General features: G+C 43.9%; 3 protein-coding genes across 3 annotated transcripts; all 3 read right to left on the reverse strand.

Moving 5' to 3' along the window:
• Positions 1 to 4,209: 4,209 nt before the first annotated feature.
• On the reverse strand, positions 4,210 to 34,780 carry LOC144255784 (butyrophilin subfamily 1 member A1-like). The gene is made up of 9 exons (XM_077800703.1): positions 34,579 to 34,780; positions 27,878 to 28,225; positions 27,086 to 27,271; positions 24,385 to 24,495; positions 23,702 to 23,984; positions 21,059 to 21,156; positions 5,927 to 5,953; positions 5,190 to 5,309; positions 4,210 to 4,766 (listed from the first exon to the last, which is right to left on the reverse strand). Exons 1-9 carry the CDS (start codon positions 34,778 to 34,780, stop codon positions 4,210 to 4,212), a joined length of 1,932 nt encoding a protein of 643 aa, XP_077656829.1.
• An 11,348-nt stretch (positions 34,781 to 46,128) lies between these two features.
• On the reverse strand, positions 46,129 to 47,058 carry LOC144255793 (olfactory receptor 14A16-like). The gene is given in 3 exon segments (XM_077800725.1): positions 46,129 to 46,323; positions 46,325 to 46,392; positions 46,395 to 47,058. Coding segments are annotated over 3 exon segments (927 nt in total).
• Positions 47,059 to 61,789: 14,731 nt separating this feature from the next.
• On the reverse strand, positions 61,790 to 62,755 carry LOC113177777 (olfactory receptor 10A7-like). Its single transcript, XM_077800763.1, has one exon. It carries the CDS (start codon positions 62,753 to 62,755, stop codon positions 61,790 to 61,792), a length of 966 nt encoding a protein of 321 aa, XP_077656889.1.
• Positions 62,756 to 72,089: the final 9,334 nt, after the last annotated feature.

The raw sequence follows: 72,089 nt of genomic DNA on the forward strand, positions 1-72,089 counted from the left end.
GTCACTTCTATTGTTTCAGCTCTGTTTGGCACTCAGGTCCAGATTTTATGGTGGTCTGTTGTTGGTCTGTTGCCACTATTTCAATAGTAGAGATAAATCCAAGCCCTGGGTTTTCCCAAATGCACACTGTTGGTGGGTTGTTCAAAAGAAACAGGAAAGTGCCTAGAAAGAGTAGTCTGTATCTACAAGTCTTTCCCTGGGGCCAGGAGAGACTTGGATGCTTCATCCACAGATACCAGCCTGTGGCCAACAATTCTGTCAGTCTGTCAATCTATGTTACATTCTTTGCACGTAGTCCACCAAAAACAGCACAACACTAGGGTAGGAAAAAATAAAAACTCACACTGCTATTGGCTACCTCTTGCTGAGGCAGACTTGTGACCCAAGACCATAGCAAAAAAACACAGGTGCTGTTGGCTGAAACCATGTCTATAGACTGGAGTTGCTTGTCTTTCCTGAAACTGGGGCTGTTCCACAGTCTCCATTGATAGGCAAGCCTGGGTGTGGAGGCACTTAGGACCTTCCCAGTATTAGTTTTCACCTGGGCAACACTGAGTTCCAGGGCAAAGTCTTACACTTATCACACTTTCCTGTTACCCAGAAGATGGGTCTTCTCCCACCCTGCTGCCTGAGGTCGGGGTAATGTTGGTGAAGGCAGTCACTTGGCTACCCAGGCAGATGCTGAGCTAGGTCACACCTGCCTCTCAGATTGCCAATGACCTGTGAAGTCTCAGGAGTGTGGTGAGCCCACACTGAAGCTGATGTGGTGCAGGCTCACACATGAGTCCATCCCACAGTTCCCACCTTGTGCCAGAGTGACTCTAGAGTCCTATGTCTGAACAGTTGTCTGTTGAGATCTGCGTTGCCCAAGGTTGGCCTTGGCTGCCAACACTGGTGCTTAACTGGTATATGCCAAGTCTCCCAGCCACAGAGGCCTGCACAGACTTAGGAGGAGGTGTTATGACCTGGGTCCCCTCTGAGGCTGGGAGCAATGCACACTGAACTGTGAGTCTGTGCCAGTAGTGCTAAGTGGCATCTGCTCTTTGGCTGCTGTGACCAAAAGACCTGACAAGAACTTTTTAGAGGAGGAAAGTTTGACCTTTACAGTTTCAGAGGTCTCAATCCATAGACAGCCAGCTCCATTGCTCTGTATGCAAGATGAGCAGAACATCAGGGCAGAAGAGTGTCACAGGAAAGCAAGCCAGAACATGGGTTTCAGGAAGCAGAGAGACTAAGCTTGGCTCACCAGGGACAAAATATAAACCTCAAAGGCAGTGACCTTCTTCCTCCAGCCACACGTTCTTGCCTATAGTCACCACCCAGTTAATTCATTCAAGAGGATTAATACACTGATTAGGTTAAGACCCTCATAACCCTATCATCTCTCCTCCAAACTTTCTTGCATCTTCTGACACATGACCATTCCAGAGACAGCTCATAGCTAACTGATAACAGCAGATTTCGGTCTTAAATGGTTCTAGAGGCTCCATCTGCACTCTGGCCTGTTTACAGGGCCTTCTGTGCTTTGTCTCACCAAGACAAGACTGGCACTAGAATCTTAGACAAAGCTTTTGCTGTCTTTCATGCCTAGATGATCACTGAGTGGAGTCTTGCTCCCAGGTCAGCCTCTGAGGTTGGTGGAGGGGTACAGGCCTTCAGCTGCCTGGCCTAGTGAAGTTCCAGGCTAAGTCCATGGGAATGGCCTGTCAGAGGGGGTGGAGCCTTGCCTACACAGGGGGTTACTGTAGTGGGCCTGGGCCTGGGTTTCATGTCTAAGCCCCAAACTTTATTCTCTCTTCCTCCCTGAAAGGGGAGGCATCTCTCTCCATGCTGGGCTTTAGGAGTTGGGGCGCGTGACTTGGGCAACTCGTTCCTTCCTGCCCACTTCAAGAAGTATTTCTGTTATACTAAAAACGAGCACCACCTTCTCTCACTTGTTTTCTCTTTAGCTCTTTTGAAGATAGTTTGGTGCATGAATGTTATGGGTTGAATATGTGGTGTTCTCCCAAAACTCATGTGGGATACAATGCAAGAACATTCAGAGTTGGAATGATTAGGTTAGAGAGCCTCACCTAAGCAGTGGATCTATACTTCAGCCCTGGTGGGAAGCGCTGTGTGTGTGTGTGTGTGTGTGTGTGTGTGTGTGCACGCGCGCACATGAGCCTGCTTCCAGGATCTCATGTCCTGAGCTGATTTCCTCTGCTGTGCCTGTCTGCCATGACACTTACCTCTCCACAGGCCCAGACCTACGGAGTCCTCTGAACATGGACCGAACCTCTGAAACCCATGAGAGCCACATAAACTTTTCCTCCTTTACATTGTTCTCAGGTCTTTTGCTTACAGTGATGAAAAACTGACCAAAATAATGGATATCTGTTCAACTTGGAGTTTCAGTTGCCATTTTGCTTCATTCTTATTTATTCATTTTTATTTAAAGTAAGCCTTAAATATACATGTATATATGTGTATATGTGTGTGTGTGTGTGTGTGTGTGTGTGTGTGTAAATGGGCTAAGCCGTGACACTGCAAAGCAAACCTGCTAAAAGGATTTTTTATTATAATTTAAAATTCATTTTTCTTCAATTAATAGTTGTATAGATTGCAGAATTATAAATCATCCTAAAGTTTAGTCCATTAACAGAGATAGTTTCTCATACAAGATTTTTGTCATTTCTGTATTTCAGGAATTTGAGGATGGTTGAGTAGCTGTGGCTCTTAGTCTCTTGTGAAGTTCTGGATGCTGCTGGTTTTACAGGGGCCAGACTGTCCACTTCAAATTGGTTCATCCACATGGATATGAGCAGGAGGCCCAAAATTCCCTCCACGGGGCCTCTCCATGGGACTGCTTGAGTGCCCTCACGGCATGGCTCTATGGTGTTTCACAGTGAGTTATCCAGAAGGCCAAGGGGACACCTGCTGTCCACTGCAGGATGTGACTTGGGATGCTACTTAACATTGACTGCACTGGATTCTGGGAGCATGGCTGTTACTCACTGAGGAAGATCTATGCAAGGGTACCAATAACAGGAGCAAGGATCACTTCTGACCACACTGGAAACAGTGAAAACACAGTGAAACGAAGAAACCCAAGTTCTTCCCCTTCCCACTCAGTCACTTCCAAAACCATCTACTTATATTTTTTACAAGATATTTATTTTACCTGCTGAAGAACTTTATACAGATGGAGATGTGTACTATTTTTCTATATGCCTTTTTTTGATTAGTAAAATATATCTGGGAATCATCTACATATTGCATATTTCAGTGTCTCATTTTTTTTTCAGTACCAAACACTATTTTAGGCTATGAATGGATTTAAGTTTACTTACAGATTCTCATGTAGGACATTAATTTCTAGTTTTCAGTTGTTTGTAATATAGCTGCTAAGAACATTCTTGAAGATCTTTGGTTCATAGTGTCTATATGTTATAGACATATATGTGTATATATGTTATAGAATAACACCCAGCAGTGAAATTACTGATTATAGTAGTAATAATTTAACACATTTAACATTATGAGAACCAAATCTTTCTTCAAATGGATTCTTCAGTCAGCAAAGTATGCAAATTCGAGTTGCTCTAAACTCATTTTCTGTTATTTCTAGCTCTTCTGTGAGCAAGGCTTTGTGTCTTTTCTGACAGGCAACAAACACAGCAGATGCTCAAGGGTTTCGGCTGGAGGCAGACATCATGGCCTACATCTGAGTGCATGATCATGTGACCTAAAGGCCCTGGAATTACACACAGAGCTGAACAGAAGTGCCTGGAGAGCATGTGTCCTTCTGGGCGATTCAATTCTACTCTGTTCTGTGGCGTTCAGTGCTGTATTTGCTCAAGAAAAGTGACGATTGTTACAGTGAAGACAGTTGGTCTCTCGCCTGGGAAACCTCACCACTTCCTGCTCATACAGAATCAGTCTGTCAGCTGGTAAAGCACATTAGGCAATGTGACAGTGACCTACCAAGGACAGTCCTGAAGCACTTTCAGAGTCTAAGAAGGATGGCAGAGCTTTGTCTTTCTGCAGGGAAGGGGACGGAATGAAGCACATTCATTGAGGGGAGAGGGACAGCAGCTGGAGCACCTGAAGGCATCCTGAGTCTTCCCAAATGTCTGCAAGGAGCCTGGCTTCTTGTGGCTTGCAGCTCTCTGCTCTGGGAATGGTGACCCAGACTGTCATTACGACCCATAAGGACGTAACCACTATGGTCTAGAGAGGGACAGCGGGGTCTGCGGCCGGCACTTTGACAATGGTAAGGGCATTTGTACTTTTCTCACCAGCAGGCTCGGGGTAGAAGTAGGGCCTCAGGGGCTCAGTGAACTTGCTTTTGAAAGTGTGGAGAATGGTACATTCAGTCACATTGTAGAACGAGATCAACCCTTCTTTATACTGCAGAAAAATGCCCACCCTCAGGAGGGGCCCTGTGACGTGGAGAACGTGGTGGGAGATGGAGAGGGCCTTGTACGTGCCATCTTTCAGGCACAGGGTCCAGAACCCACTCTGGGTCTTAGCAGAGATGTACTGTCCTTTGCGGTTCACTGACTCCACACAGATCCCGACGGTCCACTTGCTGTTCCCTGCTACTTCCACCTCCCAATAGTGGCTGCCACTGGAGAAACGGTTCTGACCCAGCACGGCTGGCATTGTATCAAATCGCTCAGGTTTGTCTGGCACATCATGCTTTTTGGTCACAGATTTCACACACTTTCCATCAGGTGACACGGCAAGGTAAGGGTGAGCCGTGTCTTTATCCAGTATTATGTCTTCTGCAGAAGGAAGGAGAATTAATGGTAGGACTTCCACTAGAACCACCCAGATTGTAAGACAAGGCAAAACAGGTCACACTTGAGGTTCTTTCCATAAGTAAGCACAGGATCCGTATGCTATTTCCCATGAGGCCATTCCACATCCAAACACAAAACGGTTCTGACTCAGTGTGAACTATCCCTGAACTATTTCATCTCTACAACAGATGTGTAGAGATGAACCTGTTTCATCACAGGTTCCAAAGGAACTGGTGATAGGTTGGGACGACCATGGTTAGGGCCTTGACATAGGTAACAACAGAACAGATGTCAGGATATTTCTTCAATATTTAAGCAAGGTCTACCCCGCCCACCTGGGTGGATGCAAAGGGATAGAGGTGGCTGTGGAGGCCCTTACATGCAGAGCAGAGAGACAGAGCGTACCTGAGGGCCCAAGCAGTGGGAGGTTGGCAGCAGCATGTGAGCAGGCAGAGGACCCAGCCAGAAAGGCAGCACTCAGAGGGAGGGAGGCCCCACCAGAGCCTGTCTTCAGGAACGGGGCCTCTGGAAAAAATGGAGGGCAAGGGAGAGAGTTGAGAGGGCATGTTCAGAGGCAGCTCCTTGTGGAGAGTTGACAGTCGGACAGATGAGAGGGTACCCACGGTGGGAGTGGCAGGGACTGGATCCACAGAGGCAGCCCTCTCCACCTTCTCTTTTCTAAAAGGAGAAATGGTGGTGTTTGTGCAGGTTGATCAGGGGAACCTGAGAGGCGTGAGAGCTCTGAGACTTCAGGAGAGGAGAGAAAAGGAAACCAGCCCGTCTCACCAGTCCGCTTGATCTAGACAGTCTCGTGGCTGTGGAATTGCTGAGGTCAGGACAGAGAGAGGACTGATTTCTCACTTACCTAGAAAGTTATTTCAGATCAGGTGACACCATGCTACCTCTGTTTGCACAGCTAATGCACTGTGGTCTTTTCTAAAACGAAATCTTTCCCAGTCAACAAATTGGTGCTCATTGGACAAAACGTAAGCCCCAAATCAGATTATGTTGACAGTTCAAATGTGTGCTAGAGATGGGGAGGGAAAACACTTCTCTTTTTTCACAGAGGGACTGATGGAACTGCAAATGGCATTGCAAGCACAAAGTCAGAATTCCCCACAGAGTAATCACTTTGCACTTACCTGCAAATTTTCGGATTTTATTCAGACCTGCAATTGATGAAGACGTTCAAGGTTAACTGAGTGACAGGGAAGGACAGGACTGTTTTAGGTAATGGCACATGGTACATCAATTGGGAATCCTGGCTTCACTTACCCTGTTCTCCAAGGAATTTTCTTTCTTCTGCAACAGTAAATAGGAAGAGGTAAGTGTTCTAAGTGATCACAGGACACATTTATAATTTACCTTATGATAGAGACATGGGACTTACCAAGCTCTTTGTTAATTTTATCTAAAACAAATAAAACAGGTAGAAAGATATTAATTTACAAAATTCTGAGACATTTGATCCTTAGCTTTAATTTTATGACTTGTGTGGCATTACTGGATATGTGTAACATATCTCTGGGCTCAGAGATTGAAGAAACTAGCTGCCTCAGACCACACAGGGCATCTCTGGGCTCAGGACTGCATGGGTTGGCTGCCCAGAACACATGCAGGGCACACAGAGAGCCGAGCTCGTCTGCCCTGGAGGTCACTTAATCTGCTCCTTAGATCTAGTGTCAGAAACGGCCATGCACTGGTTCATTGCTCTTCATGGCAATTATTTTTGTTTAGTATGTATTCATATTATTAGAGAGAAAAAGGGAGAGAGGAAGAGGGAGAGGGAGGAGAGAGAGAGAGAGAGAGAGAGAGAGAGAGAGAGAGAGAGAGAGAGAGAGAGAAAGAGAGAATCAATCCTATTACATTTTCAATAGTTAGATACAAAATGTTAAAATATCTTTTTACTTATATTTTAATTCATAACAGCAAAAAAGACCATCCAATAATGCCACTTCATCATTTTTTCTATTCATTTTAAACTTTATTTCATATTTTCCATGAAAGTAACAAGCATAGTTTAATGCCTGAATATTACTTATTTTTGTAAATGATGACTAGTGGCCTAGTCTTTCTTTTCTATTATGGATTCAATTTTTTTTCTTATTTTGATCAAAGCAGACACACAAGTAAAGAATATTTTTGGTCTTGCTTTACAAGGTCAGCGAGGACCCTCTCTACGGGCCTCACACTTGAGTGAGTCACCTACCCTACCAGTCGGGGGGGGGGGGGCAAGAGGACCCTGGAGGCCAGGAAGCTATCTGCAAACATTTTGCAGAGGAGTGTCTTTGGGGAGGAAAATGTCCCTAACAGTTCAAGGCAAGCCCCACGTGGTCAGTAAGACTTTGACCCATTCTGGCAGATGACACAACTAGTAGAGGAAGAGACTGAAGGGGCCAAGAGGCTTCTCAAAAGTTTCTAAGGGTAAGCCTGAAAAGTCTCAGCTTACTGAGCAGTAGAAGGAGAGGGGTCAGCACAGGCGTCACCTACTTGGTCTTGAACACTCAGCAGGGAAGTTCAACAATGTAATAACACGAGGAGGAATGAAAAGTCGGACAACAGGGATGCAGGGAGACTTGAGAGGAAGACAGAAGCCCTTTTAATGTGATGCTATGTGCAGTTGTGGAAGCTCTAGCAGAAGTTAAGTAAAGCCCCCAAGTCACTGAGAAGGGGTTCTCATGGACGGTTGCCTGGCACCAGAGCCCTTCCACCAGACTCCTTCACAGAGAAGGTGGAGCAAATAGCTTGGACAGGGGCCCTAATATTTAGACAAAAACAAGAAAATATGATCCCAACTATATATTTTTAGTAGCCCATATTTGTGGAACCATCTAAAAGGAGAGAGAAGCCCTGCATGACTTATTTAATTGGTAACTTCAGACTTTGGCTCACTTGTATTCTGCTTTATAATTTATCATGGTGCTTCTACTTTCAGGCTTAACTTCTGATCATTTTTGCTCTTATGTTCCAGCTATTTTTTAAAGACCAGTTTAGCACTGCGACAAGGAACCTGCTGACCAGACTGGCCAACACTTGAGGTCCCTCAGGACTGAGGAATGGGCAGAGGACAGGAAAGATGGTGACAAGGACTTAGATTCTTTACTTTGTCCTGTAAATGTCTGTGGGGGGCTAAAGGGGGGACTAAAGATTCAGCTTCTCTGCTTGCATTTTACACCAACCTTCTTTGCTCCAAAGTCATCCTGAATTCCAGGACAAAGGGATGATGTATGGACCTCATGTGAAGAGTGGAGTCCACCCCACCTTCCCCAGCTCAGGCAACAGCAACTTCCTTATTAGACAAGGCCCTGTGGGACCAGCCTGAGATAAGGATGGGCAGGGCACACCTGACCAAGACCTCCTGCATTGGCAGCTGTTCAAAGCCTCCAGTTGTGTAAGCTCCTCACACTGGACCTCAGTCCCCTTTCTGTAAACCCTCAAAGTCCTTGTCAGCCCTGAACACAGAACTAAGAACATGAGTCCCCGCATCTTTCCAGAGTAGATGATCAAAGTTCCTTTTCAAGTTTTTTTAAAACAAAATAAAAAAACATTCAATATCATTAGCCATCAGTAACTGCATGTCAATACCACCATGAGAAACCATTTCAACCCAGTTAGAATGGCTGTGATCGAGACAGAGCAAAGCATCGTGGTGAGTATGTGGAGAAAAAAAGACCTTAATGCCTTGTATGTAAAAAGATGAACTGAAAGTAGAAGAGGAAGTAGTCTGGAGGGGGAATAGAAGGAAGGAGAAGCCAGGGTAGAGGTAGGACAGAGAAAATCAAAGCACAATAATAGACACATGAAGATAATGGCATGAGGAAGCCCATCAATGTGCTCCATCAATCTGCAATAGAAATTATGTTATCTTCCAGCTTTAAATCTTAATGTTGTTTTTGTTATTGTTATTATTATTATTATTATTATTATTTATTACTATTTGGTACCAGAAATTGAAGTCAGGGGCAATCAAACACTGAGCCACATCACCAGCCCTATTTTCTATTTTATTTCTAGTCACAGTCTCACGGAGTTGCGTAATGCCTTGCTAAGTTGCTGAGGCTGACTTTGAACTCACAACCCTCCTTTCTCAGCCTCCTGAGCTGCTAGGATTACAGGTGTGCACCACTGTGCCCAACTAGATGTTATTTTATCCGTGAAGTTTTAGGCTTGGTATCTGTTACTCCTTTGTTCCTTTTTCCCTCTTATATAATAACTGGAAAAAGTATCCCTGTCCCATGTCTTTCCTTATATTTGGAATCATTAACCTTGCTGATTTCACATGCTCTGGGCTGGAGAAGAATTGTCCCCATGTGACTCACACCTGGAGACTTCCCTGTGTCTGATTCAGATGAGACTCTGGTCCCTAGACTTTTCCTTTGGTGATAGAAAAAATTAGGACTTTGAGGATATTGGGATGGAATAAATGTATTTTGCATGGGAGAATGACATAGATGTGGGGGACCAGAAATTTTCACCATGGAAAGCTGTGGTCTGAATGTCCCTGGAAGTGCATGTGGAAGAAATAATCTGCTATGCAGCTGTGTTGGAAGACAGAACTATTACTGGGCAATTCTGTAATGGGAGAACAGTCCTCATGAAGGAGTTAGTGCCACGATCATGGTGTGGGCTGGTTCTCTTGGGAGTGTTCCTGATAAAGGAGTGGGCGAGGCACCTTCCTCTCTCTATGCTGCACATGAACTCTTCTGCCTTTCCACCTTCCACCATGAAATGATGCAGCAAGTTGGCCCTCACAGGATGCTGGTGCCATGACCTTGGGCCATTGTAAGAAGTAAATCTGTGCTTTAAATAAATCAAGGTACACATGAAATACCAGTCTCTGGAATTCTATTATAGGAGCATAAAACAGATTAATACAATATAACCAATTTAAGTAACATAAACTATAGTTATGAGCTTTTCTTCTTCCATGCATGATGCTTTTCTTTTCCTTATACAAGGGCAGTTTGTTTGCATTCTTTTAAAAATGCATTTGAGCCTGGCACAGTGGTGCACACCCGTTATCCCAGTGGTTTTGGAGGGAGAGGCAAGAGTATAGCAAGTTCAAAGCCAGGCTCAGCAACTTAGGGAGGCCCCAAGAAACTTGGTGAGAGCCTGTCTTAAAATAAACCATAAAGAAAAGACTGGGGATGTGGCTCAGTGGTTAGGCACACCTGGGTTCAGTCCTTGGTACCCAAACCAAAAAATGCAATTGAATTTATTTTAAATTAAAACCAAGTTTAATTTACCCTGTATGAATGAGTTGGTCACAATTGTTGAAAAACATAAACAAACAAATAAATAAAGGCTTAAAGAACAGATTTGTCTGAAGTCATCCTAAATCCAATGAGGGGTTTCTTTGCACAGGCCCATTTGAAGCACTGCTGTACTTAGTAGCTTACCTTATGGAAGAAGATTTTGCTAGGCAGAGAATCTGCCTCTGAGTTCCCTCCAAAGTCAGATGAAGCAGGGAAAACTTTGCAAATACCATTGTGAACAACTCCTGGCAAACCTGGTGGCATTTTGTCTGGTGCCTAAGGGGAGGCAGCAGCGTGGGATGCTTTGAAACAGTCCCACCATGCTGTTCTTGTTTCTTTGCTTTCACATAAATCTCTATGTGTTGGCAGCATGGAGAGCCCCCTTTGGGAGAGTTTGGTTTTGTTGCAACAATCACAAATATCAATTGTGTATATGTTAAACTACTGCATAGGTCAAAAATAAATGTCACTTACCTTTATCTTGTTCTATTTCCTCTATATATGAAAAAGCACACAAAAAAACAATATTAACAAATTTCCTCTTGTTCTTAACCACAGACAGTCCATCCCAGGATTTGGTCTCCATTTGACAACAGAGAACCTGAGACCAAAGCTGGGTGTTCTAGTGTGTGTGACACAGAGAGGAACTCATATTACCTGAGTAAGAAATCATAACACAAACTGAAAAACACGTTTTAACCTGTGAATATATTTATATGGAACAGAATATTAAAAAGTTTCCCTTTATGCCTTAAAGTTTTGGGTGAGGTTCTCCTGCTGAGAAAACAGGCAACAATTAGTCACAAACTCTCCATCCTCAACTAACTTTGAGGTACTCAATTCATCACCAAAGCATTAAAGAGGAGAAGACCTGTCAAGTGACCAGGAGCAAATAAAATAACTCAGGGCAGAGCCAGCCCTGGATGGTATTTCCAGAAGGGCTTGCTTCATTCTGAGGACCAAGAAGGAGGATGCCTTTTGCATTCTATGTAAACAACATGTCTTAGGGAGCTCCAGAAACAGCAAGAGTGTTTCCAGATGCACATCTTAGTGTTTTAAAGTCCTGGCTCTTTAGCCATCCTGAAGCCTGGGGTCTTCCAAGCTGGACCTTACCTCAGTCTCCACCTTATGCTGATTCTCCTACATAAACAGTTGAAGATGTCTGGAATTTCCCTGCTCTTCCATTCATCTGCCTCATATTTGGAGTATTTCAGACATCAAGGGTAAACAGATCCTCAGAAGCTTCTTCGGAAGCGTCACAATAATGATCTCTGTTTCGTAGTACCTAGTTCATGTTTTCTCAAAACAGCAGTTAAGCATTTGACCAAATGTGGCCACATAACACACGGTCACTTACACCTTTGCTGCTGGCTATAGGAAGACATACAACCCACTTGCTTTAGGCAGGAATCACTCTCATTTGATCTCACTCTAAGTCCTTCAGAAAGGCTTCCAGAACCTCTTATTAATAGAGATATGGGGTCATAATTTGTCTAGTAAATGCAGCCTCCCACTCTGCACCCAGGGGACATCTTCTCACATCTCCTCGAAGCCTCTGATTTACCCAGCACAAAAGCACTGAAGACAGGTCAGGTGCAGATTTGAAAAGAGAAAGAGGAGGACCCTGTCTCAGCAGAGGACATCTCTGTATTGATGACTTCCTCCTCCTCCTCCTCCTCCTCCTCCTCCTCCTCCTCCTCTTACTTCTTCTTCTTCTTTATGGGTACTGGTGCTTGAAATCAGGGGCATGTAACCACTGAGCCACATGTTCAGCCCTAGTTTGTATTTTATTTAGAGATGTGGTCTCACTGACTTGGTTAGTGCCTCGCTTTTGCTGAGGCTGGCTTTGAACTCAAGATCCTCCTGCCCCAGTCTCCTGAGCTTCTGGGGTTATAGGTGTGCACCCCCACACCTGGCTCTTCCATTCCCTGCTCTTCCATTCATCTGCCTGGCTCTCTGTTGACATTCCTAAACGTAATCCTCAATGGCCTTGCAACCACTGGCCAGTCCCAATATGTCCCTTACTGGCAAGATGGGCAACTTAAAGACTCCCTTTGGAACCACCACTTCTTCCTTCTTAGGTCCTGTACAGTCTGGCTGGTCCCCCATGGGCAGGCCCGTTTCTAAGCAGCTCCTGACCTGACTGTTCAGATGGGACTCTCTGTGGCCCAGAGGAAGCTTGACAAATGCACGTACCAAATTGCTCATACCAATGTACAACCAAGTCACTATAAAATATTAATTGCCAGGAATAACAGATTATATGAAAAATTAGGTGTTACAGAGTATTCAAACCTGAGATTAATAAACAGAATGGATTTCATACTTCTCTTATCCTATCTGATTTGATGGATGGAACTGGAGGCTATCATGCTAATTGAAAGAAGCCAATACCCCCAAACCAAAGGCCTAGTGTTCTCTCCAATATGCAGTTGCTGACTCACAGTAGGCAGGGGTGGGAGGAGGGCCATGATTAGTGGGTGGGAGGGAGAGGAGAGAGGACTGGAAAGGCAGTAGAATGAATTAGACAGTCATCACTTTCCTATGTTCATATATGAACACATGACCAGTGAAATTCCACATCATATACAACCACAAGAATGGGCAGTTATTCTCCATGTATGTGTAATATGTCAAAATACACTCTACTGTCATGTATAACTAAAAAGAATGAATAAAAATATATAAATCAATAATCACTTTAAAATGAAGTTTAAAAATCATTCCATGAAATTCATCAGCCAGACACAAAATAATTTTGAGAAACATTAAGTGATCGATTTTATGTCATTTCTCCTTAAATATGTCTATAGATTCAAAAACATGCTAATCAATATCTGCCTCAAAAAAAAAAAAAAGATTCATTCTTCCACTCAACAGTTAGTTATATGTCAACCAAGGGCCAGAAACTCAGCAGGCCACCAGGTCTAGCAGTGAAGGAGAGGTAGCTCCACCTTGTCACCTGTACAGACCAACATGCAAGGTGACAGGGCAAGCAAGAGAATGGGATCCCAGGGAGGGCTCTGTCCCACCCCAGGGGGAACAAAGAGTCACCACTCTCCTGAAGGGAAGGCAGGGCTAACCTGGAGGTGACTGAGGACACACAAGTTCCAGATGGGAAAAAAGCAAGTCCAAAGACCCACAAGAGGGCAAATATTATAAAGGACAAAGCTGACAGTGAGAGACACTGGCCAGATGGAGAAGTAGGAGGCACCAGGCCCCACCTTTCCTCACAAGCAGTGAGGTGGCTATTCTCAAACAGGAATAGCTCTTCAGGGGCCCCAGCAAATGATAACTCCAAAGGAAAGATCACCAGGAAAAATCAACACACTTGAGATGTACGGAGAGGCTGATGGAGAAGGGCTGCAGCTACATGTGTCAGCCAAGTGGGGTGTGACCAGGGACCCCGAGGTCTGTGTTGACAGTGTGCAGACATGGTAATCACGTGTGGAATCCCTCTATAGTCTTAACACGAAGCCAAGACACAGATTAAAAGTAAGGGTATAGCCACAACAAATGGTCAAGGGACACATAATATAAAAAGATAAAAATTGTGACATATGCTTTCAAGAGGTGTGTTGGTTAATGGAGTTAAGATGTTGAGTTTCATTCTGCCCAGTTCATTTCTTTGTGGTCATTTAGGTTCCTGTTTGCTTAAAATAGTTTGTTAAAACTATGTTTTCTGTAAGCCTCACGGGGACCACAAAGCAAAACTTATAAGAGATGCACAAAAATCGAACAGTGAGGAGTTAGGATACTGTGGGAGAAAATCATTAATCACAAATGCTAGGAGGAGAAAAGGGAGAAACCAGTAAGAAAACAGCCCCATGGCAGTAGCAAGCCCTGTTGCCATTGACTGCCTGAGTGCAAGGGGTTGAATCCTCTCGTTAGAAGACAGAGTGGCTGGAGGCATTGGAAACAAGTCGCAGCTGTACACAAACCACAGGAAAGTCACTTCACCCATAAGGACAGATACACCCAAAGTGAAGTGATGGAAACTGTCTCATGCCAGTGAAACTAAGAAAGAACCAAGTCACCTAGACTAATATGGACTTTAACTCAAAACCATGTGGAGAGACAGAGAAGAACATTAGCCATGATATGTTGATATAGCAGGGAGAACTACAGCTCTATAGGTGTACACCACCTTGTACAGCTGGAATATATGCAAGCTTTATTTGTCCTGATACCTCAACAAAGCTAAAAATAACAAGGTTGAAAGAGACAATAAAATAAATTAAATTAAAATATATTGTGAGAAAAATCATTAAAATATGGATAAATGGGTCAATAGTTTCAGATATTTTCTTTTTAAAATTTTATTACATAAGATCAGGAAAAAACCTTTAAAAAAGTTCAGAGTTGATTCTGATACATTTGATTAGTATTTCCCAACATAATAAAGCAAAAATAATATTAAGGGAAAAATTTAAAACTGAATCACAAGAAAAATCAAGGTGAATATTAATCAGAATTTTGTTGTTGATGTATTCACCTAGAAACAATCATAGAAAAGGCCAACCAAGAATATGCATACAGGTTTAGGGTTATGGTTAGGATTAGGGTTATGCTTTATGTGGCCTTAAAAAAATAAAATCATTTAATAAGCTGAGATATTCACAGTGAATATGCTTCAGTGTGATAATCTTAAAATTAAAATGTCTGTGTGACTACAATTCATAATATTATCAATGATAATTTCAGCAGATAAATGACATAAATACACTTTAAAATAATTGATAATTATTATGTCTAAATTAATTGTAACATAACTTTAATATATCAAACATTTTTCCACAGTATGTTTGCCTCCAAAATGTAAAGAAATCGTACTCACCTTTCTGCTTAATTAGCTGTTCTGTATGAAATGAGATAAGTAATAAACAAAGATAAGTCCACAGATATCAAAGTCTGGGAGACTTGCTAGAGAAGCAATCTTGACTCGATTCTTTCAAGCCATGACTTTGTAAAAGATTAGCCAGATATGAGATAAGAATGAGGACAAGGCAGAAGAGATGCTGATACGGTGTTTCCTCATCATCCCCAGGTGGTTTTCTGAGACTTGCAAAGCACTGTGGAGAGGCTGATGGAGAAGGGCTGCAGGTACATGTGTCAGCCAAGTGGGGTGCGACCAGGGACCTGTGGCCTGTGTCTACCCCTGCCTCAGGTTTCTGCTCTTTCCTGTGGGGCTCCCTGTAAGATATTCCTCAAAGAACTCATCTGGTTCTTCTGTGAGACATGAGCACTAAGGGACAGGGACAGGGTCCCAGGCCCTGGGCAGGAGTAGGTGTGGAAAGAGTGGAAAGAGTCAGGATGCCCTGGACCAGCCAGTCCATCTCCAGGGCCACAACTGGAAGAAATCCTGGACATTGCAAAGATGTTGTTGTCCTTGAGCACTTCATAGGGTGTGACTTGGTGATGATAAAGAGCAATCATTCTTTGGTTATTGGTGTGTGGGCATGGAGAAGGATTCTAAACCCCAGAGGGTTAGAGAGGATCCTCCAGGCACAGAGAGGCAAATGCAAAGAAGGCACTTCACATACAATTAGGGAGCCTTCCTTCTTCTCAAACCCAGGGAAAGGAGTAAGTAAGCAAAACCGGCAAAATAATGAGCAAGAAATAAAAAGTGGTAACAGCAGGCATTGGTAGAGCTCTTGATGGTGGATGGGGCTGTTTTCAGATTGGCCCCTTTTCTAGGATTTTATGGATTTACTGCAACATTTCCTTTAGCATTCTGCCCAGTTTCTACAACCAGTTTCTTTATTCCTCAGAATCAAAGTCATATTTACAACCTGGAAGGAATAACAGAGACAATAATCCAACAAAGCAAAGGGATGCTTGATCAAACTCATTAGGGACACTAAGAATCCCAAACTCCCCATTGATATTTATTGATATTTCCTTCCTCAAATCTGTCCTTCAAAATCACCTGGCCTTTAAATTGTAGCCAAATACTTTAGCAGAGAGGAATTTATGAATGACTCACCATGTGTCCCTTGAGCTTATCTTAAAAACAAATATGTGCCCAAGTTAAAAGGTACTTGGCCCTGGGCAGTAAAATCCTGATAGTTCATTATTCCACAGGCCACCAAAGTCTATGACTTGTGTAAGTTGGGATTTATGTTTTCGATGTGTATGAGCTCAGAGATGTGGCTGTGCTCAGAGTCACAGTTGACAGGGACGGATGATCTCCCCTTGTGATTCCATCCATGTCAGATTGGGATGGGTCAGATGGGTTTGCCTGAGCACCCCCTCCCTCACCCCTTCTCTGGGTGCCCACTGTGGTACAGGAGAGAGTTATGGGTTATGGTACAGGAGAGTTCTCTGGGTTATGGGGCTCCCTGGGGGAAACACTGCCACAGGCATTAGGCATTTCTTTTTAAATAATTTTAAACTGTCTGAAGGATAATTCCTCTGATATTATTAACTAGTTGGAGGTAGAGGAATGGTCAAGACCCAAAGGAGATTTACCTCCAACATTGTGTTTCTAAGCTCAGGTAGTATCAATGATTGTTACCCACGTTTACTCACCTGGAGGGGCTCTTCACCTGAGAAGTGGCCTGCAGAGATCACACTTGCACCTCAACTCTGTTGGGAATCTCTGCCTGCTCTGGAGACCTGGAGACCTGCTTTTCTGATCAAGCTCAGCATCTGCCCTCCAGAGCCCTGGACTAGGACACAGGGCAGTGCTGCCCCTCTCTAATTCCCTCAGAACTGCTTTACCCTGTAAGCCTAGTGCCTCCCCCAGGGCCAGCCTGCTCTGCCAGGGACGTCTTTGCAACAGCAGCAGGACCAAAGGTCCTCATCTTCAGCTTGTAGCATCTTAATCGTAATCCTTGGGATGAAGCAGGTGCACTTACCTGGTCCAAATAGACCAAGTGAGTGAAACTGGAGTTTCCAAAATGGCTCTTTTGATTTTAAAATCAAAGCAGAATAAATTGTCTTCCTCTCAGAAATAAATCTCAGTCTATTTCTCATTCTTACATCTTCTTCTCTACTTGTAAGCCCCACAGGTAGGTAAGACCCAGGTGTGGACACACTTGGTAACTGCTTGTCTTCTTGCTGGATTTGACCCATTCCTCAACCTTGGACTATTCTCCTACATCGAGTTTTAATACATCGACTTTAAACTCTGATGTTTAAATGCTTCTCAATATCTTCCTAAACCATCAGTGTGGTCCCTGGCCCTGCAGTGTCAGCGTCACACATTAGCTTGTAGAGTCCTCATTTTTAGGACCAACCTGGACCTGCTGAACCAGAAGTTGGCATAGGGCTCAGATCTCTGCACTTTAATAGCTGAACCTGTGGCACCCCCAAGTTGGAAAGCCTATGCTCTATGGGGTCCTCATAGAAGACTTGCTAGGCAGTGTGGTATGGTGATTCTCTGGAACTGCCAAAGCACAGCTGCCCCTTGGAGATGTTGCTGGAAGTGTGCACACAGGCATGTTAAGCTGGGCAAGTGGCCCGTCCTCAACTACGTTTTTCCCTGATCTGCTGCTAACACGGATGGCCTGAGTTCCTTGGTACTTTCTGAGCTCTCCCACTTCCCACACCTTCTCATGCTGGACAATGTGTTCCAGAGACCTAATGGGGGGATGAGGTTCTGTGAGTTAAAACTAAGCCAACTCACCGTGCTTTGTCTTGAGTAGACCTAAGAAAAGAAAAGAAAGATGGATTGATTGGTAAGACTCACTGGGGCCTGGGGGAGCTGCCTTTCAGCTCACAAGAGCTCTGCAGATCCAGTTAGATACCAGGTCCCCACAGAGTTCCTATCTGTAGTTGAAGGAGCCCAGAAATGTCCACATTCCTGTCTTCCCCAACTATAGAGAGCAGGGTGCAGGAAAAAAAAGGGGGGGCAACAGAAAAAAAAAGCAAAAATCCAGGAATGGAGTTCAAGGCTTTTACCTCCAAGCCCAATGTTATGAGGAAAGCAACTTTGCCTGCTCTGGTGCAGACTCTTTAGTGCTTTAACCATTGTGAAGTGAGTGGCCCAGTGGCAACAGTTCTATTCCACAGCTGTGCCTTCCTCACCTCTGCTTCCAGGCTCTGCTTCACACCAAATGGAACCTAAGCATTAGGCAGAGGATCCCATGCCTCCACCCCAGCTCCAGATATTCCCTAATCCACTTCTTCCTTCTGGGAACTCACATCTGACAATGTTGCATATTAATGAGCCACACGCTGTTTTTCTGTTTATGTTTGGCTTATTTTTCTATGTAGTATTTTGAAAGTTTAACTCTATTAGAGAATATAACAGAACTTGTTTTTTGTGTCTGAATCTATGCCATATTTGTTCATCCATTCACATAACCTTGGATGCCTGGGATGTTGATGCCTGTGGCTCTTGTGAGTAATGCCACAATGGATGCTCAAGGGCAGGTGACCCCTGTTGTTGACTCTGTGGGCACACACCTGAGGGGGGTGCTTAGTCCTAGGATAATTCTGTGCACAGCTTTTTGAGAAAATGCCAGGCTGCTTTTCACCAAGACTGCAACATTTTAAATCCCATTAGCAATGTACAGGACACAGAAGGAGGAGGAGGACCCAGACCCGCTCCCTCTTTAGCAAACTTCTCAAGGGAACTAGCAATGGGTGGCGTGAAAACCACCTCACACCCTCAGTGACCTAAGGTCCTCCCATTAGCCCAGCTAAGGAGTCTGACCACCTTTCTGTTGTACAACCCTGGGGACCAAGCAGAACACAATAGGCCCTAGTGGTAACCAGACCAGGTCCCAACCACTGCAGCATCCCTGGACTGGACCTCACGCCAGCCACCAGGAAATTTAGAAAGTGGGAAACGTTACTTCCCCATGGGAACTAGAGTCACACCTGTGCCGCCTGTGCCCTTGACTTCTCCAGATACCTTGACACATGGACGCTTCTCAATTAATGCACGATAATGGATAAATGCCCACATTTCAGCATGAATATAGACATCCCTTGATAAATCAGTCATTTTTGACTTGAGGGTCTCACTGTGTTGCCAGGTTGGTGGAGCCATCCTCCATCCTTAGCCTGCCAAGCTGGGACCATAGGCGTGCACCACCACACCTGGCTCAAATCATTCTTTTTTTTATTCTCTAAGTTTTATTTCTGATTGTTTTCAATAGGTAATGCATGTGTGTGACTCCCAAATCAAAGGGATACATAATAAGATACACTTTGTGGGGTTCCCTCAAACCTGTGCCCAGCTACTCTACCCCCAAAACCAGAAGCCCTTCCTGAGTAGAGAGGTGATAGAAACCAATTTGGGAAACCCCAGGCTGTCCTCATTTTATTTCATTTTTGGTATGAATACTAACAGGGATCTCTTTCATTCTAAAAAAAATGTTTAATTTAGACAAATATTATGTAGTTACACTCTCTACATTTAACCACTTTCTATACTTTCTTCAAATTTGGTTTATGTAGAATCAACTTAATAAGAGTATATATTCCTTTTCCCTCTTTATATGGTCAATCAATGTGATAAGCCTATGTCACACAATTTTGGGTTTAATTTTGTTTGAGCTGAAGGAGTGCATATGTGGACCCAAAACAATGTATCTTAAGAAAAGAGCTTATTCAGTGTAGTTAAACAATTGTTTTGGATATATACTCTGATACACACACTCACACACACTATTTGATATTTTTTCTGTAGTTCAAGCTAATATAATTATCGAATTAAAATAATACAAAAGGGAAACAGTGAAGACCGTAATTTGAAATTTGAATGAGATATTTTGAATAAAGGATGATTGGTGACATTGAAGTAGTACATTTTGAAAAATTTTCCAAATTATTAGACATGTTGTCAAATTATTTGATCAATAAGCAACATTCTTCTTATATTTTTCAACTGGATTCTTTTCTGGCTTCCAAATACTATTTTTGGTTCCTTCAAACGTCTCTCCATATTAAAAAGAAGGTGACCTGTCTTCTAAAGTTGCACAACATTAGTAACATCACGTTTTGGGACAAGCCATGTAACACTCTGGGCAGGGCTCTGTCAAATGTCCCTTGCAGGGACTGGAGGCCCAAGAGCAGCACGTGCACAGGGCAGGCATCTCTTCCCACCCTGGTTTCTGTCCACCCTGTATGAGTACTCCCTTTGCAGGAGTAGGGGAAGTAAATCGTGCAGCTGGCTCTTCAGGATACTGCAATGGGGTGAGCATCCGTCAATAGAGGGGTCTAAGGCAGCCACATCCTGGTCCTACAGGAGGGCTGGTCAGGGCCTGGACAGCACTGGCATTGATGCTTATGGAGGGAAACCTTCCAACAAACTGGGGGACATGCTGGAAGGCAAGGCCTCAGCTCTTCTTCCAGCCCTCCAGGGAGTGATTCTTTCTGAGAAGCGTTTTCCCTTCACTGCCCACAGATGAGCAGTTGGTTCCCGTCCTGCACAGTTCCCTGGGCTACCCAGGTTTCCAACAGCTGGCTTCAATCCCAGCACTGCCCACCTGGAGTGAGAATCAGGGCATGGAAATGAATTCTCTCAGAAGATGCTTTCTTTGGAGACTGGGAAAAAGGTAGGCAGGCACATGCAGCCCTGGCCTGAGTGTAGTTTAAATCTGTCAAAATCCTGTGACTGTTCCTACAGGAGTCACCTGAGCCTGATCCAGCATGCACCTTTCAAAGTTAGAAAACACTGGCACTCTGAGGACAGGAGAAGATGCCCTAAAGCTGACCAAGGTGTTCTGCTAAGAGAAAATGCCACAGCCTTGGGCCATCTTTGGATGGAGAGACAGATAAATAGAAAAACAGACAGACACATACATCCATAGGAGGTTCTAGTTTTTGAATGCAACTATTTAAGTGACAGATCTGAAAACAATCCTACAGACACACACACACTTCTCGTGACGAGGTGGCTGCCTCAACCAGGAAACCTGTCAACTGAGAAAGACACAGGCCAGAAGGTGAAGGTGAATTCTGTTTCCTGTTCAGGTTATTCTTTCTCAGTTTTAATTCTGAAGACTGCCCCTCATCCACTTCTGACTTTCTTGCACAGCAGTCCTTCAGTCTGTCCCCACTCACCTTTGTCTTTCCTGGCAAGCAGGAACATAGCACAGATGGCTGCAGCGAGGACCAGGACAGAGATGAGCACGGCCAGCACCACCATCCAGGTGCAGGAGCTGGGGAACAAGCCCTCTGCAAAACAGGACACTCTCTCAGGGTCCCTGGACCACGTGTCCTTCTGGGGACACTGTCAGGAAGGGCCCAGTTTCCCAGTCCGGGCCCCTCTCCTGGTAATCTGAGGAAACAGGGACCCTGAAGAGACTCCTGCTGCCCTGTGACTCCAGAGGAATTGAGACACAGAGGATTTATTTTAAAAATTGTTAAGACATTTTAAACACAGTGAAGATACAAAACCAATTCTTCAGCTACCTATGTATTAAGAACATTTCTTCAAATCAACACAAAATTCTACATATCTATGGGGTGCCATGTGAAGTTTTGATACACATATGCAGTGCTTAGTGTTCAAACTGGGTTAACATTCATCTCTCTTCAAATAGTATTTCTTCTTGGTGAAAACATACAAAAACCTTTCTGCTAGCCTTTTAAAACTGTGGTGTACTTCATCATCATCTATCGTCACTCTACTGGACAACAGAACACCCAGACCAATTCCTTCTTTCTGACTTCTTCCCCATTGACCACCTTTCCATTATTATTTAACTTACATTAGCATCTCTGTGTTTGTGACTTGTAATTATGTTTTAATAGGTAATATCTTCAAAAGTACCACGTTTCTCCTTCTGTCCACTTCTCCCCCCACTAGGTCATTCCTAAGGGACTTTGTCACGAGGCCTCTCTATGCAATTAACTTTTACATATATGTATTTGTGATCCTAGTAACAATGCAGAAGAGTCCTGGGAGCTTCTCTAGGATCAGGGAGGGGTTGTGATGGTTTGGCAAACAGGTTTTCTGTTCAAGGTTCTAGAAACAGAATTCTACTTTCCCTCAGGGCCTCTTCTGGAATGGCCATGGCCAGCAGTTCAAAGTGACCATTGGGCAAATATTTTAACAATGGGTTGGTTCAAGAGAGGCATCAAGGCCACTCATTGAAGGACTATATTTAACTATAAAGCACTGTATACTTGGAATTCTGTAAGAGAGTACATCACTAACTACACACCAAATGTAATAATTATGTGAGTTGATGAATGTTAATTAGCTTGATTAAGGCAATACTTCACAATGCATGTGCATATTGATGTCACCTATCGTACCTTACATAGGGGACCTTTACTGCCAACACCTTTTACTTAATAAGATTTGTTCAAAACAGGCCTTAGGACACTATTGTTGATGGATTACTTTGATCCAAAAATCTTAGCAAAAGGCTTATAAATGAATCAATTGGGAAATTATTACTTGTATAGTAATTGCTTCCAACATAAATATGAAGAACTATATTCTTTTTCTGTTTTATCTTCTACATTTTCATTTTCAAAAACTCTATTACTATAATTTTTGCTGCTGTAATCCCAGCTCAGCATTTCCTGTTAAATGTCTATTCCTTTCTCCACTGAGAAGGAGGATCCATCCCTTTGCTCTCCTCTGAGCTTATGTTATTAAGATTAATACTTTTTTAAAAAAGTAAATACTCCTCTGACATTAGTGCTTGTCTTCTTCATGATTCCAACTTTTCAAACAAATATGACTTCCCAGACTAAGGCATAAAAGAGTGTTGACCCAAAGTCCTTCCTTAGTACTGTTCTAAGAAGGAGGAATACGAAAGAGGAATAAGGAGGAGGAATATGAAATAAGCCCAGTGTCTTCAGGGGCTTACCCTCCCACGATGAAGAGCATGACCAAAGTCATGCACACTGAGTGGGAAACTTGATACAAATGCCTCAGGCAGGGCTTCCCAGAGGGGACGATGCTAATGTCTGAGCATGCAGGTGTGGCACCCAGCTGGGTACAGGGAGGAGGATGGAACAGGAGGGTGAATGTCCAGAGCCCTGCTGTGGACCTGCAGGTGGGCAGAGAGGAGGTAGCAAAAGGTGACCCTGCAGGAGCCAAAGCAGATGGGGGTGTCAGGAGCACCTCTGCAGACTTGCAGACCTCAAATCCAGACATTTCCTATTAAAGGACTGTGCACTGAACTATCTGGGAAGACTTCATGCCTGCACAGTCGCTGTGGGAGGGTGTAGAGCCTATGGGGTTTTTCTGTGCCAGTGGCATGACTGCATCAGCTAACCTCAAAACACTCTAAGGGGAGACCCTCTCATTCCTTCTCCCTAACACCTGGGCACTGGGAACAGGAAGGTCAGTTTCACCCAAATCTACAAACTGGAAAATGACATGGAGAGGATTCCCTCAATTCATCAGTGTCAACTGCACTGCACTTGTTGGCAGTGGTTTCCATGGGCAGTGGGCTGGATGGTCAGAGGAGAGAACTGGCAGTGTCCTACAATGCTCCCTTACTCTCTGAATGCCTTCACACATGCAGGCATTCATATTCTTGTAAAATAAACTAATGGCATTTCTTTGCCATGGAGAGAATTATAAAACAGGACAGAAGACATGTTTTCCTAGCTCTCTGGGTAGGAGGAGTTGCAAACTGGTGGATGGCTGCATCCTTCTGGGTTGTCCGTGGTGGGCCTTTGCTAGCCACACCCTCTCTCTCAATGGCCAGATCTCAAGAATATGATGCAGAGGGCACTGACCTGCTAAGGAGACACACACTCCCTTCTGAGAGCTGAGGACCGGGGTTCCTTATGAAGCAGGACACATTTGCACTCAAGCTCTTGTCCACCATGATGGAGGTTTGCACTTCAAATAAGCCGTCTCTATCTGTCGTCTTGGTTTCTGAGGCTGGGGTCACGTGCTGCTCCAGAGAGTCCTCCCAGTGTACCTCGAGCTCTGGATACCACCCTGTGGATGTGCAGGTCAGCTTCAGGCCTTCAGCATCGTCAGTTTCAACATGAATATGAGGGGTTGACCCAGAGCCTGGAAAGTGAAGAGGCAGACACAGCTTCTTCAAGTTCTGAGCCACTTCAAGTGGTGTGAACTTACGTCTGCTGGTCATCTTTGTAAACTGGGAGTGGGACTAAAACCAATCAATCAATCAATCAATCAATAAATACTGACCACAAAAGACTTTAGGGGGAATAAAGTAAATCACCCATGTCAACATTTAACATAAGAGTCCCTATCGTCTTTTTTATTTTCCTCTCTACCCTTTGAAGCCATACTAATCATTTTATCTGGTTATTTGGAAAACTGGACACCAAACATGTTATCAATCCAAGAGCAGCCTGTGCAGCTGCCCTTGGTGGTGCTGAGGACCCAGTGGGAGCCCACATCTGGCCTCCAGGCCTCCATCCTGGCCCTTCTCAGAGGAGCTCACCACTATGTTCCTGGACATGGTCGGGGCCCTCCATCAGCATGGCCATCCCTTGCTGCACAGGCTGCGGAGCACTACGTGCCTGGCTGAACTGTGGCACGGACTTGCCTGTCACTTAGTTTCAATTAGGTTTAAATGTGAAAAGCAGTTTGCACCCAGCAGCGGCCACTCTGGACCATGCAGACCTGGGCAAGGTAAGCCTAGCTGTGGCTGCAGTGCAGGGAGACTGGGAATCATCCCTGGTGGTGAAGAAGGAGTCCATGCCAGGGTGGGTGAAAGGTCAACAATGGACTGTGGAACCTCACAGGTCAGCTGCTGCGGCAGACCTGTGCCCAACACCCTTGCACTTGAGGTAGGAAGCTCTGCTATAGGACGCTCGTTTGCAGGTTAGTGAATAATCACAATCTTAGCTAACAGAAATAATAAGATACAAACAAATGTACGGGGGCCAACCCGCCTGTTGTGGGTTGAGTTCGGTTTCCTATAAAGACATGGTCAAGTCCTCACCCTAATACCTGTGAATGTGACATTCTTTGGTAATACGATCTTTTCAGATAATTGGTAAAGACTAGGTTGAGTTGGATTATGGTGGGTCCTGATCCCATATGACTGGCAACTTTTTAACAAGAGAAAAAAGTTAGACCCAGGGACACAGGGACATTAGCCATGCAGATGTGGAGTTGGAGATTGGGTGGTGAAGCTACAAGCCCAGGGAAAGCTGGGCTGCCAAAAGCTGGATCAGAAAGGGAAGCTCTCCCCGGGGGCCTTGGGGCCTCCAGAAATGTAAATAAATCTAGATAAATAAACAGCTTCTGTTGTTTCAAGAAAGCTCCTTTGTGGTGATTTGTTAATGGAAGCCCTGAGAGTCTATTGATGACTCTCTCATGTCACCTCCCCAGGCCTTGCTAATTGGGCCCTAAACAAGCATCCGGAGTGAAGATTGAATGTTCAAGCCCATGGTGACCTTCACAGCAGGGACCTCAGTGTCTGAACAGGAAAGGGTCATTTCAGAAGCTGAGGGCTTTGAGAAGCAGTGGGGAACGCCTGCTCGGCCCAGCGGCCCCATTTCCTGTGCTGACATGGAGCAGCACAGCAGAGCCAGTGGCTTCAGCTCTCCGGACAGCAGCTCCCTTTCCCTAGGACATGGGTGACACTCTCAGTGCAGGGGCTAGAGAAGCCAGGGAGTAGCTGGGGCTCTATGATAAGAACATACAGCTCAGCATACAGGGCTGCTCAGTGAAGGAAACAGAGGGTAGTTTCCACTTGTCCCTCCTGGCCCTTCCACTTGAACACATGTCCCTCTGTGTCTCATCACTGGCTGTGTCCTCATGAGTTCAATAAAGATGGGCTTGTGTTTCATATATTCTAAAAATACAGAGCTCAGTTAGCAGGACTTTATAGAAACATGGCGTCAAGGTGCCAGATTTTCTGGGGATAAGAGAGTAAGGTCGTGCTCTGAGTCAGGCCACTTACTGTCCCCTCTGTTACCTATTTTGAGAATCTGAGATATTAACTTTGAGACCATGGTTTTGCTAGTGCAAAGAGACTGAGGATATGACTTGACACCAAGGCTTTAAGTGGTATTTCCTCTCTCCTAGAGGAGAATTTCAACATCTGCCTGTGGCTCCCCCAAGATGTTAGTCCATGGATCTGTGCTCCTGTGAAGCTGGCTGGGGAGTGGGATAGGGATGAACCTTGGCTTTAAGAACTCAGCTTCAGAATTCACTGAAGGCTGGGGTTCTGCAAAGATTTGCACCTGCAGCACCCACTGATGGTTAAAGATGGGGGACCGCGTGGGGTCTCACTAAACTCAAGGTGTGGGAGAACCTTTTCTCTAAGACACACAGTACACTGGGGCTGCCCAAATGGATGACATCTCCAGCAGGCACTGATTTCTGACCTTGAACCAAACTTCACTCCTCTAGGAGGGAGGAGCAGGTGAAGACATGTGGGCCAGAAACCACACAACCTAGACCACCACAGGACACTGAGGCCTTCTGGAGAAGAGGGCCACAGGCTCAATCCAAGGACCTGCGGTTCACCTGGAGCTGGGCTCTGGTGAGGCCTCCTAACCTGGCACAGGAGCCACCACCACGCTGCATGGTGTGGAGTCCAGTGGGTGTGACCCAGAGGCTCAACCCAGAACACCTGGTCTAGACAGGCTAAAGGACATGCTCACTGGGAGGAGGTGAAGAAACAGGCTATTTCATTTTCCTGGCTTAAGTAAAGAGAACAGCAGGTTCTCAGAGTGATGGTTCCCACTGTCATCACCAGGACATGAGGGAAACTGCAGCCTGCCTGGAGGTGTGCCAAGGGTCTCTGCCTCAAGTAGGCAACAGAGAAGCCTTTCTTTGGAGAAGCATCTCATGTTTAGAAACACATTTTGTCACTTACTATTCCAGTATTTATACCGTGATGTCCCTGAAGGCCTGTGATAATTTGGGAAGGCCTGGCCCTTCATGAATTCTGGCTTCACCATGTGCGTGCTGCGAAAGTTGCATCCTAAACTCTATAGCTACTGAAATACCAAGCATTCCACCCGCAGAGAACATGAGGAAGTCAGTAACCCCCTTTGGGCACAGTGGGGACCCAGAGCATGATAAGGAGCCCAGTGGAGCTCATTGCTATAGCTAGTGCTCCATGCCGCCAACAGTGCTCTAGGGGAGGCTGACATGAGTTCCACCTGTTTTCCTCAGCATTCTACCTGCTCTTTGTGCTTGAGTGGAAAGCTCAGTTGCACTTGCCCTGACTTGGGGAAGACGTGGGAGTGGAGCATCGGGGCTGCCCCCTGTTTGATACAGGAGATGAGCAGGTCCAACCTGCCCTGGCTTCAGAAGCTCAGTAGGCTCAATGCCCTCTGATGGTGGCGGCTGGTTTCTCATGAGGCCCCCTATGAGGAGGGAGATACAAAAACTCTTTCTGAGGCCTTAAGATGTGTGTGAAGGGGGCTAATCCAGGCTCAGCCTCTCACTGAAGCTGGACCCTTCCTTTCTCCTTCACCTGGCAGAACAGACACTTTCCTGGGGTTCATATCTGAGCAGGAGCAATACAGAAAGGCATGAACTTATGCACAGCCCAAGTAAACCAGAAGGCAAGGGTGGGAAGCACCAGGATTGTGCTGGATGTGCATGGAAGTGAGGTGCACTGAACTCAGGCCTGATGGTGGGTTGTGGAGTCTCTCTCCCTCTGTCTGGCTCCTTGTGGGGTTTGAAAGCCCAGGCTGTGGGCTTCTGGGACCCATCAGAAATGAGGCACGCTAGAATCCCTCCACTTCCCTCCCTGGAATTATGTTGACCATGCGGAGATGCAAATAGATTCCTATTAAAATGTAAGAAAGACAAAAATAGAGCCTCACATTTCTACCTTTCTTGGCATCATATCTAGCATTTGTGTAGCTTTGTGCAACTCTGTCCATACATGATGGCATCAATCTGGATCTTGATAAAACAGAATATCAATAAAAAACTCAATCAGAGCTTCTGTTTGACAGGCTCACCTCTGACCTCCACGTGGAACCGTGCTTCATTGTGGTAGGTGGAGCTTACAAATAAACACCTGTAGTCCCCTTCATCTGCAGGGTGGATGGGGTGGATCCTCAGGGCCACCTGCCCTCTGGTGATGTTCTCCCTCAGGAGCTCGGTCCTCCCATGGTACTCTGGCCGCTGCTGCTCCAGGTAGTCCTTGGAGTCCCTGTAGTAGTGCACCAGGCCCGAGTGGTTGCCATGGAACCACCTGACTTCCATGTGCTGGACATCTGTGGAGGGGCTGAGGTGGCAGGGGAATTCTGCCCCTGCTCCCACTACTGCTATGACTGGTGACCGAGGTCCCATCACGTGGAATTGTCCTGGAAATCAGGAAGATAAAGCGTCATGGCCAAGGGCTGGCAGGCAAGGCTGTGACTGTGTGATGAGAGCAGAAGATCAGCTCATGGACACACCGAGCCATGGCCAGCTAGCGAGCAGGGGATGCTGGAAGGCAAGGTGAGTTCAGGAGGTAACACGGGATGTGAGGGTGGGTGCAAAGACCTGGTCCTTCAGGTGTGCTTTCCCAGGGGATAAGAACTGAATTCAAATCCATATGCATCAATTTTGGTCTAACAGAACCTGCAAAGTTTCAGAGTGTGGTTCTCATTTTACATTGGCATAAACTGAGTCAATGAATGCATGAGGGACTTGTCCCCAATTGTCATGACCCAGGTTCAGAGAGTGTTCTAGCACCAGCAATCTGAAGGTCTCTGTTTAAACCTTGGATTACTCAATATACAATACATAGTACATACAACGATGTGTACTGTGAAACAACTAAATGCCATGATTTTGTGTGACGAATAAAGGGAACACTATGTACAATGCTATTGCATTTTAGAAAACAGGCATGAGAGCATCTTTACAAAAACAGTCTAAGACATTGCCACAGCTTATATCTAAGGTTAGGAATTATGAAAAGTGAAAAGATAAATGTAAATGTAAGTATTCAGACAATGTTTGATCTGCCTGGTGGCAAAATCAAAAGTGCCCTTCCCTCCCTCCCTTTCCTCAGAGCATCCCTTGAAGAATTCTGGAAATGTAAATCCTTTCTCTTTCTCTTTGGCAGGTGTGATTTTTTTTAAAACTGCCTCAGCCTCCTGGACTTTGACAGCATGGGGACCTGGAGGGGGGCTTTGCTGTGTGGGCAGGGAGGGAGGCTGCACCCTTGTCTCTGTCACCTTTCAGCCTTGTCCTTGATTGTCAGGGAGTTAGGAGCAACTCTGTAGTCAGCAAGCACAGGGGACAGTCGCTGGCCAAGGAACTTGAGATGAACAAGATGTGGGACGTGGTGCTGTCACACACCCTGACTTAGGACAAGGGGCCTTCCTGTTGGAGAATGTGAGATTACTGCACCACGTTTGCTGGACTAAATCAGTGGACAGGCTTCTTTCTGAATTGCTCTTGTGTCAGAGAGTTAATTGTGTTACAGTCAGTGAAACTGGTCTGTGGTCTGAGAGGCTCATTGCTCTCTGAATACTTTTCTATGGCATTAAAGAGAAGTTTTGAGATTGTTGGATATTTCATTTTTAATTATTTCCCTGTTATATGATTTTTATGTAAGTATCATATTTTTCTTTATGGCCTTTTGTGTGCAGATAACCCCCTTGCACATCAAGTGCCAACTCTCAACTTTCAGCCTCCATTTTTTAAAACATGAACCCTTTCTTATAAAAATGAGGGGAAGCTCCTGATATTCACATGAAATTTATTCTTTCTAAATAGCTGATGTCTTTTCTTCTTAGTGAGCAAGGTGAGACCGTCTTGGTGGCATTAAGGTGTTCAGTACTTCAGGAAGCATCTAACAAGATCGAAGGACAGGAGGCCTGGATTCCACACCTGCAGAACCTGCCTTACAGACTTGGAGGAGATGCTTGATCCAGGAGTGGGGACCCCAGTCTGCAGGTTGTGCTGAGGCCTAGGAAGGAAACAGCCAGTGCAGGTAGGAGAACAGCACTAAGCACTCCACAGGCTGCACACAGAGCTCAGGGCCTGAGAAGCAGCACAAGGCACAGCACCCCTGAAAGCCCCTGATATGGTGATGCTGACCGAGCACCCTGCCTTGGGACTGAGGTCCCTCAGCACCCTGAGCCAGGAAGTCCCCCATTCCATTCCCCAAGGAATTGCTATGTGCCCAAAGCCACATCTCCTGTGAATTCCCCAGGCTGCTCAGCTTCCTACGTGACTGTCACCTGGACACCGTGATAGTTAATTCATAAAAGGCAGAGGCCTCTGACCTGGGTACATGGGGATAGGTGCAGGACACGCCTTGCCTGTTACTGTAGGGGACACTTCTATGACATAGTTAACTTGAGTCTGCATGGAACCTGGGCTGTGCCATGGTCATTCAGCACCCCCAGAAGAGGACTAGCCATGCCACCCTGTAAGAGCAGCATTGACGGGGCTAGGACATGGTCATCACATAGTTTAGGAGGCTCACAGTCCAGGGGTCGCTGAACTGCCAAACTGTTTCTGGATCAACAAGAGCTTGGGGAGACACCTAGCCATATGTGAAACACTTGGCACATGTCATATTGGGTTGGAATTTCCCATAAACTAGCCAGAGTTTACAAAAGCTCATGCAATGTGAGCCAAGTAGTACTGTGTGCATTCCCACACAGACTCTCAACAGCAAGCTGCCTGAAAAAATAGATAAAGAAAGCAATCTTAGTTTCAGTAGCATAAAAATCACAATAAAATTCTTAGGGATGAATTTGTCAAAAAGGTGAAATATGTACATAATGAAAACTACAAACAATGATGAAGGAAATTGAACAACAAACTCACACATAAATAAAATATATCAATGTTTATAGCAACACAATTCACAATAGTAAATTATGGAATCAACACAGATACCCATCAATAGATGAATAGATTGAGACATTGTGGTATGTACACACAATGGAGTTCTGCTCAGTCACTGAAAGAATGAAATTAGGCCATTTGCTGGTAAATGGATGGAAATGAAGAATATGCTAAGTGAACTTAGTGAAGCCCGACTCAGAGACTCAGATGTGGAGTGTTTTCTCTCATATGTGGAAGCTACAGTAAATAAAGAAAAGAGGGAGAGAAGGATAGGAAGACATGAAAACCAAATCAAATATAAATTAATAGACAAGCTAAAGGAAGTCTAGTAGAGTACAGGAAGGAGAATGGGAGAGGGGAGGATGGGAGGGAAAAGGTGGGATCATGAACCAAAATCCATTTCCATGCATGCATGAGCTTGTCGGGATGAACCCAGCTAATATGCATAGCCATAAAACTCTTTAAAAAATATCCTGTGGCCATGGATTAGAAAATATTTTTTGTCATATCAATTATTTTTCTTTTCCCACAGATTTTATTGGTGCACTGTAGTTGTATACACTGATGGGACGTGTTGGTTCATGTTCATATGTGCACACAATATGACAACACAGTATGGCCAATATCACTCCCCCAGAACTCCCCCTCCCTCCCCCTCCTTGGTCCCTTTCCTCTATTGCTGTTCCTTAGAGTTTTAGGAGATCCACCCCCACCTTTCTTTCCCCTTTCCTCTCTAGCTTCAGCCTGTGAGAGGAAACATGACCCTTCACCTTCTGAGTTTGACTTTATTTCTCATCACAATATGGTCCCTAGGCCATCCATTGGAAAATACTCTTAAAATGTCCATAGTTCCCAGAGTGATCCACAGAGTCAATGCAGCCACTATGGAAACTTCAATGTCACTTTCCACAAAAATGAAGAGAAAGATATGTAAATTCACATAAAAGTGCAAAAGACCCCAAGGAGCCAATTTATTATGAGCAAAAAAGAAGAAAGTTAGTGGGACCACAGAGCCTGATTTCAAAATATATTATCAAGCTAAAGTTGACACCACAGCATAGCACTGGTACAACACAGGTTGATCCGTGGGACAGAATCTAAGTTGAAGTACTCCACACGGTCACAGACCATTGAGTTTCCACAAAGCTTCCAACAACACATCATGAGGAAAGTCAGTCTCTTCAAAAGCAACTGTAAACACAGGCATAAGAACAGAATTGGACCTTTATTTCAACCACATGCAGAAATCAACCCAAGCAGACCATAAAGAGACATAAAACTTAACACTGTGAAACAGAAGAGGGACACTTACAGTGTTGCTCCCCAACACTCCCCTGGGTACTGATTTCCAGCACAGGACCCCAGGCACAGAGGACAAAAGCAAAATGAGGTTGCATCACATAAAAGGATTCTGCCCAGGACAGAAGTCAACAGAGGGAAGGGAGAGCCCGTGGGAAGGAGGCAACCTGAAAACTACACATCTGGTAAGGGGGTGACATAATAAAGGAACAGCCACTCAAGTCGATAGCATGCAAGGACACAACCCAATGTGAAGTTAGAACAGGACCTGAACAAGCATCTCAGAGGAAGCTCTGGGCAGGGCTGACAGGTTAGGAAGCTGCTCGCCACCCACAGTGATCCAGGAAACGCATGCTTGAACACAAGGCACCTTGGCCTGTCAAAGGGCTGTCCTCAGAAGGGCAGGAGGTGGGTGCTGGTGAGGCCGGGGGAGATGGGCCCTGGTAAACTGTAGGAGGATATGAGCTGGCACAGCTACTTGGTAACAAGACAAAGTGCCCAGAAAATTAGAACTGGAACTACCACGTGATTCTGCACTCCTGCTACCAGGTGCACAATAGCCAGGGACAGCAAAGCCATGTGTCAGATGGATACCTGAATCCTCAATCACTGAAGTCCCCCAGGGTCCACAGTGCACTCAACCTCAGTGCCCATCTGTGAATGACCAGGTTAAAATATGGTGTAGACACACAAGGGACAACTAAGTCTTGTCTTTTAGAAAGGAAATTGTTTCATCCCCAACAACACGGATAACCTGGAAGACATTATCGCAAGTAAAATAATCCAGAACCTAAAAGAAAGATGCCACAGACTCTCACTCACCTGTGGACCATAAAGAAGGGGAGCCCATGAAGACCCAGAGTAGAACATGGGTCTGCAGGGGCTGGGCTCAGAGGCTGGGAGGCGTCGGTCAATGGAGGCAGCTTTGGTTGCCCGGGAGAAATCAGCGCAAGAGATCCACTGTAAGACCCGCTGAGTCCATTTAACAGCAATGACCGCACACTCACAATGTAATGAGCATGTGGGTTAATTCTTATGTTAATTAGCTTGATTTAGCCACTTCACTATGCAGGGACCTATACATTTTAAAATATTTAACACCACAAAATAACCAGGTATCAACTAGAAACAAATTTATTACAAAGTTAATTTTCTTGTTTATAATTGTCTTTCTCATTTGCTAGCAATGAATGAAATTCATCTTGGTATTTGATAGCATGTATTTCATTAAAATCAACATGGATTTTCTCTGGTAAGATATACCATATTTCACCTTCTTATTTAATTTTCTATTTAAGTTGAATATTTTTTAAGTTATGTTGACATTGCCCATTGCATGTGACCTCAATTGATCCAACTTCCGCACAACCTTTTTGAATGTTCAGTTTTTATATTGAACGGGATACTTTTGTTTGATTGTTCTTGTTAGCAGGGGTTGAACCCAAGGGTGCTTATCCTCTGTGCAACTTCCCCCCACTTTTTATATTTTATTTTGAGACAGGGTCTCGCTAAGTTGCTTAGGGTCTCAATAAGTTGCTAGGGATGGTTGAACTTGTGATCCTCCCAAGTTGCTGGAATCACAGGTGGGCGCCACCACACCTGGCATGAATTCACATTTAAGACATGAATTCAGCCAGGTGCAATGGTGCTTGCTTGTAATTACAGCTACTTAGCAGCTGAAGCAGGAGGATGACAGTTCCAGACCAGCCAAGGCAATTTAGTGAGATCCTGTCCCTCCTATCCAGCAATCCTGATGCCAGGTACACAACCAAAGGAGATGAAAACAGCATGGTGGAGGGGCAGCCTGCTCCTATGTTTATGGCTGCATGACTCCCAATGGCCTAGACATGGGACCAGCCTCAGTCTCCATCAATAAGTAGACACAGACAGCAACTGTGGTGTGTGTATACAGAGACAGGGCTCCACGGTGAGGTAAGGGGATCCTGCAATGTAGGCGCAGGATGAATCTGGGAGTTCCCCTAAGTGAGGAAAGCCAGGCACAGGACCATGGACCCCACAGGGTGGCACTCTCTGAGGGGTGTGAGGACATGGTCCCTGGGCAGTGCAAAGCAGTGTGGCTTCAGCAGAGCCCCGGGGACTGTGGGGACCAAGTGACAGGGAGACACTGCCAGGCAAGCACGAATTAGGGAGAGTGAGTTCTGTGTTCTGCTGCCCAGTGGGGGGAGTACGTGAGAAGTGTTGAGGGTCTGTGTCAAGATTGCTAGAAAAGATGCTCTGCATGCTGTCACCATGAAGAAGTGATGTTTGAGGTAAAGAATATGCTAAGCATCAGAGTTTGCTCATCACGTTCACATACCTGTATTACATCATTGCAATGTGCCTCATAAAGACATATGGCTATGATGTGCCAGTTGAAAATTAAAATTAAAGAAAAGCAGAAAAGGTGGAAGGCACAGGAAAACAGAAAAGACAGACAGAGATGAGTTCCTGAGTGTCAGGGAGAGGACATGAGCACTGAAGCCCTGGCCATGTCCTGTTGAATACAGTTCTTTCCAGGCTACTGTCCAGGACAAAGCACAGAACGTATGTCCTCCTTGCCACTCACCTGGCCAGGTAAGCAGGAGTGAGAGCAGGAGGGTCCCGAGGCCTGCTTTCCAGAGCTGCATCCCAAGAGGTGTCTCTGTCTGAGAGTCGGACCCCATCCTTGCATGTGCACCGGCAGCCCTGGTGTCTGGCTCAAGCCACACCTCTGCAGCGGCACTGATGACAGGACCGTCAGAGGGAGAGCTGGAGGCCACTCTGCCCATGATGGAAAATGAAACCAAGGAGCTAGGGGACTTTGAGCTGCTGACTTGTCCTTTCAAATGCGGCAACATAAGGCAGGGTCTCGGATTCCATGCTGAAATACCTGGTGATACAGAACAGGTGGAGCAAAGCCACCTGCCCAACACCTCTGACCCTGAACTCAACATATAGACTTGGACTCCTGATCCCTGTTCAGCCCACACTTCAAGTGAGTCATTGTTTTCCATGATTGTGTATTTTGGGTCTGAACTGGGTTGGCCAACCTGGAATTACTACAATACAAAACACCTCGACAGTAGCTTATGAAGGGACAAGGCTCTTACAGCCCACAGTTACGAGGAACAAAGGCCAAGTTCAGTTGGCTGCATTTGTTTGGCTCCTGGTAAGAGCTGTCAAGGAGGGCTATCAAATAGGAGTGTGGATGGTCGTGTCTTGAACCACAGCAGAGACAGAGAGAGGAGGTTCACAGTCTCCAAGGACCTGTTCCTTGTACTCCCAGGAGCCCAGCTGGGTCCCATCAAAGGCCCACAGCACTACCACCCCCACCATCCTGAGCTGAAGCCTTGTCTTAAATATGCTCTCCCTCTCTGTAGTGTCTTTTCACCACGTTGTTTCTTTTCATATGCAGAAGTTTTAAAATTCTATACAATTTCTTTGGTTTCTTTCTTGTTTTTAGTCCTGCCTTTGCTTTTGAATTAAATCCTCCTCCTCAACTCCCCCTGAAAAACCGCCAAAACTAATTCCTTGGAGTATTTCTCTTACACTTTCTTTTACTAATTTTGTGGTTGGTTGTCTTATGTTTAAGTCTTCATCCCATTTCAAGTTGAATTTCTACCCAAGGACCCCATTTCAGTCTTGAGCAGGTGAATATCCAGTTTTCCCAGCACAGTTCATGGAGAAGTTGGTGCTTTTTAAGCAATGAGTTCTTGATGCCTTGTGAACAATCATTGGCTGTAAATGTGAAGATTGATCACTGGACCTTGTATTAAAGTGCTGCATATTGGTTTCAGAGCAACTGATCTTCAGACACTTGAGCATCTTGACCAAGTTGGAAGCAAAGAGAATCTTGGACAGGAGCTCTACAACTACTAGCCAAATGCTCTTCTCTGTTATATTCTACTCCTGCCCCTGGCCTCCACACAGCCCCGTCTCTGGAGGCAGGGCACTCCAGAGGAAATGGAATAGTCTCAGAGTCAGAAGGCTAATTTGATGCTAATATTTCAGACACATATTTCTTTAAACTTTGAAGCTATTGGTGTATGCAGAGATAAACAATTAGGAAACAATTCTACAGTAAATAAAAGTTTCATGTGCACGTAGAATGGGCTTTAAACCTGCCAGATGTATAGAAAAATGTAGTAAACTGAGTACATAATGCCTATGCTCAAGTATTCATATAAGGCTAAATAGACAACTTCTGAATAAATGATTGAATGGCACATGGTGTCAGCACACACAGGGTTTAATTACACACTAAGGTTTCAAAAAAAAAAAAGGTACAGGATGTTAAATTATCTAAGTTCAAATTCTAATTCTCCTTCTTATGTTCTGAATTATCCTTTCTCTCTGAAACTGAGATTTGTTTTTATAAAGAAAGTGAGACTCTTGCAAGTAGGTATCAGATATGAAATATGAAACACGATTGCCTATTGAGAAAACAAATTGTTTCTAAAAATGTACCATGTCTTCCTGCAAAAGGAGAATTTTCTTTTGGTAACTGTGCCCCCCAAATGACAAAAAACTTCATTTCCCATGTCATTATGAGTGGAAATTTACAACATAACTGGCAAAAACAATCCCCACTGAGCCACATCACCACTGAGCCACATCCCCACTCAGCCTCACAGTCACAGGCGGAGGCCCTCCCACATGTGACCACAGGATGAACTTGGAGGACATGATGTGAAGTGCAATAAGCCAGGCACAGAGAGACAGGATCACAAGGACCTCTGGATCTACTCCTATCTGAAAGCTGAAACACTTGATCTCGAAGAAGTTGAGAGCAGAACTAGGATGAGCACAGGCGGGGGAGGTGGGGCAGAGGAGAGAGGTTGGGCAGTGGGTGCACTGTTCCAGACACAGAGAATGAATAAGTTCTGGGCTGCTGCACTCAGGGGTGAACATATCATGCATTTCAGATAGCTAGAAGACAGTCTTCTCGCCACACAGAAATGGCAGGTGGAGGATTGCATTTAGAAATCAACTAAAACCTGCTAAGGGATGACTCAAGTCATTTACCAAAAATAAAAAGGCACTTTTTTTCATTCTCAAGGTCTTTTCAGCATTTTGGGGTTGGCAACTAATTACCTGCAAGAGAAGAGGTCCACTGGGGCCTCCTGAACACCCACTCTCCTCTGTGCTCCCTTTTTTCCTTCTCAGTAGAAAATAAAAGGATTTGAAATTTTTCTCCCCATTTCCCGAAGTCAGTGCAATGTCTTATATTCAGCGATGAAGCTTGTCAGATTCAGGCATCGGCACTAAGTCCTCAAGATGGGGCATCCCCAAGTAACTAGAAGGCAGGGCAGCCTCGCTCCCTGGGACACTATGAGCTCATGGCTCCCCACCACCAGCTTCCTCCCTCTGACAGAGATGTGCTTCCTTTCTGGAGGCAGGACCTGAGAAGGCTGGTCCTGGGACCTGGGAGGACTCAGCTCTAGGTCCACATCAATGGAGCTGGCAAAGCTGGGCAGGGACCTCTGTGGGGGAACAGGGGGCCTCACGTTTTGTGGATCCTTATCATGACCACACTTAGTGTCCTGAACCATAAACTAGCAGGCCTCTGCATTTATTTATTTATTTATTTATTTATTTATTTATTTATTTATTTATTTTCCATCAGCGGCTTTGAAACAACTTTATTAGAAGGCTGTTTTGAATGACAGCTTCTAATTCTTTAATCTGCTTTTGACAAATTCCAGTTATAACTATATATTTAATATATGCCAATTTTTGCATTGATCTTTGCATCTTATTTAAATTGTCCTCATCAGGCCATTCTGGGGAATGGAGGTGCAAATGTCAAGTGGCCAGCTGACCAGCATTACCAAGCAAGGGCAGCTGTGGGCTGCGAGGGAGGGTCCCACTTCCTGGCTGGGGTGGGGAAATGGCCACCCTGTCCTCCAGCTCTACCCCCTTGTCACAAGCTCACGATGAGCATCTCACTACCCTGTCCTTCAAAAAGGATGAAATAAAGAACTCCTCCCTGTCCAGGCAAGGTTGGGACTGTCATCCACCCATGGCCGGCATTTTTCCCCTTGCCCCTCCCCCTCCAGGTCTCAGGCCTCCTGGAGACAAGCTGCTGACCCCCTAAGGGGTGCATTCTCCATGGTTGGGTTTCTACCCTCTTCTTCCTGTCTTCAGTCCTGAGAGGAACTTCTTTGGACAGACCAGACAGGACGCTGGTGTGGGCCCAGGAAGGGTCACTCCCAAGGCCCTTCCCTCTTCTCCCCCACCCCCACAAGGTGGAGATGGAAAGGTACAATCAACTAGGAACATAAAAATGAATAAAAAATGAACTCTAAAATGATGAGCTATTAACTAAACAATAAAAATAGGACATAACTCTGTTCAAATAAATACAAAATAAATAGGCTCCAAGCAGTGTGCTGTGTCGCATCAGTGGAATGTGAGCTGGTCTCACCTCACCCCCGCTGGGATGGACATGAATCCCTGGGGGGTCAGCAGACCTTGCACAGTCCAGCCACCCACTCCCCATCTTCCTTGGGGATCAAGGAACGGGGCACTGTCTAACCTGCCTCTCCAAGACCCTCCCCAGCAGCACAGGACCAGGGCCTTCAGCCCATCCCTCAGCAGGGCGGATATGGGGCAGAAACTCTGCTCTTGGCAATAAAACATGACCGGGAACTGTCCTCATGCCACAGAGTGGGGACGAGGAGTTCGGTTCTGGTGCTAGTCCTGACAGTCTGGGCCAGCTCAGAGCACAGAGACCCAGGCACAGAAGCCCAGGGGACTCCAGGTCCAGCACGAGCTCCCCAGTCACACTGCAGACCAGGCAGGGTTCAGAAACTCAAGGGGGACCCCCCACCTTCCCGGGCCATGCCCTGTGCTGACACAGCAGCCTCTGCATTTATTTAACACTCCTTGCATTGTTCTCAGTGAGTTCGTATTAGTTTTCCGTGTTTGAGACTTTCTCTTTTTTTCCAGTTTTTTCTTCTTAAATATTTCTTATTGTATTCAATTACATTCTTCACAGAATATGAAAAAAGGATTCCTATACAAGCTCAAAAAAGACCCCAAATAGCCAAAGCAATTTGGATTAAAAAGGGACACAGCCACATCAATGTTTATAGCAGCACAATTCACAATAGCTAAACTGTGGGACCAACCTAGATGCCCTTCAGTAGATGAACAGATAAAAAAAAATGTGGCATATATACACAATGGAATATTACTCAGCAATAAAAGAGAATAAAATCATGGTATTTGCAGGTAAGTGGATGGCATTGGAGAAGATAATGCTAAATGAAGTTAGCCAATCCCCCCAAAAAAACAAATGCTGAATGTTTTCTCTGATATAAGGAGGCTGACTCATAGAGGGGTAGGGAGGGGGAGCATGGGAGGAATTGATAAATTCTAGATATGGCAGAGGGGTAGGAGAGGAAGGGAGGGGGCCGGGGATTAGCAAGGATGGTGGAATGTGATGGACATCATTATCCAAAGTACATGTATGAAGACACGAATTGGGTGTCAACATACTTTATATACAAATGGAGATATGAAAAATTATGGTATATATGTGTAATAAGAATTGTAATGCATTCCACTGTTGTGTATTAAAAAAATAAAATCAATTAAAAAAATAAGAATGTGGGAAATATCACAATCTCTCATTTCCAGACACAGCAGAGCCAACCAAACAGCAGGTACACAGACCAGTGGAACTGAATTCCAGAACCAAGCCCACATGGACAGCCAAGTGGGTCCCAACAAAGGTGCCAATGACACTGGAGAGAACACAGCCTTATTTTTGACTAGCTGGTGGCTTATTTCTAGGAATTAGTTTCTTTCATCATTTTGACATTTTTTCCCCAAAACCAGTTGAAGCACTTAGAGAATTTTTGGGGTTATTCCTCGAAGCTGACTGAGGAGTAGGTGGAATCACCTCTTTTTGTTTTACTCCAAAGTGTCCTTTGGGAGATTTTGATCTCCAAGGATGAAATTCCTGCCTGTGAAGTCTCGAATAAGGCAGGTGCTGGTGATAGAACAGTCCACATTTTGAGCTAAAGGACTGTGACGTCATCAGATCTACTCTGCCAAGGAAACCAGGTCACAGAAATCACCTCCTTAGAGCCTGCTGAGGGCTGCCTGCTGCAGACCAGGAGAGTGCAGGGCGGCTGGTCCCATTCCCCGTGGCTCTGGAGCACCATGACATCCTAGGAGCACAGCTTGGAGGGCTACAGAAACAGTGGCCTCATCCTCCATCTAGAGCCCAGAGGTCGACACAATACCTGAGCTCACCTGCACATCTTTGGATCCAGAGTAGTGCCTTGTCTGCTTGTGTGTAGTTGAAGAGGTACCTGGGAGGACTCTGTGGCTTTCTCAAGAACCTTCATGTCCTTCAGTCACCAGGACTGAGGCCACTGCTCAGGTGCAGGTGAGTCTGACCCATGCTCCAGGGGATGCAGAGGGGGAGGAGGGCTGAGCCAGCACAGGCTGGGGAGGGGCCTGCAGACCTCAGGGGTGATGGGCCAGCACAGGCTTGGGAGGGACCTGCAGACTTCAGAGTGATGGGTAGCACAGGCTGGGGAGGGACCTGCAGACAGACACTCAGGGGTGATGGGCCAGCACAGGCTGGGGAGGGACCTACAGACCTCAGACTGATGGGTAGCACAGGCTGGGGAGGGACCTGCAGACAGACACTCAGGAGTGATGGAATGGAGGCCAGAGGTAAACTGCTTGGTGGTCTGAGGCAGAGGGGCTGACACAGGCTGAGGCTGTCCCTGTCTTTGAGGCCTGTCCCTACTTGTAAGTGTAAGAGGAGCACAGGAAGAAGGAGTCCAGGCCATCGGGAAATCAGCCCCCTGGAGCCCCAGAGCAGGGCTGCTTGGCTGAAGTCTCTCTCATCTTCCCCAGTGGCCTGAAAGAAGAGGAACTGGGCATGCCAACTGATTTCCACTCTTGGCGATCTCTGCTCCATGCTGAGACTGAGTGTCTACATACAGGGTGCTGATGGGTTAGTTCTAGAGCTTTCCCATGGGAAGGTCAAGGAGTAGCAGCTGCTGGGACCTTGCACAACTGTAAGCAGGAGACTATCCAGTCCAGAGAGGCACAGCTGGTGAGTCCCTGTCAGCAGAGTCAGGCACCCACACCCAGCCCTGGGGATTTGGGAGGTTGCACAGCAGCAGCAGCCCCAGTGCACAGACTTTGGGAAGAGCCACAGTGCCCCCTGCTGCTCACCAGGCAAACATCAGTCTTGGTGGAAATGGTGTCAGGAACATAGCCTGGGAAAGCTGGCCCAAGGATGTCCATGGGCCACACTCCCCTGCTCCATCTCAAAGTCACTCATGTGAGTAAGCAGCCTTTGCCTCTGGGGAACTCCTGGACTCCCAGGAGGTTAGGACATGGGGAATGTGGTCCTCACAGCATGTGATGAGGTTGTGGGGAAGGGGTGAGAAAGCCAAGGGGGCTCTGGGAGAAAAGATGAAAGGACCTGGGCAGTGGCTTCCTCATGAAACTGGGAGAAGAGAGAAGAGAAAGTGTGCTTTGCTCACCAGGAATATAAATATAAATATAAACCCCAAAGGCGCATCCTCCAGCCACACCCCACCTGCCTATAGTTACTGTAGGTAATCCATGTCAGTGGATTATTCCACCAGTTAAGTAGCACCTCTCATAATCTAATCATTCACCTCTGAAATTCCTTGCATTACCTTGCACATGAGCTTTGGGGGGAGAGTTCATTTCTAAAACATAACATTCAGCAAATGTCCTCTACTGCCAAGTCTCAACAGATGGGTCACCAGATGCTTGATGAACCAAAGGAGGCCAAATAAATGATCTTATGCTGTTGTAATAAGAAAGTCTTTCCTCTTTTTTTAAAAAAATATATTTTAGTTGTATATGGACACGTCTATTTTTTTTTTATTATTGGTCTTTCAAAATATTACATAGTTCTTAATACATCATATTACACGGTTTGGTTCAAGTGGGTTATGAACTCCCAATTTTACCCCATATACAGATTGCTGAATCACATCAGTTAACCTTCCATTTATTGACATATTGCCTTTCTAGTGTCTGATGTATTCTGCTGTCTGTCCTATTTTCTATTATCCCCCCTCCCCTCCCCTCCCCTCCCCTTTTCTCTCTCTACCCCTTCTACTGTAAATCATTTCTTCCATTTGTATTATCTTGTCTTACGCCTCCTTTCCTCTTATATGTCATTTTGTATAACCCTGGGGATCGCCTTCCATTTCCATGCAATTCCCCTTCTCACTCCTTTTCCCTCCCACCTCTCAACCCTGCTAATGTAAATCTTCTTCTCAAGCTCTTCGTCCCTACCCTGTCCTTGTTTCCTCCCCTTATATCAAAGGAGTCATTTGGTATTTGTTTTTTAAAGATTGACTAGCTTCACTTAGCATAATCTGCTCTAATGCCATCCATTTCCCTCCAAATTCTATGATTTTGTCATTTTTTAATGCAGTGTAATACTCCATAGTGTATAAATGCCACATTTTTTTTATCCATTCATCTATTGAAGGGCATCTAGGCTGATTCCACAGTCTTGCTATCGTGAATTGAGCTGCTATGAACATCGATGTAGCAGTGGACACGTCTATTTTTATTTTTATGTGATGCTGAGGATTGAACCCAGTGCCTCATGTATGCTAGGCAAGTGCTCTACCACTGAATTACATCTTCAGCCCATCTTCTTTAGAAAAAGAAGATGTGTGTTCCCCCTTCTGAACAGTGAAGAGGATGTCATAGGTGATCTCTTTGACCAGTCTCTGGTCCGCTTCCCACGGCCCTTTCCTTGACTGGGCCCATCCTTGGCACAACTGCAGAGCCCAGGTTTCCTAAAAATTCTGCTGCTGAGTCAACACAGAGAGAACTCAACCCCTCCTGTTATCCTCTCACTCTTTTTTTTTTCCCCAGAGATTTGAATTTTTATTTTTTCAATATCTGGTCAGAAATCCAAATGGTTAGAATTTTTAGATATTTGCTTATTATTAGGGTCACAACATTAACTTACACTAACAAAGCATCGGTTTTTAAATTAATAGTACTATAAATATTATTATATATTAAAAATCAATGGTACTCTTGCACCTCAGTTTTTCCTCCAATACCATCATTTTTAAAATTAATTAATTAATTTATTTTAATTAGTATGTATGGCAGCAGAATGCATTTTGATTCATTGTACACAATTACAGCACAACTTTTCATGTTTCCGGTTGTACACAATGTAGTACCATATGTGCAGTCATCCATGTCCCTAGGGTAATAATGTCCATCTCATTCTACCATCTTTCCTGCATCAATGCCCCCTCCTCATGCTCCCTCCCTTTTGCCCAGTCAAAGTTCCTCCATTTTTCCCATGCACCCCTCCCCAATATGGTTCAGCATCTACTTATCAGTGAGTGGCCTTTGGTTTTGGTTTTTTGGGATTGGCTTACTTCGCTTAGAATGATAGTCTCCACCTCCATCCATTTACCTGCAAATGCCATGATTTTATTTTCTTTTAATGCTGAATAATATTCCATTGTGTATATAAATTTCTCATCCTCAACCCTTGGTAGCTTGTCACCCTGCCTGTCTTAAGCAAAGATCATCTTCCCTTGGGCCAACAAGAATCCCTCGACCACTGATATTTCATCCCAGTAATTTTCTATGCACAGAACTGCTCCATGCTCACCTCCCTTGGGCTATAAACCTCACTTATCCTCCCTTATTGAAAGTTGGGCTGATCTAGCTCCCTGGATGGGATAGTCTTTACACCTCTCAATGGTCCTGAAAAAAGCTTTTAGAATAGTTTTTTAAAAAAAAAAAAAAAAAAAAAACTGGTATCAGTAGGGCTACCTTCCTTTCTGTATGTCCCAGGAGACAAACTCTTTTCTTCTCCAGTTTCTAAAGGCTTTCCACATTCCTTGGATCATGGGCTCCTTGCTTCTCTTCAAAGGGTAGTATTGGTAGGTTATGCTGTCATCTCTGTGCTTCTCAGACTGCAGGTGGGAAATACTTGCTGCTTTGAAGGATTTATGTAGAGAATTTGGGCCAATCTGTTTCATCCAGGATGGTCATTCTCAAGGTCTTCTACCTAAATCATATCTGCAAAGTCTTTTTCCATAGATAGCAACATATTCACAAGTTTCTAGGAAAACTACCCTGAATGTGCAAATCCCCAACAATTTCAATACACACAAAATTGAGGTTTACTTGGTTTTGAAGGAAAAAGAGGCACAACTATAAAAGAAAAATGTCATACATGGAGAAATGATGGGTATCTGTGAGTCCTGGGGATCCTCTCAAATGCTAACATCTGTGTGACACACACCAAACACTTGAGAATGAGCCAATCACGCAAAGCATTCTTTAAAGAAATATGTGCACATTTTTTAGTCATAGAATTTCACATATCCATCAATTTTTGATTAATTGTCCCTGTGGAAATTCAGCTGCCCATGATAATGCTACTTGTACTTTGGTTAGAGCTATTGCAGAAGGGTTAACATGGTCCATTGCTCCCAGAACAAATTAGAAGGCACCTCATGGCAATTGTAGGAACATTTTTAGACTCAGTCTGTTGAGAATTAAATTGACTCTGTAAATGCACTTTAAAACAATTTTAATTTTAGCAATGTATAGGTTTTGACTTGTTTTCTTGAAGGAATTTGAAACTTTCAAACTGCCCACTATCTTTAAAAAAAAAAAAAAAAAAAAACCTCTGTTCCACAAGAATACACTCAAGATTGACATCGTGAACAAGACATTAAAAACTTTTAAAACAGAGGCAATACAAAATTTTGTGTGAACATAAAGGATGTGGATCGTGTGCATTAATAATTTACTTGTTACGGAAACACGTGCCAAATGCCTACCGCACAGGACTCTGCAGATGTGGGTGAACTGCAAGAATAACACAGTCTAAGGAGGAAGTCAAAAGCTTTGTGAAATGTCAAATGACAACCGAAGTAACTGCCCAGAAGCAGTGGCTGGTGGTGCCCAGAGGCATCTGACTGGACAAAGTGACCCTGTGAAGGGATTCGAGGAGGAAGAATCACACGGACCATCTCTGGACCAGAGGAGGAAGGTGTGCTCACTCAGGCATCGGGTCGGAGAGGAGGTTCCAGCAGGGGTGACAAGCATCCAACTTCCCCTTGGGTGGCTATCTCTGCGACCTAGGGTTGAAAGGCCTGTGGAGCTTTCCCTAAGGGCAGCAACTGGTCCATGGTGCTCTCCACACCTGGGGTCCCCAAGCCTCTTCCCTCAGCAATCCTGGCAATCTTTGAAGACAAGCTCACTGCAGTTCCCCCAGGGGACTTGACTCTCTTCCTCTCCCAGCTCTGCTGTGTGGGCCTTCTTGTCCTCCAGGCTCTGCTTGCACTTTGGTCTTTCTGGTCTGCCTTCCTCCCCTACAGATTCATGCCTCTTCATCCCTGAAAGAAAAGCCCAGATATCCCCCTTTTCAAAAAAGTACAATGGCCTTCCTTCACCGCATCTCTTGTGAAGTCTCTGGTTTGTTGATTTTATTTCCTGGACCCAAAGCCTCCTTTGGATATTTCTATAGGCATATGTATTGATATATAGGAAATTTGAATTTTAATGTCTTTCTCCTCTCTTGAGACTGCAACCACACCAACTGTGCAGAAACCAGCATGGATCGGGGCTGGAAGAACAAAGAGGGCAGCCTTCACTAGACATAAAATCAGGGGTTTTAACTGGCATTTTAGCTTGGCCATTTCCTACATCCTTATGTCCTTGTAGCCGTCAACTCCAACACAGTCTTTAGGATGGTAATAAATTACACCATCAACATGGCGTTCCAAACCCCACCCTTGCCAGGGACCACCACACTTTTCCTGGGAGAGGCCTTCTCTATCTCTATGTCCCACCATCCTGTCCAGTGCCACTTGTCACAGACCAAGGAGCTCCACTGGGATGACAAGCAAAAGGCCAGCATACCTCAGTCCACTCACCAGTGGAGGCCTCGGTCCCCACCCACTTGATCTGGGCACAGAGATGCTTCTCAGTTTCACTGTAATGAGTACGACCTGATTCTCATCAGCTCCTTACTGTAAATGTCCAAAATCATGGCCAAATATGTTACCAGAGGTGCAGGTGGTTAAGTTAGAGGGCAAAAGATGGTTATGTTGTGAGATCAACCCTTCTAACTGGAAGGAGGACGCCTGTTCACCAGCAGCTTCCTCAGCGCCACCTTCATATCCTTGTTCTTCAGACTGTAGATGAGGGGGTTCACAGTGGGTGGCACTACAGTATAGAATACCGAAACTAGCAAGTCCAGAGTTGATGGAGATTGTGGCAGGGGCCGTAAATAGGCAAAAAAGCCAGAAGAGAGGAATAGTCACCACAAGGAGGTGAGGCAGGCACGTGGAGAAGGCTTTGGACCTGCCCGCTCTGGAAGGCATCCTCAGCACGTGGAGAAGATGTGAATGTAAGAAATATCCATGAACACAAAGCAGACAAAGTCCAACAGCAGGCTCAGCCCAATGACCGTTAGCTCCCCAATGTTGTAGGAGCAGGCCAGGGCCAGCAGCTGTGGGACGTCACAGAAGAACTGGTGAACATCAGGAGACCTACACCTGGGTACGGAGAAGGTAGCCGCCGTGTGCAGGATTGCATTGACACCTCCACTGACCCAGGAGGAGGCTGCCATCTGCATACAAACTCCACGGCTCATGAGGATCTCATACCTGAGTGGGTGACAGATGGCCACGTAGCGGTCATAGGACATGACTGTGAGTAGGGCTACTTCCGTTGTGGCAAAGAGGAAGAAGAAAAATACCTGGGAAACACACCCAGGGAATGAAATGGTGTTGCAATTTGTCAGAGAGTTTTTAATGGATTTGGGAACAGTGATGGAGATGAGGCACAGATCCAGGAAGGACAAGTTCTTTAGGAAGAAGTACATGGGGGTGTGCAGCCCATGGTCCCTGGTGATGAGGGTGATGATGAGGAGGTTCCCAAGAAGGGCAGCCAGGTAAGCCATCAGGAAGAGCGCAGTGTGCAGGATCTGGAGCTCCCGGATGTTAGAGAAGCCCATGAGGAGGAAGGAGCTCCCAGAGGTGAGGTTGTCCATCTCTCTGGATGTCCCAGCATTTACTATGAAAAATAGGGAGTGTGAGCTCAGGCTTCACCCAAAGGCTTGACTCTTCTGTTTTCCTGATTCCCTTCCTCTCACTCATCTGTGCATGGATCAGGAAATGTGAGATGACCTGAAACTGACACCAGCAAGCCTCCATGAGGCTATTTGAGCACCGTATCCACACTGTGTGCATGATGAAAGAGGGAGGTCAGCCTAGTCCAAATCATGAGGCTGTCATCCAATCTGCACGAAGGTCTACAATCCATACCTGACTCAAACGTCACATACTTGACACTAAAATAGAAGAGGCAGGGGCTTTGGAGCCATCAGTTCCAAATACAAATTTTCATTGATGCGCTTATAAACACTGAGACCCCAAATAAATTATCCAAACATCATTTCCCTCAACTTACAGTGTAAATTTTTCCACCTGGTCTCTGATTCAAGTGAATAATGCACATAAAATATCTAACAGTTTGTGAACAAGAAGGTCTTTAACCCATTCTACTTCCATATGGATTCAGCCTTCCTTCATTATGGCAAAGTCAGAAAAAACATTGAAAATGTGAAAACAATAGAAAAAATACTGAATGTTGCATCTAGTTGCATGTTATTACTTTGAGCTACTTTACAGTGCTGGAGGTTTTAGGATGTTGTCAACTATGAAGATCATTCTTGTTCATAGAAACATAACTGATTCAAATTCTCCTGTAGTGCAGTAGGTCGCTGCTCTGTGGACCATGTCATTCACATCCCTCTGTAAAACCCATCCTGCTCCATTTGCCTTGAGTGTGACACTTTGATTTCTCCTCTGAACCACTTGTGGTGTCTTGCCAGTCCCTCCTTATTTAATGAGCTAGACCAAATTTTGTCCTGCACTTTTTATTAACATACAGTATCTGTGCATATCTTGGGGCACAGTATGAGTGATATGTAATGATGGAGTCAAAGTAACCAGCATTTGCTTCTCTCCAACACGAATCACTTCCATGTGTTGGGTAGGAACACTTAGACTCTTCTCAGTATTTTAAAATATGTTACAGACTGTTGAAGGCTAAGGTCACCCTACTAGACACAGGAAGACAACACCACACGTTCTCACTATTTGTGAAAACTGTAACACTGACTTCATGGAGAGGAGAGTGGAACAGTGTCACTGGAGACAGGGAAGAGTAGGGAGGAGTGGGCCCAAAGAGGCAGGAAGGGCAGGAAGACACAGTCAGGAGGAATTCGTTCTGGGTTCCATAGCCTGTGCTTATTTTATATTCACATGAGAGTCTTGATTTTACTGTCTGTCTGACTGTCTGTCTATCTATCTATCTATCTATCTATCTTATTCAGCACTTACCTGGATAGCAATTCCTAATATTCACATCCACACTTCATGAAAATACTTGATAAATCTTAGGGGAATAATGCATCAGAGACAGACAAGAGAAATGCAAAGATGCTCTTCATTTTTTTGTCGTGTCATAGTTTACTAAACCCTGCTGCTCTGTAGCACTGGTCTGTTTACTGTAATATCCACACTAATTTCTTGCACATACAGGCCTTCTTATCCTCTCCAAAATCCTCAAAGTGGGTGCCCTTGTCTTTCAGGCTACACTGCAGTGAATCCTAGGCAGTTGGGGCACCAATTCCCCCCTTCTGTTCAAAACCGCCTGCTGGCTCTGCTTTCCCCTTTGGGTCAGTCTGGGTGCCACAGCCTTCCAGCTCTCACCTGTCAGTGGAGGTGGGCTGCTTGTCACCAGGCTGAGGGTAGGAAACCCCTGCATGTCACCACCAAGCGCTCTCTTCTGGTTTGCTTTTATGTTCCTTCCCATGTCTAAGAGGAGGAAAGGCCCTCTCCTTCACAGAGTTGTAATGCAGATTGCACTGGGGACACTGATGCTGTTTTGCAAAGTGAGTTTAACATCCATGTTTCCAAGTGTATTCTGAGGAGCCAATTAGGCAGGATCCCTGTGTGAGGGCTAGCAGCCACTCCAGGGTTCCCCCTAGACCAGTTCCTAACCCAGTGCTTATTTGGTGAAGGCCAACAATGTTTTTCCTGAACAATGCTATTAATTAGTCAAACTAAGCTTTTTGTTTTGTTCTTGATAAAACTTCTGCACTTAAAGACTTTTCCCCCCAATTTTTCCCCTTTTCTTTCTGCAGTTTGAATTTTTGTTATGTAAATAGATACATGAAAATTTAACAAATACCATGGTGCTGACTTTGTATAGGTACTTATGCTCTGTGGGAAGATACTGGCAGCTTGTCTTTGTCTAGATATGATTGGGAATGGTTACACAGCAGTGGAAATATGAAGTGGCATGGTGTTGCATGGGCACCTTACACTTCAGAAAATAAATGAAAATTGCCTTTCAAAATCAATTCCAGTGGAGACAGTGACCCAAACTGCTCTCTTTTCCTAAACAGAATTTTCTGTTTCCTGGGGTATTATCCTGATTTGTCCCTTTGTAAACTCCATATCTCTTAAAAGACCTACCCACGCTGCCTTCCAGTCCTACCTGTATTCCTCCTTTAGTCCCCCTATAGCCACATGAAGCTTTGGGTCATGACGTCAGCTTGCCATCCAGCCAGCTGGCATACGCACAGCAAACAAGGTAGCATACAAACAACCCCACTGCCCAAGAAGGGTGGCTTGTCACTCTTGTGTGACATTGACTTGGTTTTTGTTACAAGCTCTTTGCTCAACCTGACCAGTGGGCCCCAGAGTGTGGCTCTTGACCAGCAACACAGCATCCCTTAGAAACTTGCAAGGAAAACAGACATTGCCTCCTGCCTCCCAGATCTACTGAATCAGAAACCCTGGGACAAACCCAGGGCAGGAGTGGTGATGCCCACTCAGACGGACGTGGCACCTGCTGGTGCTGAGGCTTTTACTGGAGACCTTCTCATTTTTTTTTCTTAAAAGTATTTGTACCCATCACTTTCCACTTTTCTTCTGTCTCCTGAGTAAACACAGACTTACTCTGTCGTTTCCAACTGTCAAAATAAATTCTCAGCAAGAGCTCCTCTTCCTTCTGGAGACCCAGTCACTTATCTCAAAACTACTACGCGGGAATTACATTTTAATTCTCCGATAAGTGATAACAGAATAATTTCCTAAACAGTACCTGGAATAAGCATGTACCATGGCACCCAGGGGGCCAGGCAAGGGCAGGCAGCAAGTGTGTCTTGAGTTGGGAGGAAACAAAGAGGATCTGGTGTAGAGAGCGGAGGAAAGGGGAAGGTCCTTTAAGCTCTGCTCCTCTGGGGTATGTGCTGAGGCGGAGGTCTGAGAGGTGCTGGAGGAGGAGGAGGTGGGAGCTGGCGAGGAGGATCGGAGGCTGAGAGAGGAGTTCTCCCCTGTCCTGCCTCAGCAAGGGCATCAGGGCCTGCTGCAGGGCTGCAGAGAGGCACATCCCTCGCACAGCTGCTGTCCACATTCAGCAACTTGTCAGCTGGGAGTTTGGGGGACAGGGAACCAAGTGAGGATGCTACTTTTAAGAGCACATGAGGGCGCCATCCCAGGAGGTTGGCAGGACAGGGTCACACCAGGTGTGAGAGGGAAAGAGAAAGCACAAAATAAGGAGGAAAAAATGCAGGGAAGGTCAGATGTGCTCTTCAACGGGTGAGGGAGAACAGAGGGCAGAACAGAGAGCTGGCTGCAGAGCCCTGGGGATGAAGTTCTCCCATTTGCTCCCAAACTGGGAGGGAGTGAGAGGGACAGTCCCTGCTGGCCTCATGGTGTCTCTGCCTCTTTCTCACTGCCTCCCTCTTCCCAACCTAGCTGTCCCGGACAAAGGGCTGTAGGAGACTCCTGTGCTAATGAGAGACAGAGGAGCAGGGCTGCAGAGTGTCCTCAGGGAGGGTGAGCAGCAGCTTTGGCTGCACACATGATTTGTCCGTGCTGCCTTGATTAATGTAACATAAAACAAAACGTCACGGCTCCTGCTAAGAGCGTCCTGGCATTGCTGATGTGCATTTAGAAGGATGTGCTTGGGTTAAGCCCTCCTCTGTCCCTGGAAGCACCCACAGCCTGCCCAGGGCTGGTGCCCCTGGCTTCCCTGGCTGGGCTCCGAGTGGTTAGGAAGACCCCACAGTCCCTTTGGAAGCATGCACACACCCATCCATCTTTGATCACTCAACATATTCAGAAAATATTATAATTGTATCAATTCCGAAAGACCAGTAAAGAGGATTCTAATTGAAACAAAGGGGAGGCTTCTTATATTTTTGGAAGTTTCTGAAAATATTTCTGGGCTCCAAAATAATTTTAATGTCTACTGTTCCCCTCTTCAATATGAATAACTCAGAAATTGGCTCCTAAGGTCCATGTGAGGAGAATGTGTCCAGTTTATGGAGCTCACCCTCCTGGACTCTGAGCTCCCTGTGATGGCTTCTGCTCTCTTCTTCAGAGTAAGGGAACTTGGGAAGGCTGCACTGTGGAAGGCTCGCCAAAGGCAGAACAATTCAGTTGAAGAAATTCACTACTGGGAAACTGAGATCCCGAGTGCTTAACCTCTAGCAGCCACAATTGGAGTCTTTCCAAGTGTTACTATAATTTATATCTATGCTAAGATCAACCTGTAATATGCCACTATATAATAAGGTACATATTTTTATAAATATGCAATTTGCAGTGATATTTATACATAATACTTACATCTTTATAACAGGGAGGGAGTGCCTTGCAGGAAACCTGAGCACTCAGCCCACCTCACATAGCCAGGGCAGGACCTGAATGCAGGTGGCCAGGCTCCACAGGCCTCTCAGTGTCGATAACTTACCTGCCCCCAGATGCCTTCAGGAACAGCTCTTTTTTTTCCTGAAATTGAATAGAGAGACACTCTACCACTGAGTTGCTTCCCCCATCCTTTCTGATTTTGACTTTGAGACAGGGTCTCTGCAATGCCCAGGCCTCCAAATTGCATCCTCCTGCCTCAGCCTCCTGAGTGGAAGGCCACCTGTGTCCCTAGCCATAAAAAAGTTTGAAGAAGTGACCTGGTAACTGGGCTCCTCCATAGTGTGCCTCTCGTCCTGAAAACAGACTTCACATCCTAGCTTTCTGTTCCTGACCCACATGCAGTATATCAAGCCCAGGGTCTGGCATCAGGTGGTCCCAGGGGTCTCCTCCACTCTGTCTCCCTGTGGGCTGCCAGGAAGTGAGTTTAGCATGTCTTCTGACTTCCCTGCATCACCTGCTGCCTCTCCTGAGCTTCAGGGCAGACCCAAGGAGCACAATCCGGACACATGGGTGCAGCCAGCCCTCACAGAAGTGACTTACATCTGTGGAGAGCAGCCAGGTAGGAGACAGTGTGACCCTGGGGCCTGTTCAGCAGGGGGTGCCACCCCAGGGCCAGAACTGCTGCCCAAGCTGCTGCTGCTCCACAGGGATTCCCTGAGAGGGCAGGTAAATACCAGGGGAATAGAGCCAATTAGACACCACACTGTCCCTGGTGGGAAAGGGACTCCACTGGAAGCGCCTCCTTCACTGCCCCAGTGGCAGCAAATCTCCAGACTGGCTACTCAAGCTCCTTATTCAGCTGTCACAATTCTTCGTTTTGTCCCTCTTCTTTATTGGTCCCTCTTAGTTATGCATGACAGCAGGATTCATGTTGACATAATTATAAAGGCATGGAGTATACTCCGTCCTCACTCACCTCTCTCCTCCCTCCCGTGCCCCTCCCTCTACTCTGCTGGTCTTTCTGCTCTTTACTTATGGATCTCACTTATAGGTTTACTTATGGGTGTTTGCATGATCATCCATGATCCTCTGTGATACATGTCACTTGTGCTGACTCTCCCGAGAGCTGAGTGTGATGGTGAAGGACAGTGAGTGTCTCCAGGGCTTGATAAGTGAGGGTCCCTGATATGATTTCAACCAAAGTTGTCAGAAATTATAACCATTTCCATAGATTCTCAGGAACCATCTCTACTTAATATTCCTTGAGTTTTCTGTATCTGAGCTTTTGTTCACTGGTATATGAGAGTCTGGCTCTACCTTGCACTCCTTTCTCCCACACAGTGATGAATACTTTCTCTCCTTCTAGAGAGCATGTGTGATGCAATATCCTCATACTGGTTACTGTTTGGAGAAGTCATACAGACAGGTGGATATAATGCAAACCCTGGGATGTGAGGGTAAGCATGACATCGACCCTGTCACCCAGGCCCTTTCCTACATACAGAGGCAAATAATGATTCTGGCTTAATTGATCTGATAACAGGAAAGTGCTCTGGGCCAAACACCAGAGTAATCTGTACTGAATCTTCCAGAAATGAGAAGCCAAACCCAGCTGAATGTCTCTATCCACCTCACTGTGGAACTGCACTATCTCTCTATCCACCTCACTGTGGGACTGCAGTGTCTACGTATGACTTCATCACCATGTTAGCACTTCATGTTTGTGTAGCTAGAGTTCATGAATGAGACAATCCTAGCACAAACACCAAAGATATTTTGAGTGTGTGATTCAGTTTTAGGGCTCTAGACATTGTAAGCAATACTATATTCTAATTTCTACAAACTTTACACTTTCTCAAGTGTCACATGAAACTCATATATATGTGTCAAGATTTATTCTACTGGATATGATGGGAATATGTCCTGACTCATGAAAAAGTAATGATAAAATTTATTTAATGCTAGTTTTGATAGTTTTTGTTGTTGTTGTTGGATCATTTGGATTTTCAAATTTTATGGCCATTCAAACATAAATATATTGCAGTAAGTAGATATATATATATATATATATATATATATATAGTTGCATATTAAAATTTGACAATGGGACTGTGGATGTGGCTCAAGCTGTAACGTGCTTGCCTGGCATGCCTGGGGTGCTGGGTTCGATCCTCAGCACCACATAAAAATAAAATAAAGATGTTGTGTCCACTGAAAACTGAAAAATAAATATTAAAAAATTCTCTCTCTCTCTCTTTAAAAAAATTTGGCAATGATTTTCAATTTTCAGGACTCATATTTTAATTTACTTATTTAAATTAGTTATATATGATAGTAGAATATACTTATGCACTTTGATATATCATACATAGATGGGATACAATTTCATTTTTAAGAGTGTACATGTTGCAGAATCATATTGGTCAGGACTCATATTTTTTATGAGCCTAGTGTTTTAATTGGATTGCATTGGTCAAGAATTCCAATGTACATGAAAAATAATGATGTAGTAAGCATCTGAGATTATTTTTAATTTAACAAAAATATTTTCAATGTTATCTAGTCCTCAAAATGTTGCGACTTTATATATATAATATACATATTTATATGTATTTGTATATGTATACATATATATAAATATTATATATATATATATATATATATATATATATATATATATAACCATTTTCTTTTGGGTGGGTGCATATATATTGGAGTAGAGAGTAGTTAGCAGTTAGTGCAGAATTTAGCAGCTTTCTTTACAGCATCTAAGAACCTGATCATTTGACTTTAAAATAGTAAATATGAGTGGATTTTATAATATTCATGTCTCTCTAAATATGTTGGATTATATCTGCGTATCACCACCCATCATATCAATTTTAGATTTTAGAGAATTGCTGCTCTTATTTTATTAGAGTCAAGTCTGTGATGTATACTAGAGATTATCCAAAAAACAGACTTCAAAGGATTAATTAAAGTGTGATGCTTCCCAACTAGTAAACAAACAGCTTCATGGTAATTTCAGAAGTAAACTCCATTCTTAACTCCATTATGAAGATGTGAATGTGCAGAGGAAAACATGTAGTGAAATTTACTATGGATATGCCTGGTTTCAGATATTTGCATTCATTTATTTATTTTGAGAAAATGAAGAAAGAAGTATTGCTTTGCTAGCAAAGGAGAAACACAGGAGACTCCTGTCCCAAAGGCTGTGACTCTCTTGATCAGGAGGGACAAGGGATTTCCCAGATATTTGCATTTATTAAGAAGCAAGTCACTGAGAAATTGGGTATTGCCTAATGTTTCCAAAGGGTTACACAAAGATCAAGGTACATGAGTCCAAATAATTAAAGATGCAAGTAGAAATCAATTAATTTGGACACAGAAAAATCACAACCCCCCAAAAAATCCATGAACATGCTGTGTGAAAAGATCAAAATAATATTTTAATCTCTGGTGAAACTTGCATGCTCTCAGGATATGAAATGTACATTTTAAACATATACTTCTTAGCCAGATATGGTGGCACACCTGTAATCCCAGCTCCCTGGGAGGCTGAGGCAGGGACCATGGTCACACCATGGGAAATGCTGGTGTTACAGTTATCAAGATGTGATGTTCAGGGCAGGTATAAACAGCAAAGTAGGAAAATGCTGGCAAACTTGTAGAATGTGCCTTCAGATATTGCTTCCATGAGTGGATGGCAGCAGTTTCTCTAAAGTTAATTCAATGTCCTAATAAATTCCATTTCTATGTATTTATAAATAATATGAAAACTGATCCTAAAAAGCTTTGCTTGTATGCAAATATCCACAGCAGCTTTGTAAACAGAGACTAGTGTCCATCCTAGTTTATCCTGGATAAACAAACTGGCAAAACAAACAAAATCAAACTGCCACAACAGACCCAATTTCACAGGCACAGCAATAAACAAGCCCCAAAGAAAGACAGCATATTCCTGATGCCATTCATCCAGTGCTCCAGGATGGGCTGAGCGTGCTTCTGGGGACAGAAATCAGAACACTGGTCACCTTGGGCTGGGAAAGTTAGCTGGACATTCCCACTGGGCAACATTAGGGGTAATGGGGATATTCTGTGGTTTGATCGCATCATCCTTTTGCTAGGTCTAGAGGGGTCACCTCTAGATGTACAATGTACAATGTACAATCAACTTTGCCTGAAACTGACATCTCCCCACAGTGGCTGTGCTGACTTCCATTCCACAGCAGAGCATGGGGCCACGGGCTCCTCTGTGTCCACATCCCACCAGCATCGTTGTTTGCTTGGTTGTTTTGATTAAAGCTATTCTGACTGGGGTGAGAAGGAATCTCAATGTAGTTTTATTCACATATTTCCAATGACTAAAAACATTTAGCTATTTTCATATATTTATTGGCCATTTATACTTCTTTTGTAAGTGTCTAGATTATTTGCCCACTTGTTTTTTTAATTACAACTAAATTTAATTAAAAATTATATCAAATTTTTATTGGTGCATCATAATTATACTCACAGTGGGATTCAACATGCCATGCATTTGCTCATTTTTTTAAACTAAATTACTTGTTTTTTTGTTGTTACTTTTCTACTTGTGTTTTGTCTCCAGTTCTTCAGGTGTTCTAGGATGGATCCTGCCATTGCAGAGGTCTTTCGCTTCCTTGGTGAGGTTAATTTCTAGCTATTTTTGTGGCTATTATGAATGGGATTATTTCCCCCAGGTCCTTTTCCAACAGGTCAACTTGGGTTGTACAGCAAAGCTACTGGGTTTTATGTGCTGATTTTGACTTTCTGCTCTGCGGGGTTTATCAGCTTCACCTGTCTTTTAGTGGCACCTCAGGGTTGTCTAAGGACTCATGTCATCTGTAAGCAGGACTAAAGTCACTTCCTCCTTTCCTGTGTGTGTCTTTCTCTTGCCAGACTGTTCTGCCTGAAATGTTAATTACCATATTAAAGAGGGGTGGTAAGAGTGGACAGCCCTGCCCTATTCCTGCTTCTGGAGAAACTTCTTTCTGTTTTCCCACTCAGTACCATGTTGTCCATGGGTTCGCCCTGTGAACCCTTTATGTGGTTGAGGGGTGACCCCCCAAACCTAGCCTTTCATTGATTGCTTAGGACTCAGACCATGGCATCTCAAAGATGGCACTATGTGAATTTGTATAGACTACAATTTCTTTTGACTTCAGTCAACATTGTCTGTAAATGTTGATTTGATTAATGTGGTCAATAGTGTTTTTCAGATCTGTATTGGATTATTTTGTCTGCTGAATTTATTAATAACTGACATAGGGGTGTTCAAGTCTCCCAATAAAATTGTGAATGTGTCTATTTCTCCTGGAATTTCAGTAATTTTTGATGCCCTTGTGTCTGGGGTAAACATATTAAGGAATTTTACATCTTCTTTGCAAAATGACCTGTTTCATATATCTAATTCTGTTATTATTCCTAATTACTATCATTGTTCCAAAAGTCCTTGTCTGAACTCAACACAACTGCCCAATTTCTTTTGTTTAGTTTCAGCATGGAGGTTCTCTCTCCATTTCTTTACTTTTAATCTACCAATATCTTTATATTTAAAGTGATTTTTTAATAAGTAGCATATAGTTGATTTTTATAATAAACTCTGATAATTTTCATATTTTAAGTGTTCTGTTTTGAACATTTATATTTAAAGTAATTATTGAAAGAATTAATTCAACATCTACAATGTTTTTAATTCTTTCATATGTGCTTTTTTATTTTTCTCTTCTTTCTGACTTTTTTTTTTGTACTGGGAATTGAACTCAGGGGCACTGGACCACTGAGCCACACAACCCCAGCCCTATTTTGTTTTTTATTTAGAGACAGGGTCTCACTGAGTTGCTTAGGGCCTGGCTTTTGCTGGGGCTGGCTTTGAAATATCAATCCTCTTGCCTCAGCCTCTTGAGCTGCTGGGATTATAGGCCTGCACCACCACCCCTGGCTGCTCACTCTCTCTCTCTCTCTCTCTCTCTCTCTCTCTCTCTCTCTTTAAAGTATTTTATGTGATTTAATTATTTAATTTGTCATGTCTTTTAGCATACTAACTATGCATCTTTTAAAAAAACTTTAGTGGTTATCCTTGAATTCTAACATGCATTCTATCTAACTTAGGTCCACTTTCAAATAGCACTGTGTCACTTTTTGTGCATTGAGAAACTTCAGAGAATGAAGTAACTCAAAATATTCACACAATAACTGCCCAAACAGTACTGTTGTGGTACACAATAGCCTGCTTTATGTTTATTTGAATTTTGAAAGGTTACTAATCATCTCATTCCCCAAATTGTGATTGTCAGTTCTGCATGTCACTGCATGTCATCCTATCATGTAGATCACAAGGAAACTCTTTATTTTATTTTTAATTAACTTGATGTTATTGCAAAGAAGAAGCTGTCAAAAGCTAAACCATGTTTAAAATCAGATTATTGGGTCTAAGGTTCAAGCTCAATGGTGGAGTATATGAATAGGTTTCCATTTCCTTTTCTACTTCTATTTCAATATGGCTTTACTTTTTCAACAATTTCAAATTTCCAACTTTTTTTCTCTAAAACCAGGGCTCATTTGTTTTGTTTACCAGATTATTTACTTAGGTTCCCCATTTTCCCTTAATTTTTTCACCCAAGAGATCGCATTGAGTTATTTGATCTTTTCACAGTCACATTCCTTAACACCCTCAGGCTGAGCCTACACATGTCTCTAAAACTCCAATTCTTCTTTTTAGTGGACTTATTCTCCTTCTTATTGACACTGTGCACCTTTTATAAAACTAAAATAGCCATCTTCTAAACCCTGCAGACTGATCTCTTAGACAATTAGCACCTGCAAAAAAACTAGATGATGAAAATCCATGCTACATTCACATGCTTCCTAAGGATTTTTTAAATATAAAATCCTAATTTTCATAATAATTGCTTGAGGTAATAATGAGAAATTCCACCTCACAGATGGGAAAATGGTGTTTATACAACTATGCAAGATTATATAACCGGTGACTAATGATAAAAATATTATAATTTAGGAGGAATTAAACACTAGTGTTTGGGTTTGTATTTGCTGTTTTAATTCAGAGGAAATTCAGTGCGCCATTTCTTTTTGTTACTTCTCTTTTCAGTTTAAGCGGGCAAGTAAGATTTGACAATGTAGAGTACTTTCCATATTCTAATATGCTTCAGGTAATAAATGACCATGAATTCTCATCCTTTAAAAATTCATAACAGTTACAACTGAATAGTTACAAGGAGAAAACATCATGGCTGAATACAAAGTGTGACTATGATCATAAAGAAAAGATCAGATAAGGAGAGTGGCCTAAATCAGAAATCAGGAGGAAAAAGTTTGCTACAAGTCATGCCCTGATAGAGCAGTGAGTACCAGGATATAAGCACTTAGTGGATGTCAGCCTCAGTGTTGTCATGCGTGAGGTGAGGTCGTGGCAGCGAGGCACCTCTCCTCAGAAGTGGAACTACACATAATGACTGCCGGGTAAACCTTTGACTCAGAACCTAAAATCCAGTGGAGCATTGATGGACAGTGAATGGATGGCCACCACAGGAAGACACTGGAGGTGGCCAACACAAAGCATGCCATGGAGCCGCTGGAGTGTCCACATGATGGGTTCTGAAATCTGGAGGAGATGGAAGTGGCCACCTGGGTGACAAGCTGTGGGAACCAGGAGTGATGGCCATGGTCTCCAGTATTCACACAACAGGAATCAGAACCAGTAGAGAGCAAGGGTGGTGCAACAGGAATCCATGCCAACAGGTGTTTGTCAAATGCACCAAGAACGTGAGTGGGAAAGCAGAGTCTCTTCAACCAGTTGTGCTGGGAAAATCACACAGTCAATGTAAAGAATGACAGATGCTTATCTCTCACCATGGACGAAAATCAACCTGAAATTAATCAAAGACCTAAGTCCTGAAAGTACGGGTGAGGGTTTGGATCTTTGAGCATTTTATATTTTTTAATGCCCAGATGTTGGTTCCACATGAAATACGTGACAATGTCTCAGAACCAGGAGATAAGATGATATCTGGATGTCAATCATGCCCTGCTGACTGCTGCAAATTAGCATTTGCTTAGAAGAGAAGAAGTGATGTTGAAAGTCCAAGTTCTGATTGCTCCACCTGGTGCTATTCACAGAGGATGAGAATGCAGAAGCAGTCCTGGTGCCTTCAGTGTGGGGTGTGTTCAGGGCAGCCGAGAGAGCATGATGTAAATGTGCTTCAAAAGATGAAAGGTCATGGAAATCATGCTGAAAATCTTGATGTTTCAGAATAGACGTGGCAAGAGTTCCTGAAGGATTTTTGTTACTATAGGAGCATGTAATATCCATGTGTTTAAGGAACTGAACAGACACTTCATGGAAGAAGAAATACAGGTGGTCAATAAATATATGAAAAAATGTTCAACATCTCTAACAACTAGATAAATGTCAATTAAAACTACACTGATATTCCATCTCACTCCAATCACAATGGAAATAATATTAAGAATACAAGTAAGTACAGTAAATGTTGGTGAGGATGTGGAGGAAAAGATTCACTCATACATTGCTGATGGGACTGAAAATTGGTGTGACCCATCTGGAAAGCTGTATGGAGATTCCTCAGAAAATTTAGAATGGGACCCATTTGACTCAGTTATCCCACTCCATGGTATATACTCAACGGATTTAAAATCAGCAATCTACAGTGATACAACCACATCAATTTTTTTATAACAGCTCAAATCACAATAGCTGAACTATGGAACCAAAAGATGAATGGAGAAAGAAATTCTGGTACACAATGGAATATTATTCACCCTTAAAGACAATGAAATTACAGTATTTTCTGGTAAATGGATGGATCTGGAGACTGTCATGCTAAGTGAAATAAGCCAATCCCCCCAAAAAAAAAAGGTCAAGTATTTTCTCTGATATGTGAGTAGTAAACACACAATGAATAGGGGGGTGAGGGGCAGAAGAGAAGTACAATAAAATAGACAATGGGGAATGGAGGGAAGGGAGGGGGATAGGAAAAGGAAAGACAGTGGAACGAGTCTGACACAATTTGCCCTGTACACACATGAAAACAACACAGTGAATTCACCATCTTGTACATCCACAGAAATGGGAGCCTAACTACAATAATAGATATTCCAACCTTGTATAATAACATCAAATGGATTCTACTGTCATGCACCACTAAAAAGAAACAATAAATTTTAAAAAGATTTTTTTTCTTAAAAGGTAACCTGGTATGTTATGTATGATGAAGAAAGGAGACAGCAGGAAGAGGAACCAAAAGAGTAGTTTAATTCTGCACAAGGGATGGAATTCTAAAGATTTCGCAAAAGGAAAACCATATAAAATAATGGTGGTGGAGAAGAACAGAGTCCTGCTTCAGCACCAAGGCCACCCACTGACCTCCTTAACCTGTTCTTTCTTTAGGAAAAAAGGGTGCTGGGAAAGCCACTGAATTGAGGACATATTGACTGTAGACAACAATATCCTTTAGAAGGATAAAGGTGAAATGAGAATGGGTTCTACACTTTGGATGTCTAGTCAGAGGATAGGCTGAATAGTAGAATCAGGAATGGTCAGGCAGTTTGAAATAGAAGGAAAGGAATAAGTAGATTGTAGACAGGTTAAAAATGTGGTCCTCATGTTATATTCAGGGAAATGATGTCAAGAGAAAGATGGAAATTCATGATTAGGGGCCACAGCATGAGAGTGATGATAAAGATTTGAGAATATCATTTAAGAAAAGATCAGAGGGAAAAAAAAACATGAATTCTTACAGATATACTGAATGGAAGAAGAATTATTTAAAAATGATTTGTATGGTACAATCTGAAGAAATCAAGATTTGCAAAAAAAAAAAAAAAAGATTTGCGTGTTTCTGTGGTGGAACTGTATGTAAAACCATTGAAGTGAAGGACCTTCTGGGGAGGGAGGAGAAGCAGCAGGTGGTGGGTGGGGACGGTGGGCAGGGGGAGACTCAGCAGGAGGGCAGGGGAGGGATGGAGGAGGGTGTCTGCACCTCCAGGGTATCATACACCTGGACCAAGGCCAGGTGTGCAGCACCCAGCGCTTAGACTCCGCTGGCAGCTCAGCCTCTGCAGCGCGACCTTCATGTCTCGGTTCCTCAGAGAGTAGATGACGAGGTTCAAGGAAGGGGTGAGGATGGAATAAAAGACAGATGCCAGGCGACCCTGGGTGGGGGACTCCTGAGACGCAGACCTCAGGTAGGTGAAGCTTCCACTGCCATAAAACAGGAGGACAGTGATCAGGTGGGAGGAGCAGGTGGACAAGGCCTTCCAGCGGCCCTCCCCCGAGGGCATCCGCAGGAGGGTGGAGAGGATGCGGATGTAGGAAAGGACCGTGAGGGCGAAGGAGCTCAAGACGATGCAGCTGCTCACGGCAAAGCCCACCTCCTCCCTGGGGTGGAAGTCAGCATAGGAGAGCCTCATGAGAGCGGGGATGTCGCAGAAGAAGTGCTCCACTCCCTCGGGCCAACAGAAGGGCAGAGAGAAGGTGTTGACGGTGTGGAAGGTTGAATAGAGGGTCCCGCCCACCCAGGCCAGGACCACCAGTGCCCAGCACCGTCCGTGGCTCATGATGGTCCCATAGAGCAGGGGCCTGTAGATGGCCACACACCGATCATAAGCCATGGCTGTGAGCAGAAAGCACTCAGCTGAGGCAAGTGTGAAAAACATGTAAAGCTGAGCCACACACTCGAGGTAGGAAATGACCCCAGGGCCCTGTAGTGTGGTAGCCAGTGCCTTGGGGATGGTGACCGAGGTGTAGCTCAGGTCCAGAAAACACAAATTCTTCAGGAAGAAGTACATGGGTGTGTGGGGGTGGCTGTCTCTAAGCACACCTGTGATGATGGACATGTTGCCTAGGAGGCCAAAGGCATAGACCAACAGGAAAGAGACAATGACTACTGGCCTCCATTCTGGGATGTCTGAGAAGCCCCTGAGGGTGAAGTGAGTCACTCTGGTCTGATTGGACATTTCTCCCCCTCTGAAGTTGTATTCAGATTCAGTGGCTACAGATAGCTAAGAGGAGGTCAGCTGGGAATATGTCCAGGGAGGTCCTTTGTCTACAGAGGTTCATCTTCTCTCAATGGAAAAACATCCTAGAAGCAGCTTATATGAGAATCATAATCCAGGAAATTTGATTATTCTGAGGAATCACTCTGCACCTGTGCCCCAAGTCAACTGCTCTGATCACACTGCAGGAAAACAGTGTCTCATGGAAGAGAGGAGAGGAGGGGAGGGAAGGAAAGCAGAGAGGAGAAGATAACAGAAGAGACAGATGTCTGACAATTTTTCCTCCCATTCATTGTGGGGGCTTCAGGTAAGAGGTCTCATGTATTTACTTCACGCATTGACCCAGGTCACCACTTGGGGTGTTTCAACATTAACCCAATTGGTGATGCTTTAGTGAATGGAGAGATGGGTCTTTTTTAACCCCTTTCTTCCTCATGGTGCTCCTGCCTATAGAATTCCTCAGCCCTCCTAGGTTTTTCCTGTTATCACTTTCTCGCCCAGCCTCCTTTACTGCTGTTAATTTCTTTCCTAAACTATTGGCTTTCTTGGGGGATTTTTTTTTTGTCAAGTTGAAATATTCTACTGGTATTTTTGGTAGTTTCAGGATTTATTACCAGATATGGTGTTGACATTTTTTAATTTATGAAATACAATTAACATCTTGATCAGGAAATATTTAGTTCATTAAAAACCAACAAGGACAACCCCAACTTCTAGCTAATAAGATCTAAAAAACACAATGAACAAAAGGAAAGGATGAAGGAGGCACAGATCAGGAGGAGGAGTAGAAGAGGAGGGGTTAGGACAGAGAACGAAATGCAGTCTCTCTGCAGCAAACCTTTTAGCAGAGTGCACAGGAGAAGGACAGGAATATGTTCCCGCCATTCGGGATTCCGTCTGTCTGTGAAGTGTGGCTGGGTCTCTATATACTGCAGACATCATCCAAAAGGAGATTGGAGGGGCTTCTTGTCTCTGAAAGAATAAAATAGAACCACCCCTCAGAGCTCAGTCTGTGACCTGCAGAGGCAAAGACTTCTGTTTTAGAAGATGCTTGTTCTTTGTGCCATGTGTAATTCAGGTAAGAGGTCTCATGTATTTACTTGCAGCATGGAATCATACTTTGGAAAACACTAGCTATAATAAAAAACTAGGAATGGAACCCTGAAATGAAACTGCTCTCCAATTCCTTTGTATTCATCCAAAAGAACTAAAATTGGCCTAGTATAGTGACACAGCCACATCCATCCACGTTTACAGCATGACTCCCAAGAGCCAAGATAGGGGATCGGCCCAGGAGCCTGTGAAGACATGAATGGATCTAGAAAATGTGGACTAATATGGCTGAGTTTGCTCAGCCACCAAGAAGAATGAAATGATGTCATTTACTGGTAGGTGGATGGAGGTGGAGCAAAGGGATGGAGGTGGAGAACTTCATGCTGAGTGAAATAAACCAGAGTAAGAAAACCAGTGGTGGAATGTTTTCTCTCTTATGTGGGTTAGAACAAAATAAGGAATGGGGGAAAGAGTGGACCTCAAGAAGGGAAGACAGTGGGAGAGGAGGAGCTGAGCAATGAAATTCACCAAACTATTCTGTGCACATGTGTAAACCCCCAGGGAAGGCAGCCCTTAGGTTTATCTGCCCACTGTTAATCTAAAAAAACAACAAATAAATAGAAAGAAGTCCATTACAACAGGAAGGAGGTCAGAGAATAGGAAAGGGGAGGGGAAGGGGAAGTACAGGGGGCTGAAAGGTGGCAGTTCAGTTTCATGCACATACTAATATTTCAAAATAGAATCTACTATCATGTATAACTATAATGCACCAATAAAATCATTAAAATTATTTAGTAAAAAAATTAGTGTCAAATTTCTAAAAGGAAAGTCTTACATATATACTTTATTAATTTAATTTAAAATATGGAATATTTAATATAATTCACAAAATCTTATAGACTGTACTTACTACAGAATAGCATATTTAGTTAACATGGATATATTTTACAAACAAGGGAAGATCAAAAACATGTACCTAGCAAATCTGACATTCAAACATGTTTTTAAACAGCTGCTTTTCTCTGCATAGATGTGTCAAGCAGTAACATAGTGAAGTTCTGGCTCCTAACCCCTGTTGGGGGATGATGTCCCTCAAGCCTCATTTTTTAGACAGGACAGGACACTTGCTGTGATGCAGCAGCAGGAAGGTGCTCGGGACTGACCACAGCTCACCTCCTCCTGCAGGCCCATTCTTATTCCCAGGCCTCCTCACCTGAGTGACTGAGAATCCTGACTCAAGGCTTAACTCTTCCAGCCAGGCCCTAAGACAAAGCTATGACAGCTGCCCATCAACAACACTTTCATAGGAAATTCTTTTTTTTTTTTTTTATTGGTCGTTCATAACATTACATAGTTCTTAATACATCATATTACATGGTTGATTCACGTGGATTATGAACTCCCGCTTTTACCCCGTATACAAATTGCTGTATCACATCAGTTTCCCTTCCATTGATTGACATATTGCCTTTCTAGTGTCTGATGTATTCTGCTGTCTGTCCTATTCTCTACTATCCCCCCTCCCCTCCCCTCCCCTCCCCTCCCCTCCCCTCCCCTCCCCTTTTCTCTCTCTACCCCTTCTACTGTAAATCATTTCTTCCATTTGTATTATCTTGTCTTACCCCTCCTTTCCTCTTATATGACATTTTGTATAACCCTGAGGATCGCCTTCCATTTCCATGCAATTTCCCTTCTCACTCCCTTTCCCTCCCACCTCTCATCCCTGTTTAATGTAAATCTTCTTCTCAAGCTCTTTGTCCCTACCCTGTCCTTGTTTACTCTCCTTATATCAAAGGAGTCATTTGGAATTTGTTTTTTAAAGATTGACTAGCTTCACTTAGCATAATCTGCTCTAATGCCATCCATTTCCCTCCAAATTCTATGATTTTGTCATTTTTTAATGCAGAGTAATACTCCATAGTATATAAATGCCACATTTTTTTTATCCATTCATCTATTGAAGGGCATCTAGGCTGGTTCCACAGTCTTGCTATCGTGAATTGAGCTGCTATGAACATCGATGTAGCAGTGTCCCTGTAGCATGCTCTTGTTAGGGCTTTAGGGAATAGACCGAGAAGGGGAATAGCTGGGTCGAATGGTGGTTCCATTCCCAGCTTTCCAAGAAATCTCCATACTGCTTTCCAAATTGGCTGCACCAGTTTGCAGTCCCACCAGCAATGAACAAGAGTGCCCTTTTCCCCGCATCCTCTCCAGCACTTATTGTTGTTTGACTTCCTAATGGCTGCCAGTCTTACTGGAGTGAGATGGTATCTTAGGGTAGTTTTGATTTGCATTTCTCTGACTGCTAGCGATGGTGAGCATTTTTTCATGTACTTGTTGATTGATTGTATGTCCTCCTCTGAGAAGTGTCTGTTCAGGTCCTTGGCCCATTTATTGATTGGGTTATTTGTTATCTTATTGTCTAATTTTTTGAGTTCTTTGTATATTCTGGTTATTAGGGCTCTATCTGAAGTGTGTGGAGTAAAGATTTGTTCCCAGGATGTAGGCTCCCTGTTTATCTCTCTTATTGTTTCTTTTGCTGAGAAAAAACTTTTTAGTTTGAGTAAGTCCCATTTGTTGATTCTATTTGTTAACTCTAGCGCTATGGGTGTCCTATTGAGGAATTTGGAGCCCGATCCCACAGCGTGTAGATCATAACCAACTTTTTCTTCTATCAGATGCCATGTCTCTGATTTAATATCAAGCTCCTTGATCCATTTTGAGTTAACTTTTGTGCACGGCGAGAGATAGGGATTCAGATTCATTTTGGTGCAAATGGATTTCCAGTTTTCCCAGCACCATTTGTTGAAGATGCTATCCTTCCTTCATTGCATGCTTTTAGCCCCTTTATCAAAAATAAGATAGTTGTAGTTTTGTGGATTGGTTACTGTGTCCTCTATTCTGTACCATTGGTCCACCCGCCTGTTTTGGTACCAGTACCATGCTGTTTTTGTTACTATTGCTCTGTAGTATAGTTTGAAGTCTGGTATCGCTATACTGCCTGATTCACACTTCCTGCTTAGTATTGTTTTTGCTATTCTGGGTCTTTTATTGTTCCATATGAATTTCATGATTCTTTTATCGATTTCTACAAGATATGCTGTTGGGATTTTGATTGGCATTGCATTGAACTTATATAGGACTTTTGGTAATATCGCCATTTTGATGATGTTAGTTCTGCCTATCCATGAGCAGGGTATATTTTTCCATCTTCTAAGGTCTTCTTCTATGTCTTTCTTTAGGGTTCTGTAATTTTCATTGTATAACTCTTTCACCTCTTTTGTTAGGTTGATTCCCAAGTATTTTATTTTTGGGGGGGGATATTGTGAATGGAGTAGTTGTCCTCATTTCCGTTTCAGAGGCTCTGTCGCTGATATACAGGAATGCCTTTGATTTATGCGTGTTGATCTTATATCCTGCCACTTTGCTGAATTCATTTATTAGCTCTAATAGCTTCTTTGTAGACCCTTTTGGGTCTGCTAGGTATAGAATCATATCATCTGCAAATAGTGATAATTTAAGTTCTTCTTTTCCTATTTTAATGCCTTTAATTTCTTTCATCTGCCTAATTGCTCTAGCCAGTATTTCGAGGACTATGTTGAACAGAAGTGGTGAGAGAGGGCATCCCTGTCTTGTACCAGATCTTAGAGGGAATGCCTTCAATTTTTCTCCATTCAGAATGATGCTGGCCTGTGGCTTATCATAGATTGCTTTTACAATGTTGAGGTATGATCCAGTTATCCCTAATTTTTCTAGAGTTTTGAACATAAAGGGATGCTGTACTTTGTCGAAAGCTTTTTCTGCATCTATCGAGATGATCATATGGTTCTTATTTTTAAGTCTATTGATGTGGTGGATAACATTTATTGATTTCCGTATATTGAACCAACCTTGCATACCAGGGATGAATCCTACTTGATCATGGTGTATAATTTTTTTGATATGTATTTGAATCCGATTCGCCAGAATTTTATTGAGGATTTTTGCATCAAGGTTCATTAGAGATATTGGTCTGTAGTTTTCTTTCTTTGAAGTGTCTTTGTCTGGTTTCGGAATCAGGGTGATGTTGGCCTCGTAGAACGAATTTGGAAGTTCTCCCTCTTTTTCTATTTCCTGAAATAGCTTGAAAAGTATTGGTGTTAGTTCCTCTTTAAAGGTTTTGTAAAACTCTGCTATATATCCATCCGGTCCTGGGCTTTTCTTAGTTGGTAGTCTTTTGATGGTTTCTTCTATTTCCTCTATTGTTATTGGTCTGTTTAGGTTGTCTATATCCTCCTGGCTCAATCTGGGCAGATCATAAGACTCAAGGAATTTATCTATGCCTTCACTATCTTCTATTTTATTGGAGTATAAGGATTCAAAGTAATTTCTGATTATCTTCTGTATTTCTGAAGTGTCTGTTGTGATATTGCCTTTTTCATCCCGTATGCTAGTAATTTGGGTTCTCTCTCTTCTTCTCTTCGTTAGCATGGCTAAGGGTCTGTCAATTTTATTTATTTTTTCAAAGAACCAGCTTTTAGTTTTGTCAATTTTTTCAATTGTTTCTTTTGTTTCAATTTCATTAATTTCAGCTCTGATTTTAATTATTTCTTGCCTTCTACTTCTTTTGCTGTTGTTTTGCTCTTCTTTTTCTAGGATTTTGAGATGAAGTATGAGATCATTTATTTGTTGTTTTTTTCTTTTTTTGAGGAATGAACTCCAAGCAATGAATTTTCCTCTTAGAACTGCTTTCAATGTGTCCCATAGATTCCGATATGTTGTGTCTGTGTTTTCATTTAACTCTAGGAATTTTTTAATTTCCGCCTTGATGTCTTCTAAAACCCATTGATCACTCAGCAACCTATTGTTCATTCTCCAGGTGATGTTTGATTTTTCCTTTCTTCTTTTATCATTGATTTTCAGTTTCATTCCATTATGATCAGACAAGATGCATGGTATTATCTCTACCTCTTTGTATTGTCTAAGAGTTGCCCTGTGACATAGTATATGGTCTATTTTTGAGAAGGTTCCATGTGCTGCTGAGAAAAAAGTGTAGCTACTTGATGTTGGGTGGTATAGTCTATATATGTCAATTAAGTCTAGGTTGTTAATTGTGTTATTGAGTTCTATAGTTTCCTTATTTAACTTTTGTTTGGAAGATCTGTCCAGTGGTGAGAGAGGTGTGTTGAAGTCTCCCATGATTACTGTATGGTGGTCTATTAGACTCTTGAACTTGAGAAGAGTTTGCTTGATGAACATGGCTGCTCCATTATTTGGGGCATATATATTTATGATTGTTATGTCTTGTTGGTGTATGGTTCCCTTGAGCAGTATGACGTGGTCTTCTTTATCCCTTTTGATTAGCTTTGGCTTGAAATCTATTTTATTAGATATGAGTATGGACACTCCTGCTTGTTTCCGTGGTCCATATGAGTAATATGATTTTTCCCAACCTTTCACCTTCAGTCTATGTACATCTTTTCCTATCAAATGCGTCTCCTGTAGACAGCATATTGTTGGGTCTTGTTTTGTGATCCATTCTACTAGCCTGTGTCTCTTAATTGGTGAGTTTAAGCCATTAACATTTAGGGTTATTATTGAGATATGGTTTGTTCTTCTATCCATATTTGTTTATTGATGTTACTAAACCTGATTTGTTATCCTCTTTGACTACTTTCCCCCCTTTACTGTCCTACCTCCCATTGTTGGTTATCAATGTTATTTTCCATTTCCTCTTCCTGTAATGTTTTGCCAAGGATTTTTTGAAGAGATGGTTTTCTAGCTGCGAATTCTTTTAACTTTTGTTTATCGTGGAAGGTTTTAATTTCATCTTCTAACCTGAAGCTTAATTTCGCCGGATACAAGATTCTTGGTTGGAATCCATTTTCTTTAAGCGTTTGAAATATGTTATTCCAGGATCTTCTAGCTTTTAGAGTCTGTGTTGAGAGATCAGCTGTTATTCTGATTGGTTTACCCCTAAATGTAATCTGCTTCCTTTCCCTTGTAGCTTTTAAAATTCTCTCCTTGTTCTGTATGTTGGACATCTTCATTATAATGTGTCTAGGTGTGGATCTCTTATGATTTTGCACATTCGGCGTCCTGTAGGCTTCTAGGATTTGGGATTCTGTCTCATTCTTCAAGTCTGGGAAGTTTTCTTGTATTATTTCACTGAATAGATTGCTTAATCCTTTGGTTTGGAGCTCTGTGCCTTCCTGTATCCCAATGACTCTTAAGTTAGGTCTTTTGATATTATCCCATAGCTCTTGAATGTTCTGCTCATGGTTTCTTAGTAGACTTGCTGAGCTATCTATGTTCTTTTCAAGTTGAAATACTCTGTCTTCATTGTCTGATGTTCTATCTTCTAAGTGATCCACTCTGCTGGTAGTATTCTCAATTGAGTTTTTAAGTTGGTTTATTGTTTCCTGCATTCCTAGTATTTCTATTTGTTTGTTTTTTATTACCTCTATCTCCCTGTGAAATTGATCTTTAACTTCCTGGATTTGTTTGTCAATGTGATCTTTCATTGTCTGATTTTGCTGTCTCATGTCTTCCTTGAGACTCCAGATCATCTGAAGCATGTATGTCCTGAGCTCTCTATCTGACATTCCATCTGTTGCAGCTATTACCTCTTCTAAAGTTGAGTTGACCTGCATTGCCTGTGGTCCTTTCTTTCCTTGTCGTTTCATACTGCTGGCGTTTCTTTCTGCTTGGTGAAATTGTTGTGTCTTTGATATTTTCCCCCTCTATTTATTTATATTGCTCTTGTATAGTTGAAAAATCACCCTTGCAGGGCAGGTAGTGGCTGTGATCCTCCTCCAATTAGTGTGATCCGTCTACCATGCTGGCAGGCCCTAGGTCTGCTTTGCTGGTCGGTCAAAGGTCCACCTACCCAGCAGGCGCCAGGGGCACCTGTGTCACTCCATAGGTTGCTGGGCCTAACCTCCCGATGGGTTGCAGGTTCGCCTCCCTTGCAGGCACTGGGTGTGGGGCCGGTTCCGCCCCTCAGCAGGCTTTGGGCCAGCTCTGCTCCTGTTCACAGTCCCGCCTACCTGCAGACACTGGGGGAGGGGACGGGCCTAGCCCTCAGCCATCCGCCGGACCTGTCCTAGTGGGTCTGGTCCGCGTTCCCCGCCGGCGCGTGTAGCTGCAGTCCCTTGGCTGGTTGCTGGGCCTGACCCGCCCGCCCGTGGCTTGCAGATTCGCCTCGCTTGCAGGCACTGGGGGAGGGGCCGGTTCCGCCCCTCAGCAGGCTTTGGGCCATCTCTGCTCCTGTTCACAGTCCCGCCTACCTGCAGACACTGGGGGAGGGGACGGGCCTAGCCATCCGCCGGACCTGTCCTAGTGGGTCCGGTCCGCGTTCCCCGCCGGCGCGTGTAGCTGCAGTCCCTTGGCTGGTTCAGGAAATTCTTATTCACTTTGGAAGTTGGTTAAAGTTAGAAAATTTAAGTTTATTCCAACATTCAATAAAATTTAAATACATCCATGCAAACTTTTCTCCACTGTCACCTCCTGTGGAGGAGTCCTAGAATTGCTTCCTATCCTCAAACACATTGAAGTCAAGTTGAACACAATGAACATATTGAAATTAGAATACATAAAATTCAATTTTGTGGGATCTTTTATAAAACAGCTCTGCTAGGACCCAGGGAAACTGTTTTTGACTGAATGCAGGAACTTAAGTTAAGCCCTGAGTCCAGGTGTGTGCACCAAATCCCTGCTCCTAGGGGTCTGGTTAGTGTCTGTTTCCTACTTGCTGTCTTCTCCCTCTGCGGGCCTGATCCTCCAGAGCAGGACAGGACCTCTTGCCCTATGTGCAGTCTGTACTCAGCGGAGAATAAACGATTGAGCAGCCTGAGTGCAACCTGGTGGAAGTTACCCTTAACACACTCGGCTTTAGACGTGGTTCTGCAGGAGCTAGCTCTAGTATTTCCAGCTGTGTGAGTGTGCAACCTCCTGCATAGGACAGTCAAGAATCCTGCAGTCATCATAACCCCAGGATGAAATATGCTTGAGACAGTTATTGAATACTATTGCCTTGTAGAAGCTCATCTGCCGCTCTGAGCCCTTCCTTCCCCAATTTACCCAAAGTCTAGAGAAGACATTCCCTATATGCTGCAGAACTGCAGAGCCAAGGTCACGACCCCATCTCTGATTGCCACAGCTCCCCTCAGTATTCAAAATTAGTAAGCATTGAAAGAGAACAGTTGGTCCTCCTCCCAATGGTCAGTGGGTAGGTAGAACCGGACTTGGACGACACTAAAGA

This window comes from Urocitellus parryii, chromosome 1, assembly GCF_045843805.1.
Source record: "Urocitellus parryii isolate mUroPar1 chromosome 1, mUroPar1.hap1, whole genome shotgun sequence".
NCBI lineage: Eukaryota > Metazoa > Chordata > Mammalia > Rodentia > Sciuridae > Urocitellus > Urocitellus parryii.

Excerpts from the sequence above, each read along its gene's own strand:
- LOC144255784 (XM_077800703.1), bottom strand. The coding sequence starts at position 34,780 with ATGGGCAGAGTGGCCTCCAGCTCTCCCTCTGACGGTCCTGTCATCAGT. Across the intron at positions 27,272-27,877 it reads GTTCCACGTGGAGGTCAGAG|GGGGCCTCATGAGAAACCAG; the intron begins GTGAGCCTGTCA and ends CCCTCCTCATAG. Across the intron at positions 5,310-5,926 it reads TAAAATCCGAAAATTTGCAG|AGGCCCCGTTCCTGAAGACA; the intron begins GTAAGTGCAAAG and ends CATTTTTTCCAG.
- LOC113177777 (XM_077800763.1), bottom strand. The coding sequence starts at position 62,755 with ATGTCCAATCAGACCAGAGTGACTCACTTCACCCTCAGGGGCTTCTCA.